The following is a 69,154-nucleotide window of genomic DNA, read 5'->3' on the forward strand; positions in this document are numbered from 1 at the left end:
CATATATAAATAACAAATAAAAAGAAAATTTTGACTTTTAACACCACAAGAAAGACCAAATTTGTTTATTAATTTTATTTAACAAAAACTTATTTTGACACCACAAAAATTTTAGAATATGTTAATAAACCTCCATTAACACCCTTCCTTCAACCTCCATTATCACCTATTCAATCACCTATTTGAGTTTCATTCTCTTTTCATTATCAGTACTTATATCATCATTTAAAGGTTATTTCTCCTAAACAGTCTCATCTGACCTCATTAATTCTTTAACAATGAGAATTTAGGTGATTAAGACTAGACCTAAAGACTAATGACTCTAGCCTAGTTTGAACCTACTTATCAATGCCATTACAGCTAGTTAGAACTGAAAAAAAATGAAAAGAGATAATGGTTCAAAACTTCTTGAATTTTTGCATACAATTACCACAAATATACGGGGATTAAGTTAACAGCAATAGAATTCAGTCCCCCCCTTTCTCACAAACCTTCAGGCATTCTAGCAAGACAACCCAATTCGCTTTCTAAGGCAACAGACACCTCTCCGCATAAACCATCGGTCATCTACGATTCAATGTCTTATCCTAAATACCCTCGAGGCAATTAAGCTTTTCAATGAAGCCACTGCCAGAAAGGACCATTTCAGGATCCACTCAACAGCATATAGGAGTCTCGCTTTTCCAAGCGAAACATCAAATAAAACCATTCTGCATAATTTCACACATTACATATTTCATTGGTTTCTGCAGTTGTAATATTGGCAATTTGTTTTCCGCTTTCTCCCAATAACGGAAAAAAGGATAGACTGTGGTCTTATGACCGATTTTGTGATGGTGTCCGTTCAGATCCATGTCGTTGGCGGAAACTGCTGGACCCACCAACAACCTGGTGGGGAAGCCAATTGGAGTCTCTATCACCCTGAGTTAATGGGAAAGAACCCAAATGGTCTCTTTCCCACCCATGGAACCTGCTAGATATTGGATTCTCCGCTTCAGGAAAGCTCCGAGTGGATGTACCTGATGGGTATACAAAAAAGCCTCCATTCGTCTGATCAGATGATGAGGGAATTGGGGCCCCTTGGGACAAACCTCTATGGCCACTGGATCTTCTTGTATTGGAAATGATGGGTGCACGCATGGGCGGGGAGCTGCTAGGTGGCTGAAAATATGCCTGAAGAGCTTGTACACGATCACGAGCTCGAGCCGCACTGCCTGGATATGGTGGAATCATAGATGAGGTGACGGAACTTCCAATCCTGCTGCCAGAACTGCGATAATAAAATAACACGCAGTCATTAGATGAAACACAAAAGTGGTCAAACAAAGTTTGTCATCAAGCCCCATCTATACAATAGTAACACCCAGGTGTTTCAACTAACGAAGGAGAGATGATGATGATGTGTACACATAATTAGAAATTGCCTGATAAGCTCCCAAAACAAGATGGTAAAACTTGATGTTGAAATATACAAACATTTTCAAATCTAACATAATGATCAAACACATCTCATTGTGGGAGAGCAGATGTCTATCACCCAAAAGCAAAAAATGTGAAAAGACAACAGGAGTTCCAAATTCCATACAGTTCTCTCTAAAAAGACTTAAGAATCAATATAAGGCTGCTTTACTAGATTCAACTATTCAAGACTGTAGGATTTGTGGAATTGTGGTAGAAATTATACCGAGAATAAATCAGTTTCAAATAGGAGACAACTCGGTAATTTTCCAAAACAAAATCCTTAATCCTTTTCCATTGAAAATTCTATATTGTCGGTCTGTCGGATAGTCAGTGTTTTACAGAAGTCCAGCTTATTTTCCCTCATCCTTCAACAAGTAGGCTAGATTAAATAGCCCGAGCAGCTGGACCAATCCCATAAAGGCCCTAAAAGCAAAGGAAAGCTTAAAAATATACTTCTAAACAAATAACGACCAGGCCAAAGGAGGATTGCCATGGTTTTCAGCACATACCTGTGGCTTACAACAAATGGATGGACAAATGACCCTGATCTGGACAGATCAGAATTCACCCGTGAGGATCTCGAAGTCAAAGATGGAGCTGAAGGTTGATCAGAAGCACCCATCCGATTTCCATTAGAAGAGAAACTCAAGGACTGCTGCTCCCAACCATGATAATGGGGGTCCATGGCAGCAAAAGCATAAGAAGCTGGCATTTCACTGGGTCCAGATGGCCCTCCCCAGCGATTATTAAAATTGGAGCCATCAGATACGCTTCCAACAGAGTTTGAGGATGAGGAATGAATTGGTCCATAATATGCTACATAAGGGCATTGATGTGTAGAAGATGAAACAGCCGTATGTTCAGCATAGACAGCTTGTTGACCCAAAAAATCATGATCTGTAAAAGCAAAAGAAATTTTAATAATTGAAATACCACCACAGTCAAAATGTTATCAGCACAAGGTGAATGCAAAACCAAAACTTACAAGGAGTAGATGGGAACTCTCCCTCCCTGCAAAGATAAGAAAAATAACTCATCAAGAAGCAGTCATCGATCAACGATAGAGTAAAACTGGCAGATCATTCATCAGGTAGTCATACTACACATGGAGATCCAACAAAATAATGGCCAAGAGCCCAGTTAACCAAGAAAGCCATCACAATGTTAAAGTAGGACAACACAGAGGCACACTACAGCTTGAAGCAACACTGGAATGAAGGAAAATCATGCAAAAACAAAGCCCAATTGGAAACAGCTACACTGGATCTATGGTGTTCATATAATATATCACACTCACTTCTAGCATGAGATCAATGTAAACCAGTGACCCACTCATGATACAGGTATGGATTGGAACATATAACTTAAACTGGTAAGATTTCATGACACAAGGACAGTGTGTCAGTGACCCAGGCAAATGACATGAGATGCTTTTAAGTAATGCATGGCTGAGCAAATTTTGGGATGATTAATATAATTACATCATTGATCGGTGATTGAAACAAAATGGATTGAAGAGGGCAGCTTAAATGATATATGTTGCTCTAAATGCTACAAAAACTGACAAAAAAGGTGGTGAACTTGTGACCGAACAGAACAAAAACATTACACCATCATATCCCTCATACCAGTTCCATGGAGAAGCAGTACGAACCATATGAGCAAGGATGCATCTAGCTGAGACCTATAGTCTTGAAGAGCATGAGAACCACTTGGAGCCTTGGAGAGGCTTTTAGTTAATTTACAGAAACCCAGTTATTGTAATCATAAAAGAGAACACCGCACTCGTTCATGACTACATACATAATGTTAATAAGATATATTGATCACAAAACCAAATTCAGAAGCGACTCTTATAGTTTGAAGTATCCAAGAGTCAAATCAACACTGAGTTTTCCTAGACACAGCAGAAGTACTTTAAGAATTAAGATGCAATAGAGGATCAAAATCCAAAGCACAACTACTGATCTATTGTCGCAATCATCTTTAAGGGCATATGTGCAAGTGCTCAAGACAGCTGACGAAAAAATTTCAAATAGATGGTTTCATACTAAACACCAGAACTAACCCAGTTCAAGGCCAGGTCAGGTCATCCTAATAGGCTTTAACAAAGCAACAAATCCAAGTGAAAACCCTTGAGCTAGGCAAGCAGGACTCCAGCTCAATAAGTAGGACTACTCGGCTCTACAAAGTATCAACAAGGGTTGGGGAAGTAGTTGATCATAGAGACATTAAAAAGTTTAAAATAGCACACAAACTAGAAAAACGCCAAGAAATCAAGAATCCGTGAAAACAAAAATTATAAAAGTATGTTAATTTGTGAAGGCATGCTTACTCAAAAGAGGGAATCCGTGAAAACGCAGGTAATGGACACCATTGAAGTCCAAACTGCAAATGGAAACAACAAATAAATTAAAGTAAATAAACCTGATAGTTACAGTTGCATATCAAAGCAATTACAGCTAATTGCCTTAGTATGGTATTGTGGAGAGATTAACAAAAGAAATAAACTTATTGCAATATGAATAGTTGTAATATAGAATACTATTGATATGAACCTTATTTTTTTAGAAATGTCGAGTGCATAGATGGATGAATACACACCCAAATTTCTTAAAATAAAGCAGAGCGAATTACATAGTCTCAGTTTTAGGGGCAGTGGAGGAAGTACATAGAGCTAAGAGAATGACTGTTAAGCACATGAGAAGTCTTATAAATTAATGCCAACTCATAGCAAGGTTGTCGAATAACAAAAAAGAAGCAGCCAGCCGAAATGAACAGAAAAGGCCAAATAGCTTTACTAAATTACTAACATTAATGTTCATGAACCTACAATGCTAAGTATCCAAAGGAATATGAACAGACCTTGACTCAAGTTGATATGAAATAAAGCAACCTTTTTAAAATTAAGATGCTCAAATAAAACTGTAACTATTTTTTTATATTGACTTTGTTAAATAAACTTATATTGATCAAGATAGTTGTAAATAAGTACCATCTCAGAGTAGTTTAGGTCATAAAGATCCTCATCATGGGGCCAGTCATCCATCATATCCGTAAATGAACGACAACCATTGGAAAAAAGCCATTGACCTTTCTCAATCTTCCGACAGTTAGGGCATTGCATTGATCCCTTGATATTGAAAGCAGAACCAATGCAATCTGCAGATCACGGCAATTTATAAATAAAGGATTGAAATATCAGCAAAGATGGATAGAGCAACACCACATAAAGCAGACAATCAACTACACAAGCAGCTTCCAAAATATTCAACATCGAAAAACAGAGAAGTCGTGAACATATTAAGAATAAACAACAATGTTTTTCTACAATAGAATTCATTTCTTTCTTATTTTATTAAATGCATTGAAGAGCATGATCCACTGTTACAGTAAAAATAAAAATAAAAATAAAATAAATAAATAAAAAATAATAATACTTTGAGTACCACAGCTATCATATTGTGACCATTAACATCAAACATTCACAAACTATGACAAAGCTCACTCAAATTCCTAAGTTCCTTTCATGCAAACTTGGCAACATTTAAAGTTGTCGGCAAGAGTTGCAACACCTTAAATACCAGAGAAGCTATAAGACTGGCATTCCTACACCACCCCCAAAACCAAAAAAAAAAAAAGGCTCAGGGGGGGGGGGGGGGGGGGGGGGGTGGGGGGGGTGGTACCTATTTTTCCCTGACAGCGCACTTTACTTGTTCTAAAATCGAGAGAGGATCAACTTTCAAATCATGTGGATAAAGTAATAACACTTTACATTTACAGTTAAAGATAACACATTTACTCATATGGATGCCAAATATTCAATCACTCCAGTTTATACACCCTATATAATGTCTTTATGACCTTATTTCTTTAAGCACGTCGATACAGAAATGGGTGATCCCAGGCGCAGTATTGGGACTCCTGTGGCATCGTACTAAAACAGAGGGCTAAGCAATGATTAAAATGTATGATTTATTGGATTTAGGGGTTTGGATATATATATATATATATATATATATATATATATATATATATATATATATATATATATATATATATATATATATATATATATATATATATATATATATTATTGGAATGGATGAAAATGGTAAATATGTCAAGTATTATGGGACGGAGGGAGTATCATACTATCATTAAACAACATCAAAAACACATAGAGACAGGAAAACAATACACCATCAAAAAAGGTTGATTGCAGGTACTTCCAAGTCCTTTGTAACCCTTTCTCAGAATCTCAGTAATGACAACGTTAAAAACACTATACAGGAATATGACAACTCATCTGAATAAAAATTTGAAATTAGTTGATACGAAACAACATTTACTCGTGCCAAGACGTTACTAGTAGCTCATTGCATCCATACAAAAAGCTCTCTTAGGCCCTGTTTGGCAGTACCATTTTAAGTAAGCAACTATATGTAGTAAGCTAGCTATTCATCACAATTCAATTTATTACATCGAGTGATCACGGCCAAGTACTCTCTCTCTCTCTTTTTTTTTTTTTTGGGGGGGGGGGGGGGGCATTAGGAGGATACAGTAGGCTAAATAGAAACAACAAATTTTGTCATTAACGCTGTCTTGATCCTCCATTAATTGATATCTAGCCTGCTGGTTAAGTCCTCATACGGTATATGATGCATAACTTAACTCAACTCAACAATCCAGTTTAGCTGAGCTAGAGAGGTAGCAACCTTACCTATAACTAGTTAAAGAAGAGTGTTTTATGGAAAGAAAAAGAAAAAAAAACTTTTTTGATTGGAAAGAATCTAAAGTAAAGAGTGATATAAAAATAATATATATGTGTTAATACATAGCACTTTAGTTAATAAAGAAAAAAGAGATTATGATAAGAAAATAAATAAATAAATTGAGAAAATATATGTTCTGTCATGATATACCTAAAAATAATTAAAAACACTTGTAAAACTTGGACCAAAAAGTAGTGGAAGTAGCAAATAGCAATGACACTTGTAGCAGAAACTGCAAAATGACAGTATATAGGCCATTGACAATAAAATGAATTATGAAGTAATATAGCTCTAAGTTTATTTTGACAAACCAAAAACCCAATTTACTCGTGACAGGGGAAAGAATGGGAGAAAAAAAAATTCACAACCTTGTTTCAAAGCTTCTAAAGTTAACCTTTTCGGCTTCTCTTCTCCTACAATTCCTTGGAACAATATTCACACATCACCTAGCTAAAGCATTAAAATGCCTCCTAACATGTCCTAATAACCTACGTCTTATTTCCAGCATCTTAACATCAAAATGTAACAACTCTGTTATTATCATTGAATTAACCTAACTCATCTAATTTAACTACAAGATTGACGAGGTATCAATGTATCATCATCTCTTATAACTTAAGGTTTCTTAAATTCCAACCCTTTGTCTCATTAAAATTGAATTTGGTGGATATTTTGAGGAAGCTTTGTCATTTAAGTCATCCCTACTTTCTCCAAAATTACACTTCAGGCACATTGTCAACTCTACGAATCCCCTTCCAAATTCTCACTTGCCATTGATGCCTTGATTAATTACAATTGCCATAACAATGAATTGAGACACAGCATAGACAAATTTGCTAATTGCATTGATGATCCATGAAAAGTTCTACCTTCTGAAGTTGTCACGAGAAAGAATTAAGTACATACTCATATGATCATATCACTAAGAAATCACGATATTCAACACATCTTGAAGAAACACTATGTCCCAAACAACGGAATACTAGAAGGCATGAGAGGCAAGTATTAGCAGGCAATCGCCCCGTGTAGCCGAAAATACTAATCTTACAGGTTAACATCAATCCACAACTCAAAACTATCATGCTTAAATATTTTATGCATAGCATTAACCACCCATATAATCCATGCAAAACTTCTAGCTCAGTTTTAATATTTTGATCATCTTTCTCAACAACCCAATTGCCTTAAATTAATTCCCCCCAATCATGCATCAACCCCAACCACTAATTTCCAACTTACGTATTCAATTCTACCATTTTTTCACGATAATCAGTAGCATAATCAATACAATTTCCGGCAAAATTCAGCATACCAATCGGATCAATCAAGCAGCAAAAATCAGCAAAACTAAAAACCTAGATCTCAAAATTCTTAACAAAAACACATACCCAGATGAAATTCATGACCACATTGAAGCTTAGCCCAAGATCTATCACCATTGTCGGTGACAGGTTCAAGACAAATTGAGCAAGAAACATTGGAAGAACTCAACGATTTACCCCCACCATCAGAATCATCAATTGTATCGGATTCATCAAGTCCCATGACGTTATAATTAAGTTTAAATCCTCCCCCAATTCGATTAAGGAAACCCTAATTCATAAATTTCCGAAAGATTCGATTATCACACACCCCAGAACAATTCAAGCATAAAAATTAAAATTAAGATTAGAATTGAACAGTTTTGGAGGTAGAATTGAATTGTTGGTTGAATCAAAGTAGATGGTGAATCCAGAAGATAAGATTAAAGGGGGATTTTAATGGGGGAATGTGTGGTGAAGCAGTGGGGTGGTGTTGGAAAGAGGGGAAGGATGGAGGAGAGAGAAAGAAGACATAGATTATGGAAAACTGGGGGAGTTTGTGAGAAAAGGGGGACCCACCGTCAATATATTGTCTTAATCTATATACTCTCGTATTTTTAAGTTTTTAACTGCCATACTTTACCGGATTTTCAATTCGATACCGTAATGCACAACTTTAACCAACAATATTTTTTTTTTTTTTATCACGGAGTATATGTACTTGATTCTTCTCTTGTCCTTTGGTTTTTGAAACTTTAATGTCTCCTAATTTGCTTTTCATTTTTCAATTCGAATTATGTAATGCAAAATTTTATCCAACAATATTTTTTATTACGGAGTACTCCGTATTGTTAGGGTTTGTTCTCTTACGTTGAAATTCAGTTCAGTTCAGCTCCTAATTTCCTTCTCTTAATAAAAAATTCTGTTCAGTTTAGTTCAGCTCAATCAGTTCAGTTCAGTTCAGCTCAGTTTAGCTAAGCTCAGTTCAGTTCAGTTCAGTTCAGCTGAGTTCGGTCAATGAGAACAGGCCCTTATTGTAAAGAATGTAAATTGTTCCTGGACTTAGATTTACTGGAATTATGTAATTTTCTTCTAGACTGACATTACTTTTATTTAAAAATTATATTAATTTTGTTGAGCTTAACTTACTCTTTGTTGAACTTAATTCATTTTCCTTAAACTTACGGGAAATTCTCAGTTGTAACCTTTAACTTTGGTACGCTAAAATAATAACCCGTTATAATTATAATATTTTCATTAATATGTTAATCATAATTAAAATTATATATAAATTACTTAAATGACATTTGTCTTTATCACCAATCTACCTCTTTATGAGCTCCATCACCACCACCGTGGAACCCCCTCTTGCTCTTCACCTCCTAGGCTTCTCCCTCTCCCTCTCCCTCTCCCTCTATCTCCTCCATTGATCCTAACACGAAACCTCAATCCTCATCCATTACTTAACTCGAAACAGAAACTAAATAAAACTCCAATCTGCACCCTTACCTGATCCAAAACCCCAGTCCTAACGGCCAAACTCCTTTGCCTAATCCAAAACTCTAACCCCAAACTCCCACCCTAACCTAAAACCCCGACGGCCTAGTCGTGGACGAGTAGAAACCTCCCTGGATTTTTCTAAATTATTGCCTATAAGTAATATGATGTCTAATAAATGCACCTATAAAGCTGTGGTGTAATGATTATTATTGTTATTTTAAAGTTCATTGAAATATTCACCTCTAACTGTTAAGTTAAAAATCGAAAATTAAACATCTAGAGAGAGAAAGCAAAGAGAAATTGGAGCATTTTGGGACTTGAATTAATGTTGCAATAATGTGACTTGAATGAGAGAGCAACATGTGTCCTTAATTAGGGGGTGTTGTCGTACGAGGTTTACTTGGGATAGTGGGCTTTGAAGAAGTAGAAATGGAGGAATGTTATGCATATATTGGTACAAAACATGACAATTCGTAAGTATTTTTATAAGTAACATTAGTACCACTGAGATGTAAAATGTATCATTGTTATTACAATAGTACTGTAAATATTTAAATTACACTAAAGATTGTTACAATGGTATACTTTTGAAGCTAATATATATACCACTAAGTTGTGAAATTATGTCATTTGAGTGTAATGGTATAATAGTAGTTGTAATGATATTAAAATGACTATAGTGGTACAATAAAAACCTAAAAATAAAAGTTATAATATGCGGTTCCATTACCTTTTTGTTGTATTGAGTTACCATTATGCCCCTGTTATGTACCGATTGGTACATAACTTTCCTTAAACGCCTCGTGAGCTTTTGAGCCTTTCGTTGTCAATGACTTCTAATGTCATGTGTCACACTTTGGTTGGCCATTTTGGCCACTGTTAGATACCATGTGTCAGCTTGAGATTGGACTTTGGTTAGCTACTTTTGTTGGTAAGAACTATCATATTGATCCAAATAAAACCTCTCATAAATCAAATTCATCCGGGTTAGCAAACTAGACACATTGAAAGTAACTAACTAAACCCTTACATGCTATTCATCTTGCTACGTATGTATGGCTATCTTTGTCCTAGGTAAACACAATTAATCTGGTTCATTATCATCGTTACTGTTTTCTTAAATGATTTTTTATTTTAAATATAATAATGATAAGGGCACCAATTGGTTGATGAATTAGAAGCGTCATGAAAATTGGATACTAAGAGAAGTCTTAATAGAGGAATAGAAGCATTTTGGCCTTTTAATCCTCATTGGAACATAGAAATGCAACAATTATCTAGAAGAAAGTCAGTTAATCTCGAACTCATGACTACACCAACTTGACTAATCCTTTTGGAGACCAACTCTACCTACGCACCCTTGATATCGAGATCGGTATAGTGATGCTTCAATCACTTATTCTAGATAGTACAATTAGGTACGTCTTGATGTAGTGGTACTCACTCAACCTGAAATAATCATATATGGACTTATTAGTCTTTAATTTACCTTATGTAATCTTATTACCCCTTATCTTTGTACAGTATTATCTCATTTGTACTAATCAATAAATATTTGTGAACTCCTAAATCAATTCTAATATGATCCGACAAACATTTGTAATGATAAATTAAATAAGCGAGTTACACACACGTAACATTTTTGACCTTATGACATGAGACCGTCCCATACTAAATTCTCCCAAAACGCGAAATCTAGAATTGTCACAATTGTGTCAATGTGTGAAAGTCCAAGTCCAATCATAGAAAGAGTTGGCCTGTTGCACACTTGCACATAAACGGAGTACTAGTAGAAGAGAGGTGTCCATTTCAGTTAAAAAAAAAAGAAAACAATAAAAAAAAAAGAAATATTCCAGAGAACAAAGATAATATACTAAAACCCTAGATATATAAATATAGAAAGGGGGTGCACCACTGAAACCCCTCTCTTGTTCACAGCCTTTTTTCTCCTCCTCTCTTGGTTGCGTAACGAATCTCAAATCCCAGTTCCAAGGTAGGAGAGAGACTAAAAGTCTGCAACCATGCTCGTTTACCAGGACCTCATTAGCGGTATTCATTCTCTCTCTTCCTTCTATTTTTTTCCAATTTTTTTGGGTAATTTTGTATGTATTTTTTTGGGTATTTGAAATTTGTGTTTGATTTAGTGTTCTGTACTATTGATTTTGTATTTGACTGGGTTTTAATTTTGTGGGGTTTAGTTTGTTGATTGGATTGATTGCGATTTACTGTAGCTGTATTTTTTTCGCATGCGACAAAGCTTATGGTTTGATTAGTTGTAGGAATTTATTGTTGATGATGAGATCTGGGAGATTTGATTTATTTACTGGGGGTTTTAGATTTAGGGTTTATAGATTTATTTTGGTTTTGAAGTTGATGAAATTGCGATTAAGTTTTATCTTATTTTTGATCTAAATAGATCTGGGTTTCTTGTGATTTATGTTACAAGATTTCACCTTTTTGTGGAATTGAACTGTATTTGGGGTTTATCGTTTTTTCTTTGATCATGTATATTCATATGGGTTTGTTATAGTGAGATTTGAATTATATCTAACTTGCAAAAACTTTGATGGTTATTTTTCATCATCTGATCATAATTGAATTTTGGGATTTTTTAATAAATTACTGAAAGCTTTAGGAATAGATATGTAGGAACTCAATTTTGGTATAAAGGCAAACGCTTTAATCTTGAACTGCTGCTCGTGAGATTTGTTAATCTGTATTTGTTTGATTGTTATCTAATGTCTGAACCTCGGAATTATTAGGTGATGAGCTTTTGTCCGACTCATACCCCTACAAGGAGCTCTTCAATGGATGCCTTTGGGAGGTAGATGGAAAGGTATGAATGTACAAAACTAATCATTCCTGTGAGTTTATGAATTTTGATTTCCCGGGTTCGGAACTAATTTGATGTGGTATTATGTGTTTATGTACTTGCAGTGGGTTGTTAAAGGTGGTGTTGATGTCGACATTGGTGCCAACCCTTCTGCTGAAGGTGCTGGGGAGGATGAAGGTGTTGATGACCAGGCTGTCAAAGTTGTTGACATTGTCGACATCTTTAGGCTACAGGTAATGGTCGTCTAGTTTTGTGGTTATGTGGGAAGTTGCTAGATAAATATGCCATGTAGCTGAAATTCTTTTTTTACAGGAGCAACCTGCCTACGACAAGAAGCAATTTGTTGCATTTGTAAAGAGATACATCAAGAACCTCACTGCCAAATTAGAGCCTGAGCAGGCTGCCGAGTTCAAGAAGAATGTTGAGGCAGCAACCAAGTTTCTCATGTCAAAGCTCAGCGACCTTCAATTGTATGTTTTTATACTTTGACAACCATTAATTGTGATGCTAAATTTGACAATTTATACTTCAAGAAAGGTTGCATGCATAAATCCGAGTGACCTTGCTATAGGCAATAGGGTAATGAAACTAGATGTAGTAATTGTGTTAGGATCTAATTAGTTCAGTCTTTGTTGGAGTTGGGTTGAGAGTATGTTTAGTACTGTAATATTATGCTGTTGCATTATTAGTTAATTACTATGGAAGTGTCATCTGTAGGCTTTAAAATCCTGAATAAGTGGTTATTTACAACAGAATATGACTAATTGTTTGTGCTGTGCAGTTTTGTTGGTGAGAGCATGCATGATGATGGTGCAACAGTCTTTGCTTACTACAAGGAAGGTGCTTCCGACCCAACTTTCTTGTACTTTGCTCATGGCCTGAAGGAAATCAAGTGCTGAGTGAATGAGCTGTGCAAAACATCTCTCAAGAGGTGTTTGACGTAATTTAAGCTTTCTAGGTTAAGCTGTTCTAAGTTTTATTTTTGCAGTATTTTTGTTAACTCTTGTTGTCGACTTATTGTATGTTTTGACAATGTGGGATGGTGGCACCAGTTGGTTAGCCTTCCCTCGTGTTACTGTTTTGCTTGATTGAGACTGGATATATTAATATATATACAAGCGATTTGAGAATAAGCAATCTATTTATTGTTGATTGTACGATTCGTTATCTATGCTGCATCTTTGGTCCCTACAATGTTTCTGATGTAGGCTGGGGTATGTGCATCTGCACTACTTCGTACTTGCCCAAATATAGCAGTAGAGATTCTCAGGGTATTAGAATTGTGCAAATCAATGGGCGCTTGTCTTCTGCAACCTGCTTAATTTAGTTACATATTGGAATGAGAGCTCATCTATTTATCTTGGGTGCTGCTGAGATATATGTTGTATTTTACAGCTGAACTGATTCAAGGGAAAGGGTATGGGTAGTTGTTTACCATAATTCTTCACGCCATTGTTGTATTTTCACATGTATCATATACATGCTCGATTTATGTATTCGTTACATTTTAAAGTATAATTGGGTTGTTTAGGAATGAACACAATGTAGGATAGATAGATGTTCATGAACATCTTGGAAGTATGGAAATAGACGAATAGTTATGGTTGAAATTCAAGAGAGTGAACTCAAGCCGTTGGTGGGAAATTTAGTACTCCGTATGATTTGGATCGAAGAAAAGATAATCTTAAAATTCGCGGCAGATGGACATTTATTATTAGCAAACATTATCTTATAAACATTTTGACAAAAGTGCATATTCAACTTCATCACTTGTTTAATAAAGAAAGTGCAAATTGCATGCTCTGTCCCTCATGTTGACATTTTATCAGCCAACTGGGTAGTAAATAGATTGTTTAATTTAAACTAGCAGTTGTCCTTTCTCAATGAGTGCAAACTGTGCTAAATTGATAAATTCTGGTTTCAGCATATATGTAGAGATAATACTCGGAGAACTTCATAGAAGAATTTTTAGTCTTTTATAGTTAACCATACATTGATACACATGAATGAAAAAAATAAACTCCGAAACAAGGAGTTTACTACTTGTGGTATACGGACATGATTTTCACATATTCTATATAACACCTACTAAAAAACGATAGATTATTACCAGACACCAAGCAGCAAGGATTCAATGATCACAATAACACTATATTTAGAAGGGGAAATAAATGAAAATGCTTTGGTTTAATTTTGTTGAAGAATTTCCATCTCTATAATATGGGAAAAAACAAAACCACACTGACATGCCATCTCACGCATAGTCTTGTGTTCTGGTTGTTTAGAAAAAATAAAAAAAATTTCAAATTACTAAGATATTGAATCCACGTTATGCAAGAAACCGTAGTTGAATCATCAATGAGCCAAATTTATCATCTATTGAAACTTTGGAAAACACCATGAACGTTTGAGCCACCAAGCTCACCAATGAAAGCCTATTTGCAAAATAGCTAAAATCTGATATTACAGAAGAAAAGAGACCTCTAAGCATAGTAATTCAAGCTTGCTTTCTTCTTAGCTTGAACTTGAATGATGCCTTCGTTGAAGTCTTCATGGTTCACCTGATAAAAAAAAAAAAGGTAAATTAAGCAAGTTTGATGGAGAGAAGGAGAGGCCGAGAGGGAGACAATTAAGTCAGCAAGTTAGCATAGGAGAGAGAAGGCACCTCAGTGGCATCTCGGCGAAGAGCCAACATGCCTGCCTCTACACAGACAGCCTTCAATTGTGCTCCATTAAAATCATCTGTTGACCGAGCTAATTCTTCAAAGTTCACATCTGGGTGAACATTCATCTTCCTTGAATGGATCTGCAACAGAGATCCAATGAAATTGATAAATTGAACAAAAGAGACAAATTTGCCAAAACACTTGGAAATTTCTGGAATACAAACCTGCAGAATTCGGGCTCTAGCCTCCTCAGTAGGGTGAGGAAATTCAATTTTACGGTCCAATCGACCAGAACGCATGAGGGCAGGGTCCAAAATATCAGCCCTATTGGTAGCAGCAATGACCTGGAATATATAAATTGAGATTAAAATTAATACACAATCTAGAGAGGTGTCGGATTTAAGAAATTGATGATAAAAGAGCATCTGAATTTTTTTATTTTTGGGAAAGAGTATAAAAGTTAACCTTGATCCTTTCATCACTGCTAAAACCATCAAGCTGATTTAGCAACTCTAACATAGTTCGTTGCACTTCTCTATCACCACTCACTTCACTGCAGTGCGAAACACATAGTTAGCAGAAAATTACAATAATGAACCATCACTGAAGGTGTATTGGTAGATAACTTGAGCTTGCTTTCGATTTCTTGTCAATTTATAGAGCAAAAACAGAACATATGATTTAAGTTTTATACAATGGTGACAGGATTGCTCACCTGTCGAACCGCTTGGTACCGATGGCATCAATTTCATCAATAAATATGATGCAAGGAGCCTTCTCTTTCGCAAGTTGAAAAGCATCACGTACAAGCTTTGCTCCATCTCCAATGAACATCTAAATCAATTGAAAACAAGAAACTTAAGACAACACCTAAATTTGCCACTGCAAAGTTATTTAGGATCTGCCTATAAAATTAAAAATGCATCACATGACGAGCTACTTCCACTGTCATTTTTTAATCTTTACATTTGGAATTTATGTTGTGAGAGAAAAATGGTCAAAGCGTAAAGATTAAAAAGTGACTGAAGGAGCAACAAAAAACTTTTCGTTAAAGAAATCATAGTCATGGATAATCAGATCAGTTAGCAAGCAATAAATTCTTTAAGTGTCCTCAAGCTATGAATACACAACAGATTTGAAGCAACATCTAACCAACAATGTCAACAATTATAAGGGGTCAACAGTCCATATCAACTACTACTATTCTTCACCAGCAAAATTAACATCTACAGGAACTCAACCTCACTATGAATAGGAGATCTTAAACATGTTCCACAAAAATGTCTTAGCCACTAACGTTACTGTGAATTGCAGAACATCCATCGTACGAGTGGTCTTCAACTCCAACACTGTTCCTGTATGCATATTTCTCCTCTCTTCACTACCTCTCAAGTCCCAACCCAAGCACTTCATGAACACAAACCACATGCCAAAACCCAGATTTTCATCCACTGTCATCACCATTAATTACCAACCTCAAACAACACCACCAATAAAATTTCCAGGTTGTGATCTATACTGAAAAGTGGAGATAAAAACATGCAGATATAGGGCGATTAGAAATTAGAAAGAATAGAATTAGAAATCGAAGGCCTAGATTAATGGTTTATGATCAATTGATCTGAAATATGAAGGTGTAATCAGAGTAGTCCGAATTTAGAAAAAGAGCAGCAAGTATGATGATGAGGTTTCTATGATCTGGAGAAGAGGAAAGACACCATTAATAAAGAGTTAAGGAGTGCTGGTGTAAAATAGGATTGCAGTCATTGCACTGCTGGTTGTCAATCTTCAGGAATCAGGAGGTATTTTAGAGGAGACAATGGAGAAGGTGGGGTGGGGTAGGCTGGTGGGATGGATGGGCCAGGGTCAAGGAGGGAGGAGACGTTACTTTGGTATAATGTGGAGGGAGAATAAGTTTAAGATGAGACATAGTCAATCTTTAAAATAGTAAAGGCATTGTAATACCTGTTAAAAGTTTTATTTAATGAGCAAAATGACTACCCAAGAAACAGTTTAAAGAAGCTCCAAATTCTGTTTCTCAGATTTGGGCTATTTGAGAACCTATTTCTACAAACATCGAACCCCTTAGTTGGCCAAGTTATCTTTTTTTTTTTTTTTGCAAGTCCAGAAACCGTTTTCAAAGTTTCAAGAGCTTGGCCAAACACTATCTAAGTGGAAGATACAAAATGCCAGATGCCACCAGATTAACAGGATATTGGATCAAGATTAGCAATGTATAATTTCACACCATAGAAATTGTAAACTATAGGAACTTCCTAATTCATAAATTCCTGCAAATTGTAATCTATAAAAACCTCTCCTGTATAGAGTTTCATATAATGAATTCAACATAATCTTTAAGTAAGCATTGTCAACCCTACTTGTCCTATAAAGCTGACATATTAACATACTATACATCCCCGCGATCAGAAAATAGGCAAGGGAGGTAAAAAAAGAGCTTCGGTCATCTTTCTAGTAGTGTGTAAATGAATCAAATCAGAAGCAGAAGCAAACTCTTACACAGACCATTCAGAAATAATTTAAACTCTAAACAAGCCTTAATCAGCAGCATCTAATAGCAGAAATAAGCAAACCTGGACAAGCTGAGGGCCTGCTAACTTCAGAAAAGTGGCATTTGTTTGTGCTGCACATGCTCTTGCCATGAGAGTTTTCCCAGTCCCAGGAGGACCATAAAGAAGCACTCCTTTAGGTGGACGGATTCCTATTGTCTGGAATCGCTCTTTATGTGTCATTGGCAATACTATAGCCTCAACAAGCTCTTGGATCTGTAGAAGCGAGAACAATTATTTATACATCCAAAAAAAGGGCTAAGTTTAACTAATGGTAGAGAAAACTAGGGGGAAAATTACCTGTTTCTCTAAGCCTCCAATGTCACTGTAATCTTCAGTAGGTTTCTCATCAACCTCCATTGCCTTTACTCGAGAATCATACTCTGAAGGCAGTGTGTCCAGGATCAGATAACTATCTTTGTTGACTCCAACTAAATCACCAGGCTTTAGCTTGTCAGGATCAACCAGACCAACAACAGGCAGAAATATTGTCTGCAGAGAATCAAAATATAAACGCAAAATTAGTCAGAAACCCTAAAAATGACACAGCAAATAATTGTTTCTGTTACAAAGTGACATCACAAAGCCAAACAAGGGCGGTTTCTATACCAAAAGTTCACATCGACAATGTTACTGGTTTTTATGTTTTGTTTTTTTGTATTTTTGTTTTGTTTTTTTGTATTTTTGTGTTTTTTTTTTTTTGTTTTTAATCAAAGTAAAGTCCAAAAACCCTAATAAGCAAAGCAGTAAAATTATTAGATCACTTAAAAGTGAAGATGTCACAGAAGTACAGAACCTAGACCATCTAAAAAGTAAAAAACACATAATGCCTCCCCTCCCCTACACCACCAACACCCCCCTCCCCCCCAAACAAAAATTTAAAAAAAATTGTAGCCACAAGGTCAAAAAAGAACAAAAATAGCATACACGTTAATAATTTCAACACCACAAATTCTAAATGACACAGTAAAAGCACTAAGATAAGCACACCTGTCTGGTTGATGTTTTTAGCACAACACACTTTCCTTTTCTTTGCGAGTCAAGATCAATATTAGCACCATCTTCCTCAGCTTCATCTTCTGGATTCATTTCCAAGATCTGTGAGAGATAGAAAAGTAAGAAATTAGGAAAGCCAGGCTGCAATAGCCCTATCATAAACCATATATATATGGTCTGCTAATAATCGACCAATTAATGTTAAACGGCTTAAACCTCTATCAATATTTGATTGATTCATATTTCATGTCCACCAAATGGGATACATCTCAAAATGGGGCTAGTCTACCATAAGAAGTACTTGAGCAACAAAATATGTATACACAGATGAAGTACACCAAAGCACATGTAAATACGGATAATTGGGATTATGCAAGATAAGAACTCAAATTGATTAATATCCTTGTTTATTTAAAGAAGATAAATTTTATTTAAGGACTCATCAATTTAAATAAAGGACCATTTTACAATACTATCCCCGTAAAATCTTTTTTATTATCTCATCTAAAATCTTTGTAGATTCTATTATAAATGGAAGCTAATTCTCTCTTAAAAATATAAGGAAAAAACAAAGCTACTTGGGATCTTGTTTAATTCGTCTCAAATGTCTTGATGTGTAATTTTTAAATATTATAATTTTGAAAATGCATATGAAGATATTTACTTTGATGATTGAATATGTGCATTGGGAATTGTGCAAATAGTGAAATGAGACAATAAAAAAAAAATCAAAGGTATATTATTTTTCGGAAATTGGTATTTTGTTACCAAATTAGGCCAAAATATGTAAACTTTTTACGGTCAAAGAAAAGTAGACAACTACAAATATGGAAGAGATAAGAGTACACCATATGCCAGAAATCCAGCAACCCAATTAATCCTCTATAAGCCTTCCAAACATGCAATTATACGGGGACTTTCAGAGACGAACACTAAGCAGAAGCTTGATTATCCCTTTTTAGCATTAAATTAAGCAACAAACTGATACCAGATCACTAATTAAAATCGCAAGCAATGTGATTAAACTACTTCATTTTGACCATTACATTTGGTGTAAAAATCCGCAATTTAACCTAAACATAAAGTTAATATTCCTTCTTATTCGTTTTCATTTTACTTTACTTGTCATTCACAATGAGAGAGACACCACAACTGCTACACTATGAAGAAGATCAAATCTTAATCTAGCAGGCAATTGACTCCCAAATGATAAGCATAAAAAATAGCTCATCTTGCCCCCTCGAATCCCTCGAATACTCTAAATGAAGGCAACTGACTCCCAGATTATAAGCAACAAATATAACTTATCTTGCTCTCGAATATTCCAAGTAACTTAATCGTGACCCCAAGCAAAATTGAATCAGCATACACGATTGAGTTTCTATAGATCAGTAGTAAAAACCCTAATTGCACATAAGAACAATTTAGCAATCAAATCAAATCAACATTAAAAAAAAATTGAAGCATCTTGCAACTATTTGATAAAATTCACTGCAACCATTTAATAAGATTCACAGAAATTCAATAAACAAAATCAGAATCCAAGAAGAAAGCTAAAATCACAATCAATACCTCAACAATATTGCCGACGAGGTAAGGAAGTTGCTTATTAAGCTTGATTTTCTCTTGATTCTCCTTTATCTTCTCCTTGAATGAATCCAATTCTAAAGTCGTCCTCTGAACATCCTCCTATACAACCAAAAATCACAAAATTAATCCAATCAAACTAATTCACAAAATTCCAAACCCTAAATCGAAATTCCGCCATTATCAAGCTAAAAACAATAAAAAAAAACGAACAAATAAGCAAGAGAGAAAACCTTAAGGATGCGAATCTCGTTATCGAGAATGCGAGAAGCCCTAATGATGTCTTCAGTGGTCAAATTGGCGAGTTGGTCTTCTTGGAAGTTAGGATCTTCCGACATCGCCGCCGCTGACGCCGACGCCATTGAAGGTTCTAGAAATTTCCGACAAGCTGATGCGGCGGAGAGAGAGAAAGACCGGCGAGTGAAGAGAAGGGGCAGAGACGGTGTGTTGCGCAAGAAATGAACCAGAGATTTTATGAAGCAAGAAAGTGGTGTCGAGTCGACTACGAGTACACGATTTTTTTATAGGGTCTCTTACTCTTGGTTGAATCGAGTCGAGCCGTTTAGGTCGGGTTGGATCACCTTGAGGTTCTTCTCAATTACTGTTTTTCTTTTTTTTTTTTTTTTTTTTTTCCAATTAAGTCATCAAGTTTGCAAGATCATTACAGATGAGCTCTTGTAATTCAAGAGGGTACTCTTAAAGCCAAATACAACATTCATTAAAATTACTCCTTTGAAAGTTACTCTATTGAAAATTTTATTATCCTCTGAAGACCTTTGTCTTAAACATTTCTAGGATTTAGTCATATGTAGTACGGAGTACATAGTTTGATTAAAGAACATATAATAGTGGTTTCGTTGTTGATCGATTGATTTTATTTTATCACAATTCGATCAACATTAGTTATGGATGTATTGTCACATTTTTTCACCATGAACATTTTTTCATTTAAAAAAAAAAAAAATCCAAGATTCAAAGTTGAGGATTTTTCATTTATTTTTTTCTTTTAGAGAAACACATACATCTATCTATGTAACCTACCAAAGTACCATGGCATGAGTCTATGAAACCATTTTCATAGAAAGTTTAGGATAGGAAGTTTTTTTTTAGAAAAAAAAAAAAATTGCATTACAACAATTGAATTTCGTTACAAGATTTTGGCTATCTTTATAACGGTATGTAACAACAGAAAGCAAGACTATACAATGGTGAAGTAAAGCTAAGCTAGAGCTTCCAGTATATCTTGAGTTGGTGCAGAATGCCAGACACAACAGCCCAAAACAGGATTTCTGCAAAGATCACATACAACAGGATTCCAACTCTTTTTGAATGCCAAACTCCAATGAAAACATGCTGTTGAATCCAGTATACCTGCACCACAATTATCCAACCATACTTTTAGAATGCGGCATGAATCTTATCTTGAGCCTCTTTGACTTATATCAAACTGAGGTACTTCCACAAGTAGTCCACTTAATATAAAGACTAATGACTTAATTTAAAAGTGGAAAATTTGACTCAGATTTCACACAGGGAACTAACTCGATATGATTTGGCAAGTATAGTAATAAATATCGTGCGAGTCATGTGGTACAAACTTACCAGTGTATTATGTGGATCATCATAGTACCAACCATTAATAAATCCTGCAAAAATTCCCTCAGCAGCCATAACAAAGACAAGCATAGCATTCATGCCAATCCACTTGAATGGAAGAAACAAAAACTTAACATCTAAAATGTCGACCTGCCATGAAATTCCATCACAAGTTGGAAGAGATACGGAAGGGAAAATAGTAACTGTAGTCTGTAAAAGCTTTTGTTAAAGTAATGTACCAGCACATAGAAAGCCGAGAATACAAAGGCTGCTGCACCAGATGTCACACAAACGTAGCTGAAAGTATATAGCTGCTTGTTCAAAGGGATTGCTGTTTTTAGAGGTTAAGAGATTGATGAAAACTTCCAGGAAGAAATAGTCAACAGATCAACTGAAGTCCCCCTTCCCCCAAGTCCCCAACCCAACTCCCAACCGACAACCGTGAAAAAAATTTAAGAAAATTTTGGATTTACCATTGGTGAAATGAAGCAAGAATCCTAAGATAAGGAGGGCAAGACCCATTGAAACCCAATGCTTCAGTCTGCCAGTGTGGTCCTATAATTATTGAAGAAAAAATTCAGTGGAGCGGAAAAACATTACTTGAAACAAGGATTGTGTTAGTATTTCACTAATAAAAGGGCCAACCTTAATGTGAATAAGTACATGGCCAAAATGTACGCCAATGATTGTTGAAAGTATGGCTGATATTGAGCTGCATTTCCATGAGTAAAAATAATTTAAAGAACAATCTTTCACGACCAAGACCAAAATCATTGCAACCTCTTGGACAGTATAGCCAGCAAGGTGGAAGAAGAAAATAAAAGTTAAAAAAAACATCGTACTTTGTTTCATAGAATCAGACAGAAACAAGCTTTTTCAGTAGCGTATACCATTTGCTCAGAACCAAGCCAGGTCCCCCCACATTGAGTTACAAGTTATCACTCTAGGAATCATCAGCCACAAACAGGAACATAAACTCGTTAATATGAAGTTAAATGAAGTACAAACCTCAAAATCCCTTCTGGATCAAATGGTGCATGACACCAGGAGGGAGCATTTTCCAGAAGAGGCCCCTCGTAAGGAGATTTTGCAGTGCAAGCCTGCAGTACTTCCAACAAGCATAACAAATCATAGTTTTTATTAAGAATTTTATAGGACTAATATAAGACCTTCCTTTCAGCAAATATGTTCTTTGATTAATTTCTGTACACTATAATACATGCTTAAGTTCATCTCTCACCTTAGATCTTCTCCATGCTGGATGTTTATACACATGATTAATCCCTAGCAATATTCTATCAACATATCCAACTGCATTACATGGGGGGTCCAATTTTCCTCTGACACCACACGTCACCTGCGATAGAATTAGCTAATCTTACTATCCAAAACCAGGACAATTCCATAAACATTGTGAAAATTTAGCAAATTTAACAACAGGATAAAAAAGGCAAAATGTAATGACCAAATATAATAAGATTGTGGAATTGGAAAAAAAAAGTAGGAACACCAGAACATAATTTTTGTTAAATATAAATTATAATTTTTTGTTTAATTTTATGACCAATAACCTTGAAGAGACTTAAGGAAGACATACCAAGACTTAACAAATGCAATAGAACAAGACAAAGATGTCACTTCATGCACCAATATCCCACAGATTTAACAATCAAAGGCAAAAATAATCAATGATTTCTGTAAATGGATCCCATAATAAGTTACACCACTCAATATTGATAACACATTAGGTAAGGTCTGCAGAGGTCAATTTGCACATAAATAATTTCTACAGTAGAAAGGCTGTTTTCTGATGAAGTCCCCAGTGAAAACATCTTCTAGTGAAAAAGTACTTACGAGATTATTGAAGGTTAGAGTAGCAATTTTACATTCGGCAGTCCTACAATAGTAAGGCAAGAGTTTTTTCTACATAAATATAGCTCAGATAATGTGGGCAAAGTGTAAGCAAAGGGATGACTAACAGTAAAATGTCTCCCATAATCGGGGCTCTCTGCATTCTGAACAGTGAATTCCCAGTTGGGGACATATACTCCATAGAGCACAGAGAAGTAAATAATAAGAACACATGCTCCAACCACCCTACAAATTCAAGATCAATAACAAACTATTGATGTCAGGAATCTCGGGATATTCCAAATTGAGTAAACGAAATAACAGAGATCAGCAAGGCCATTCAAACAATAAATTTACGCACCACTGCCAGCAGTATAACTTAAATACGGTGAATCGGCCAGATAATTGATAATTGGCTTGAAAGGATTTAGTTGCAATCTCCAGCAAGGCTACAACCAGATATGACAGAGCAATTCTCTGAAAATAGATCAGATGTGGTTCATCAAACCCAAAGTTTCACTTTCAGAACTTCAGTTTGACGGTTTCTAGAGGGAGAGAGAGTTACATCACCTGGAGAATTCCACACCACCTTATTCTTTTCAGGTCAACTCCATAAGTCAGTTTGTCAGGAGCATGAGAGTACCCTCCTTCAGATCAATGAAAATTTTAGTGTCAAACTTTTCTTCTTGTTATCTTTCTTAATATTAATTGTTCGTAAGATTAAGAACATATATATAACGATTATACACATGTTCAGTTCATTCAACTAACCTTGCAAGAGGATGCCCCATAAAAGAAGTTGAAGGGTTCTAAAGATTACTTTTCTGCTAGCCATAAGCCGGTCCGGTACCCTCTGATAAAGACAAGAACACACAAAGCACAACCATATTATATGTTTATTCTTCCAATTAATTAATCAAAAGGCAAGGAAATTGCATGAAATTAGTGTATTTCAAAAATAAAACATCCAACCTTGAGAGATAAAGGAATTGCCATGCCAACAATGAACAAGAAGAAAGGCATGACGAAATCAGCTAAGTTGCAGCCATTCCATGGTGCATGCGTAATCATAGGCCATTCTCCTCCAGCATCATCCACTAAAATCATCAGCTACAACAATGATAGTTTTAAGTCAATAATAGCCAACAGCTGGTGTAATCTAAATAAAAACAATTTTTTGGCATCATTCCATATTTTTTCCACACAAATGTTTAAACATCTCTTTTCTACCCAATTAACTTTATTCCACCCACAAGATATCCAAGTAAAGAACAAAGAAAAATCTCGACAGTAGCAATAAGCCCCGTTAAACCGTACACATGCCCCACAGCTTTAAATGCCCAGGAGGGCCAGGACATTTACTGAACCCACTAATGGGATCAAGGCTTTGATTGATTGATTGAAGGAGATTTTAGGAAGATAGAAAAAGAATATCCAAATTTCCTCTTGATGCCCATGAGATAATAGGAGGCAGATACATACATCACACAGCACCAAATTGAAGTTTTTGAAGCAATTCTAACATAACTTCTGTTGCACTAGATAATCAATTTACCTTGTGCATCAATATCAACATGACATTCAAGTCACAAAAACAGGTCAAATGGCTAACAAAATGAGACCTTCAATCTCATATACAATGTGCCCAGTTATTCTTTCTGATTAAATTGTTTGGTCAAGGATGAATACTATAAAGATCTATAATCTGCCATAAAAAGGAAAGTGATGTACGAAATTTAATCTCGGGTATTGGGGGTATTTAACTCCTTAACCAACTTAGCTCATTGGAATTTAATAACACGGTCACATTCAGAATTTCAATATTCAAATTCCCAACTCAAGAAACTAACTTTGCAGAGAAAGAGTTACTTAGCAGAGAGTTTTACAACTTTAATCATAAATCAAAAGCAAATAATTGACAAATTAAGGCTATACAAGTTTAAGTCTTACTCATTAAAGGTTTCCACTCAACCAACTTTTGCTCCTAATTTTGACCAAAGTTAGCTATTTGACAAGTACGAAGTATTGATTAAGAAATTTAATTCAACTTAATTCAGTTACTAACCTATATATCAAGAAATTCACAACTTTGAAGCTAATAAATGACAAACAAAGCCAAAATATTAATCAAGATTATTATTGAAGCAAGCAAGGAAATGAAAAGGGTGAAAAACAAGAGCAATTACAGCAACAGTGAAGCCTCTGAAAATGTCAAGAGAATCAAGGCGCTTTTTCTGGTTGGAATCTTCAGCAGGAGGTAGCTCATTCTGTTTTTCATGGCCAAAATCAAGTGATTTGGTTGGTTGTTCTTCGTCAATTTCAATCTGACTTTGCTGGTTTTGCTGTTCTGCTCTCTGCAATAACTCGCTCATCTTGGTAAGTGTCAACCCCCCTCTACTCTCTTTTGCTAGTTTGGTACGAGTACCTTTCTATTTTTCTACTCCTCCACTTGAACTTTAGACTTTAGAGCCTATATGAAAAAAAAAAAAAAAAAAAAAAAAAAATCTTGGTTCAAATTTAGAGATAGGTGGCAAAATGGTTGTTCGGATTTTTACCTTTTGATTCAGAAATTTATTGATTATCATTGACACAATACATAAAAGGAAAAATACACTTTAATAATCCCAACTATGGGCGATTTACTTCTAATAATCCCAACAAACGTTTATTTTTTAAATAATCTTAGCTATGCTATGAGTTTAAGGAATAGGAAGGAGGTCGAGGGTGAATCAGAATGGGCGCGGTAGAGGATCGGCCGGCCGATTTTAATGGTTAAGGTGGGTGGCCGGCCGATTTGAGTTTAGTGGAGGGGATAGGGTGTGACGGTGGGGGGAAGATGGCTGGGGATTTTTTTTTTTTTTTTTTTTTTTTTTTAATTTTAAGTTTTTGCTTTATTTTTATGTTTTAATTTATTACTTTTTTTAAATATTGTCGTGACTCTTATATGGAGTATATAATCTCCTCAATTACTTCAATAATGGGATATTAGTAGTATAAAAATACGCCAAGTATTAAGGCAATATTATATAGTAGAAAGATATATTTATTACCTAATTAATAATTAGGAACAACATCAAGTCTTAATAAAGTTTGGAAGATATTGTAAATTTTGCAAGTAATGTTGTTTATGAGTTAAGTATAATACAGGGGACTCAATTCTTGCAAAATGTGGGGAAAGGGGACTCTATTTATTTTATAGAGGAAAAGGGGACTAGGGTTAAATTTCTGGTGTTAGGGGGTATTTTCAGGTGACTTAACTCACCTTTAACCCAAGAAGAATTAAGTCCCCTCATTATTGCCTTGATTAAACCAGACAAATTCAATCCCTTCATTAATAATTTCTGCGGATTGTTTTGAAAATATGGCTGTTTGAAATTAAGAAAGTACAACAACAATACAAAAGCTTTGTTCTTGAAATTTTTTTAATGTTTGTTATCCAAAAAAAAATATTCTTTTAATAATTTTTTAATGTTCTTCATCTCTCTGGTTTGTAGCTTATTTGTCTTGCATTTGTAGTAGAAGCACACATCGTAATTTTAGTGAAGGCTTGTAGGGCCCTAAATTTTTATTTTTTATTTTTTAAAAAAAAAAAATTATCGATAAGCCTAGTGTATATTGCAACAGAAGGTCATTAAGGAGAGTTTCTAAGAAAGTCAAGCATCCTTTATGAGATTTCTAATATGCCCAAACTATAAACAAGTGGATGGGTGTAATTATACTAGGTGGTAGGTTGGTTGACAACCCACGTGAGTCAGAGTTAGTTTATGAGATGGTCATGATTTTAATTAAAGAGAAATGTGGAGCTAGAAGGTCGAGGATGTAATGAAGATGATGAAGAAAATAAACATTCAAAGTATTGTAATTTTATGCTTTATTTTTGTTCCAAAAAGAGTAAGGAACTCTTTTTTTTTATTGGTCTTAAATTAAAATATTTACCAAAAAAAAAAAAAAAAACAAAAAGAAACACACTCCTTTTTTTTAGTTGACCAAATTGAATCAATTGTTTAACCAAGGGGACTCAATTCTTTCCCTTATTTAATTAGAACCCACCGAAAACCCAAACCCATTCTAGCCCAGTCCCTTTTCTCTCTATAAAATAAATAGAGTCCCCTTTCCCCACATTTTGCAAGAATTGAGTCCCTTGTTTAATACTTAACTCGTTGTTTATAGACTTTGTATGAACGATTTTCTAATCCAGTGTTAGAAATTTTAATATAAAATAAAAAATTCTGTTCATGTAGGTTCGGATACACAAAACTACTCCGCAGTATATTTCTTGGGTTGGTAACTTGTTATGGTTTAACTCAGTTGTAAAAAACAGATGACTATTGTGTTGCCACTTGATTGCTCACTTGAGTTTGTAGACTCCCTTCTGTCAGGTGATATGAAAATACCGAAATAGTGAAAGCTGAGTTGAACCAACACTTTGTAATATGTCTAGTATATATACTATGTCCCTGTATAAACCAACTTAACAGTTAGCGCTTCGTATTTCGCATAAGAACAGCCCCAATATTTTCAGCTATAAAGCACAAAATCACAACCAAAAAAAAAAAAAAGCATAGCACTACAACCTAGAAGTCCTAATTTATTGTAATATACTTGGTTTTTTATACAACGGAGCCATGGGGGTATATATAGTAGGCATTATCAGATCATAGAGTCAGAGATTTACAAACTGGTAGACTCGAGATAAGCATTGTGAAGATAAAAAAAACTTCCAGTGCTAGCTTTCAAGGGGATATGATCTGAGAGTATCTGACGGCCTACACTGCTCACTCATTCCTCAAAGGCACTGCTTCAGATCACCTAATGGTAATGTAGCAAATATTCTCCTCTTTAAATTTGCCGATCACCTGGGAAACCAGGTTAATTGCTGCAAACAGATTAATATATTATTTTGCGCATGTAGTCATTGGAACAGACTGTACGCTATAATGAAAGCACACAAACAGTCAGCAAGACACATGAGAACACACATGCAAATATACATAATTCTGTAAATCTTGGCCAAGGACTGCCTTTCTCGTGCACCCAACTTGTGAAAAGAACAATCATAAAATGCATTGCTTGCTGAATAATCTTTGAGAATGTAACACCACTGTTAACAGTACAGACTCAAGATTCAAGAATTCACATAGACATCAGACTTGACATATGCTCACTCCATCAGCACATAACTCTGACGTTTACAACTTGAGCTACCACCATTTCTCATCATATAGTAAACCCAACCAAAAATTTACAAGTGACAAAATCCTAAATAGTACAAACAAAAGGGGAATTGAGGGAGTTAGTAAATGGAGGATGGCACAGGCACATTTCAACATAATTGTTTCAATTTAAGTATGAGAAGGAGAAAGTAAAAAAACCATTATTAAAACAGCACCTGTAAAACTGTAAGAGCAATTGACAGAAATTTGCCAAATGCTAGCATCATAGCAATACATAAGCATGATATAACAACCTTCAAACTTACTCATCTACTGAATATTGTACAATGAGGCCCAGGGCAGCTATCTGGTCAGCATGTAAACCTATCTCCAAAATATATCAATCATACAGATACGCTACAACCTGTGACATCTCATCCAAGGTCATCAACTGCACACAAAAGGTCAATAAGGGCCTGTTCCGATTTACAACTGAAACTGATTGGAGCTGAGCTGAACTGAACAGAAATTAAGCTGAACAGAACAGGCCCTAAGATGACTTAAATGGCAATATAATGACCTTAGAAAAAAAAAAGCCACAAGGAGCACATCTGTATCAGATTTGGCTAAATAGCATCATTCCAGCAAGAACCCGAAGAAGGGCACATATATTAAAGTTTTGGCACATATGATGGCAAAAGGTGAAATGTACTTTGAGAATGAGTGAAATCATAAACCATTTTGCTGTTTGAACACATGTAAAGTTAAATTTTCAAAAATATGAATGAAAAAGCTTTAGATACAAATTAGCATAAAGTACTATCTCTAACCCTGACTGACTAATGACTGTCAGTCAAAAGGAAGAGTGAACAATCTGAGAGTCACATATTTTACAACCATTCTTAAACTTTCATAATTCTGACCCATTTTTAAAACAGCACCTGTAAAACTGTAAGAGCAATTGACAGAAATTTGCCTAATGCTAACATCATAACAAGACATAAGCATGACATAACAACTTTTAAAATTACTCATCTACTGTATATTGTACAATGAGGCCCAGGGCAGCTATCTGGTCAGCATGTAAACCTATCTCCAAAATATATCAATCACACAGATATGCTACAACCTGTGACATCTCATCCAAGATCATCAAGTGCACACAAGAGGTCACTAAGGGCCTGTTCCGATTTACTGAAAACTACTGAAACTGATTGGAGCTGAGCTGAACTGAACTGAAATTAAGCTGAACAGAACAGGCCCTAAGATGACTTAAATTGCAATATAATGACCTTAGAAAAAAAAGCCACAAGGAGCACATCTGTATCAGATTTGGCTAAATAGCATCATTCCAGTAAGAACCCGAAGAAGGGCACATATATTAAAGCTTTGGCACATATGATGGCAAAAGGTGTCATTCTAAAGGTCAGCATAGAAATGCACTTTGAGAATGAGTGAAATCATAAATCATTTTGCTGTTTTAACACATGTCAAGTTAAATTCTCACAGATATGAATGAAAAAGCTTAGATACAAATTAGCATACAGCACTATTTCTAACCCTGACTGACTAATGACTGTCAGTCAAAAGGAAGAGTGAACAGTCTGAGAGTCGCATATTTTACAACAATTCTTAAACTTTCATAATTCTGACCCATTTTTAAAACAGCACCTGTAAAACTGTAAGAGCAATTGACAGAAATTTGCCTAATGCTAGCATCATAACAAGACATAAGCATGATATAACAATCTTTAAAATTACTCATCTACTGTATATTGTACAATGAGGCCCAGGGCAGCTATCTGGTCAGCATGTAAACCTATCTCCAAAATATATCAATCACATATTTTACAACAATTCTTAAACTTTCATAATTCTGACCCATTTTTAAAACAGCACCTGTAAAACTGTAAGAGCAATTGACAGAAATTTGCCTAATGCTAGCATCATAACAATACATAAGCATGATATAACAATCTTTAAAATTACTCATCTACTGTATATTGTACAATGAGGCCCAGGGCAGCTATCTGGTCAGCATGTAAACCTATCTCCAAAATATATCAATCACACAGATACGCTACAACCTGTGACATCTCAACCAAGATCATCAAGTGCACACAAGAGGTCACTAAGGGCCTGTTCCGATTTACTGAAAACAACTGAAACTGATTGGAGTTGAGCTGAACTGAACTGAAATTAAGCTGAAAAGAACAGGCCCTTAGATGACTTAATTGGCAATATAATGACCTTAGAAAAAATAAGCCACAAGGAGCACATCTGTATCAGATTTGGCTAAATAGCATCATTCCAGCAAGAACCCGAAGAAGGGCACATATATTAAAGCTTTGGCACATATGATGGCAAAAGGTGTCATTCTAAAGGTCAGCATAGAAATGTACTTCGAGAATGAGTGCAATCATAAATCATTTTGCTGTTTTAACACATGTCAAGTTAAATTCTCACAGATATGAATGAAAAAGCTTAGATAAAAAATAGCATACAGTACTATCTCTAACCTTGACTGACTAATAGGAAGAGTGAACAGTCTGAGAGTCACAAATTTTACAACCATTCTTAAATTTCATAATTCTGACCCAGAGATCTACTGTGGGCACCAGAGGACAAATATGAATCAGCAGAACTACACAAGATGTTGAATGCCATAAAACGTGCAGCTCTTGTAAGTGTGCTAGGGACACAATTCTTTGCATTTTAATAGAAAAAAAAAGTTGTGCCAGTAATGACCAAACTATAGAAAATTTTCATTATAAGGAATAGCTACAAATTTCATATAAAATATATATTACACATCACCAATATCTGTACAGCAATTAATGCATGCTGCAATGATTCTACAACGGGTTTTCTTTTAGTAACAGAGAAACCACAACCACACAAGTTGGCAATTCTATTGCTGTGATTGCTTTGTTACAATGGTTGTCTTTGAAAAATAACCATTTTAAAAAATTTCAATAAAAAGTAATAATTAGAGGATGTGTTGGGATATAGAAAAAAAAAAGAAGAAAAAAAACCATGCAATTGAGAGAGAACTGTTTTTAACTCATAAATATATGAAGCTTTTTCAGACATTCTAAACTTATCATTCAACATGCAGTGTCCCTAAACTATTGAGATGCAAATGAGGGCACCATAATTTCATGGCTAAATCTCTTTAAGAAACAATGTGTTAGGCTGCTTAGGCATTATTACATTTACATAGTCTCTAGTCTTTATACACCCATGGTTCATTAATATATGTAAACAATAAATGTACAACGCAAAGACACATAGCCAATCTTGGATCCCGTGATATAGGTATAGATACACATTAATAAAAAAACACTCAGAACCTAAAGGCCACGAATATATTTCCAGATTAATTCCCTTCCTGAATCCCCTCCCAAAAACTCCATGGATAATGCTATTACCATAGTATGAAAGAGAAATACAAAAGTACTACCTCAATATTACCTGTACGATACCAGTTGAAGCACGTACAAAATATATGCATTTCGAAATCCTATTCCCTGTCCTTGACTGAGGAATAAAAGAACCCCATATTCTCACTAGGTCTCAACATTGTCATCAGCAAAGCCTTGGATGTTTAGCAAGTGATGTGGCTTTGAGCATCTCTGATGCAATCAGTTTTTGTATCTCAATATGATGCATCACAATTACACAAGTAGCCATCTTAAAAATGCCAGCCATTCCTGCGCCAATATCTCCTAGCATTTTCATTAACACGAGCTTGTTTTACTTTAAGGAAAAGCTTATAAGCCCTATCTACTTTATTAAAAGCCATGAGTTTCTTATTCAGTTTGCTATACATGAGCCTGCTTGGACAAAACCCCTTACGCAGAGCCTCCTCCATAACACATACAGCAGCCTCAAGTTGTCCGTTGTTGCACAATCCATTTACAACATACTCATAAACTTCAATGTCAGCAGAATATCCACTTTCCTGTATTTCATCCCACAGCTTCAGAAGCATTCCACATTTGCCGAATCGGGAAAGCCTCATTAGCAACAACTTATAAGCATTCAATGATATTCTACACCCCTGTTTTCTAGCACTTTTATAAATTATCATGGCAGCATGAGGTGGGCCATAATTACACAATGGTTCAATGAACGAGGTTACCATCCCAGTGGTAGGAATTACTCCTTTACGCAACATCTCATCAAACATCTCAAGTGCATCAGCTACTTTTCGGGCCTTTATCAAACCACAAATAATTTTTGCATACGTGTCTATGTCCGGTGGACAGTCATTTCTTGACATTTCTTCATAATACTTCATGCATTCGTCAAAATTCCCAACAGAGACATAATTAGCAATTATTGCATTATAAACTCCTATATTAGGTTGACACCCTTGACCCTCCATACTTTTGAAGATCTTAAGAGCATCATCAACCAAACCAGCTCTACCCAAACCTTCAATAAGACAACTATGCGTCTCGCAGTCCGGATAAAACCCATCTTCTACCATCCCCTCCAAACACTTCTCCATTTCACTAACCTTACCTAACTTCGCCCACCCACCAATCACCACATTGTAAGTCACACAATCAAACACCAACTTCCCCCTCATCGAATTCAGCAACGAATTAGCAGTGCCCACATGAGCTCTCTTACACAAGCACTTCAATAGCACATTAAACTCCTCAGTACCACACATCATCCCAAACTCATCCAATTTCCTAAACAACTCCACCGCTCTAGCTACGAAGCGAGACCTGATAAAACTATCCATCACAACCTCAAGCGTTCCGCAATTCATACTAATCCCTTCAACATACATTTCTCGAAACTTATCCATCATAAAATCAAATAACTTTCTCCTCCCTAAAGCCTTAAGAATCACATTATACACCCCTAAATCTCTACCAACACTATCATGCTTAATCGCCCAATCAAAAAACAAAACCATAGCATCACCCCCTAAGTCCCCCTTATCTAAAACCCTAGAAACAACATCAACACTTAGCTGTACATCACCTAAAGCAGCAGTTAAGGCATTTTCTACCAAAGCTTTACTCTTTAACTTCTGAAGAAAAACCCCACGTAATTTATCTTCTAACGGTAAAAACCCATCAGGGGAAACCCTAATTAGGGTTTGATTTTCAATTAGGGTTTCCTCTGAATTAGGAATGTAGAGATTATTAGGGATTGTAGTTGTCCGATTAAAAGGTAATAGATTTGAGAGTTCAGCAAGTACCTTTGATTCGTCAAGAATACCAGAATTAGTAGTTGGGTGTATAAGTAACAGATTATCATCTTCATCTTCTTTTTGTTGTTGTTGTTCGAAGTTAGAGGAAGCTTTAATGGTGGAAAATTGAGAAAAGGGGGATAGTGAGAAGAGAGAAAAATAGGAGTACCTGGAATTTTTGGCAAACCCCATGAATCTTTGAGGAGAAAATGCCATGGTGGAGCTCTGTTATTGAGAATCAGCTCTCCGCCATTGAAGCAGCAACATCATTCCTTGGTTTCCAGAAGAAGTGGATTTTCTACTCTTCCGGAGAAGGCAGAGTGTATAAAACGCGCTGTTTGTGCAGAAGTGCGGCTGATGAATGATACTGTAACTTTTAGGTATTTATGGACCTATCACGAGCTTTTCGGAGAGCTTTTAGCTTATTAAGTTCTTTTAAAGGCTTAACCAATTTAAATAGTTAATTTGGGTGTTTGATAAAAAGCTCACTAAAAAAGATTTTTAATTATTAAGAAAAAGCTAATTGAACAATTCCCACGCCAAATAATGTGGAAAAAATCAATTAAGCTGACAGGCGAATTAAGGAAATTTTATCAGTGGCTTATGCCATTGTATAAATAAAAATGCTACTCGTAACATACGTCAAAGTGAATTATGTAAATGCTTCATAGTACAAAAAATTCAACATATACGGAGAGAGTAAAACACTATTCATGCTCAAGCAGCCTGACTTTTTAGATTGAATGTAATTCAAGCATACACAAGTTTCACCATTTTCATACTAACAAATGGCATGCAATCTATCAACTATACACCTTTACATCAAAACCAAGATCAAAACAAGTAATAGCAGTGTCATCGAACAAATGATGAGCCTTGAACTGGAAAATTGGATTACATAGGGAGGAAAATCTAACTCTAGATACTCAATTCATTCACAAAGACCGAGGAATTATATACTACGCCAGCCTTGGCATTGGTCACTTCCGAATGTTAAGTTCCTTCGCAATATCTCTTGTTAGGCTGAATTGCATAGTGCTGTGCCAAGGAAACAAAGTTCGAGTAACTGGTAGCTTTCTTCGAAGATCCTGCCATCACAATTGTAAGAGAAGGTCTCAGAAAGTAATGAGAGAGTTGTAAAGACAAAGGCAAATGAACATCTATGCCAAAACTCTTTCATGTAGCACCTCAACACATCCATGACTTTTAAATTTTGCAGGTCAGTTGTAACCAATAATTTCAATCACACAATCAAAACAAATATACAAAGTGGCTGTTTTCTAAATCATAAAACAGTTTGAAACTAAAATTCTGAATTAGCTGGATATAATAAAAAGTTACAAAACCAGCAACAAGGCCAACAACAAGAAGCTTGGATAGAAAGTACCTTGAAAGTGGTGTCCGGTAGCTTTAAGTATGAAGCCTGTATATGAAAAGTTATCAGCAAAGGAAACAGAAAATATCCAAAAGTATTGTGTCAAAAAAAGAAAATATCCAAAAGTAAACCAAAACATTAATTCAAAAAAAAATGTGGAATGGAAAGCAAGGATATTCAATTTCATTGAAAATTTGCAATGGCAGGGGCAGCAGAACTAAGAACTGTGTTAGATCTTTTTTACTTTAAAGACAACTGGAGAAACAGGAGCCTTTCTCTCATTCGCTACTTTTTTTATATTCCATTATTACCTTTTCTCTTCCACATCCTGATTTATACAAACTAGCTGTCAGAAAATCATATAAAATTACCTCCAGAGCTGCCAAGTACTCTGTTTCCTGATGCCGAATGATGTTGGCAATGGCTAAGGCTGAATCTTCTGGGTTCTGAAACAAAATGAAAAATACTCAGGACACAAGCAGTTTAATTAAGTGTGTAGAGGGTGAAACACAGATCAGACAGATATGCGATAGAAGCACATATTTCTCAAGATAGGCTAAATCTTTCTTCTTGGGAAGGAAAAAGCAAAAGGGAATTAGTCATAAACACAACTCCTGCAGCCAACCCCACCAATAGAGATCCATTAGGGAACAAGTTAACTTGCTTCAGGGCAGGGCAAAGTCTTCTTTACACAGTCAATGTATGTCCACAAGGCATATGAAATTTACAGAATATAATGGTAATATGTATAGTTAAGTATCCCAATAACATTTAACCAAGTGTGTAGCACTGTAAGGTGTGTACGCCCATTGAAGATAAGCAATAGCATAGCTTACTAGGGAGAGAGCTCAAAAGGATAGCTCCAAGAGTGTGACTTAGCTACATCATCTCAACAATAGTATTATTGCAAACAGAACAACCAAACAAGTTACGAAGTATATAACTCTGAGTAAGCCAACACCCTTTGCTTGGTGAGAAGCTTTCATTAGTCAGAATTATAGGTCTTCAGAAAAGAAAAGATTCTTTTCAACAATGACTAGCATACCAACCAGTAGGTCCGAAATAATGACAATGCCCTAGCCAGATATTAACATGACAACATTGAAAGAAAACAGATGAAAAATATTAAATCTTAACTCACCTGTAGTAGAGTTGAATCACTGCATTCATGGTTTGCATCCAACTGAACATTTCCCTCCTCAAAGTAATGAGCCCCTACCTAAACAAGTTAAATTAACAAGAGTTTCAGAACCCATTGATCAAACTTCAAGTAACTTCTTTCATTTAACACAAAATATGAAAATTGCCCAAAACCCCAATACTATCCAATTGCAAGTTGCAACTACCTGCAATTTGCCTCGTATTTCCACCATTTGATCCTCATCCTTGAACTCAACATTCCATATCGATCTCCAACTTCCGTTGCTGTGTGATACACCAAAGATACTTTAGATCTATGATCAGCTGGAAGATAAGCTCCAAAAAATTTCCACTTGGGGGGGGTGGGGGGGAGGAATTATTACACGATTTAAAACAGCTATACAAAAACATATATGACACACAAAACATAAAGGGACTTAAAATTACATCCCAGCTTAGGTGCAATGCAGATTACATCTTCAGTTGTTTCTTAGGAACATGAAAATAGTATTGTATTTTATAATATAATAAGATGTTGAGTGCTAGGGTGATAAGGGTGCTACAGGCTTTCTGAGGCACTAGGCAACTGCAAAATGACATTCAAGAGCAAGGTAGCTATATCTCTTTTTATGAATCAGATATAAAGAAAATGTCATTTGCACAGTACCAACAAATGTGTCCGGAAATGATGATGAATATCAAATGATACCTGCTCTATTTGCATTACATTTAAGTGCGACACACCAAAATTTCTGATAAAAAAACTTAGCATAGAGACTTCATGAATGGAGCTCTCACAACTCACAAGACCTCTAAACTTCACCGACTAAAAAACACAAGGTGGACTAGATATGTAATGCTATCCGAATTAACATCTAAAAAACAAGAAAAAATGGGTAAAGCCGACAAATAATAGTAGCTCTTAAGGAAAATAAGTGCAGATGAACTCACCAGAAATTATTAGGACTGAGCCTGGCGGCAGAAATAACGACAACTAACTCAAAATCAGACCCAGGTTCTTCCACATCTTTCCCCTTTACACAATAAACTGCAGAGAACCCTTTTGGATAAGCTTCACTAGCATATTTCATGATTTCAGCATCCAAAGCACATCTGCAACAAAAGTCAAAAGATTTAACTGTAGAACAACAGGACTGATTTAAGAGTGCAATCCACAAGCCAGAATATCAAGACATGCAACTTATCTTAATCCAACTTTAATTAGTATCTTAAGCATTGTCAGTTAGATTCAATTGACCGTTACATAAATGAATCAAGTCCCTAGAAGAACAAAAAAAGTAGTTCAACTATACACTTTCTTTCATATGAGAGATATATGATCCTACTCATTCATTTGATTTATCTAGAATTCAAGCAGTATGGAAACATATAACAACTAATTAACCATTCAATTCTATTATCACCAACAGCTTTCAGACTACTAAGAAAAGTCCTGGCTTTAAAGGTAAGTCTATACTTCAGAGCACAACGTCAGTCACCAAGGCATTTCATATTAGAGATCAAAGTACCAAAGCAATAAACCACCTGAAGTCCTCAATGTAGGAAGATGGAAGTTCCTCGTCACTAGCAGGTCTCGCCTCTGTACAAGCCTGAGCCAGTTTAGCAAGTTATGATAAAAATCATAATTTGAATTTCCAGACATGTATAAAAAAGACAAGTATAAGACTATGATGCAGATTTTTTTTTGTTTTTTTTTTTAACAAAAGTTTAACATGAAGACATGCTTCCATCAAATCCTTTAATAATGTGGCCCAACCCCCCTTACCCTGGGAAGGAGGGAAAATTCCTTTGTTGTAAACAAGCAAAGATAATTCAAAGGTAGGAATGACAAAGGGATAACATATTACAAAGATCATAGGCATATAATACCATTTCCAGTAGATGGATGTCAAAAGAAACAAAAAAAACTGATAAAGAGTATAATAAATGCAGACCCAATAATTAAGAAGGACATATCAAGTTCTTTTCAATAATCTAACATTTATGAAAAATTGAGGAAATTGACATAAGATGGTCACCCAAGAGTTCAAGAAAACTCCAGCTTGAGATATGGATTATCTCTTGATCCTTGTTCTTTTGGTGTAAAGTGAAAAATAGTACTCCGTACTCCATAGTATGAATTGCATAATTATAAAATATATATATATAAGGCACCAACCCTTATTGTTCTCTATATGACCTATTATGTCAGGTTGTAAATTTAAAACAGGATTAGAAAAGAGTAGAAAATGGAAGTAAAGACTCACTTGTTTGACATGATCTACAATAGCAACTTGAGCTGTCCTAGGATCAAGATACTCATTCTCAGCAACCTCACTGAATGGTGCAATAATCACCTGCAACGAAACAAGAAGATTAATTTTCATAGACATCACAAGCATGTATCCCAGATCCCGTGTCATTGGATACACTCTACATCTTTTATCTCCAATATCAGTAATATCTAACATCAGAATTTCACTAATTGACATTCTTAAAAGGCACTCAAAAACGAAAAATCGAAAGAATAAACAAAAATTAAAATAGTATAAAGAGTCTTGTTTAACCAAATTAGTGACATAGTGCAACATTTCACACACATCAAACAAAAAGTAGCTCAGCAATTAAATGTCAATCTAATCCGACCGATTAAGTGAAGAATTAAGGTTATCATTTGTGATTAATCTACTTAATTCCCTCCACAAAAAATACCAATAATTTAGGCACAATTTCACAATGCAGCCAAATATACCCGCAACATTTTCCAATAATAAACCCTAAAACATCAAAAAGCTCAACATCTAAAATACAAACCAAATAACAATAAAAACAGACAGAAAAGTAAAAAGGCCGAAAACGTCGAAAATAACACTAACATCACCACTTCTATCAGGAAGCTCAAGACAAATCAAATGAGATTTGTTATACTGAGGAAACGCCTCCAAAGCAGCCAAATTATGCACATTATCATCCTTCAAAATCGTCTTCAAATCTATTCATCAACAACACAAAAAAACGCAAAAATCAGCAATAAAATCTAAAAAAACCACGAAAAATCAACGAAGAAAAAAGCGACGAAAATTGGAGAGAGAAAAAGAAGATGACCTTTGAAAATGTACTGGATTTCGCCGGCGGGAGAGTTTAAGAGGAACCATTTGGCAATCTCAATCTTCTGTTTATCGCTGAGTTGAAGGTCGGAGTCATGGTCCGCCATGGAAGTTGAGCTTTATCTCTCTAAGAAAATGGATTTTCTCTCTCTAGAAATGAAGGAGGGGGGGTGTCGTTGGTTTGAAGTATTGAGTGAGTATCTGTCTGGGTAGAAAGTGCGAAGGGGAAGGAAGTAGTAACGTGGGTTTGAAATGATTTCAGCGCAGAATTTGCGACACTTTTTTAATTATTGTGGTGTGCTTGGGATGGGAGTCTGGGAGATGGGACTTTCGTTGTCCGTTTCAATTTTGAAAAATTTATATTTTAATAATAGAGTGTATAGGGGGATGGGGTCCATGTTCGTATAATCCGATGGAAATAGTCGGATAGGAATAGTCGAGGAATAATACAGACTACTTCGTATTGACATTTACGTGTATAAATTAAGATGATAAGAGAGTTGTTCTTAGTTACAAGTCTCTAATTTGATTTATAGGGACACTTGTGATTAATGACAAGATCTTTCTACCTAAATACCCAATCAAGACTTAGCTTAACTTAAATCTTAATGTGTCAGAATTTGATTACTTTAAATTAATGGATAAAGTAGCCTAAGATGGAATTATCAACATTTTAATAACAAGCTCAGATCTTATGTTCCATAAATTCTTTACTTCAACCTTCTATCCTATAAAATATGCTTCGTAGTAACAAGCATCCAATCGAGTATCATGCACGCTCATGCATGGGAGCACCACGCCACAGTCGCTAACTCACCACCACTAGTTGTACTCTTGAATGTTGAGCAAGAGACTTGAGAAGACTCAAAAAAATATTTTTTTTAAAAAAATAAAATAAAATAATAATAATAATAATAATAATAATACTAATACTAATAATAATAATACTAATAATAATAATAATAATAATGATAATAATAATAATAATAATAATAAATAAATAAATAAATAAATAAATAAAAAATCAAGCACCTAAATGGTTTTTGAAGCAGCAAAATTGGGACTCAACTCACTCAAGTATCAACTAAAAAACTCAATAAACAAAACAAAACAAAACTTCAGCATTCAAAAATCATAGTACATCATATCCTGCCAACTACAGAACAGAATGTTCAGCATCAGGCCATCATCCCTTAACTTGGCATTTTCCTGAGTTTTCAGGGTTGAAACTACAAACTAGGGGGACAAAACTACTGCCTTTAAGAACAGAAGTAATTAGTTCATATCTACATTTGTCAGATGACATTCCTATCCTTTGTACAATTTTCAGGCTTACAGTGCGCTCCTTCTGATGACTAGGGTACACCAAGCCAAGGAAAGCCGCTACAAGTCTATAACTAAAGATACTGTTAATTTCAACTTCACTATCAAGCGCTAGCATAAATTCACTTTCGAACCATAACTAGCTTCCAAGTATCGTTTCCATGCCCTCAAGGGATTCAACTGCCGATATTCTCGGGACACAAAGTTCAACTGATCTGGTAATACACCTCTTACAGCAAAGCCAATATAATCTGTGGAATTCGTGAAACTCTGGATTCTAGACATAATGCTGCCATTAGTAAACCTAGTACCTTCATCGAATTCATAAATAGACTCCTCTTGATGTGAGTGAATCACTTCTTTGTTTTGCCTTTCTAGTTCAGACATTTCTGAGTCGTCTTGAGATGATATATAATTATTCAAGCCAAATGACTCCCAATCAACCTGCTGCATGATCTCAGCAGCTCGGTCAATGCCCTTTAAGGCATATTCTTTAATTTGACGAGGTTTCTCAAGGGCCAATTTGTCCACCTGGAGTTTCAGTTCATTCAGTTTCTGGCCTATCCTTGTAGACACAGCATCATATGAGTCCCCTCTTGATGCAAGATCTGTTTCTTCGGCATTAAGCAAATCATCAAACACCATAGGATCGCCAATAAGTACAGTCACCTACATAATTCCACATGCAGAAGCAATTATTACTCATGCCAGCAAAACAAATTAACAAGAAAACAGTTGCACAAGTCAATGGATTAAGGAAATGAAACTGCACTATTATTCTCAACATAGCATAACAAACAAAGAATCAATGCTATTGCACTAAACCCTCAACAAAAAAAAAATTATTGTTCTTTGGTTTTGTGGGATGAGCGACTGGATAACACACTACGTGATGCATACAAAATCTGGGAAGAGCTAAGTAGCTAAGTTTAACTTACTGTCTTGCCAATCCTTGGAAAGCTGGCTCCAATAGGTATAATCTCTTGCATACCAGTATGCACAAATGGGACTACAATCGGTGTTTTGTCAGCATCCAACACCAACCTGTAAAGGAAAAATCACACACACAAAAACTATTTAGAACCCTGCCATATTCAGAAGTATAACATGTACGAATGCAAACTATACATTTTCAATAACCCCCACCCCCAAAAAAAAAATCTCTAAAACATGCATGTGATAATTAAAGCAGAGCAGGAACAAACAATGAGATGCAATGCTTTATCGTCAACAAACATGTAGTTCATTAAAATGCATTGTAAGAACTAAAGATCTTTATGACATATTCATTAATTAATTATCATACTTTCTACTTTCTCATGAGTTAGTGCAGTTTCATCTTTACTATGATTGCTTTTTTTCTTTTTGGGGGAAGGGGCAAGTTGATATAAAGAAGACCCCTCACAGCAATATGAATTAGAATATCAAGACTACAAAGTTTATAAACAACTGACATAAAGATCTGACCTCCCAACACCCCTCTTGGCTGACCCAATAGTTTTCCCACCATCTCGTGAACGGCTACCTTCAGGGAAGATGTGAACCCATCCGCCATTATTTAGTTTAGATATAGCTGTGTCCAGGCCCTGGAGCAGGCAAAGCCACAGATACAGTGTAAACACAGTTGAAACAAAATGATACAATATTGATCATACGAAGTACAAATTACATTACAGTACCAAATGAATTACTATTTAGGAAACTGGTATACCTTCTGGTATATCCCATCACCACGAGAAACTGGCAAAACCTTTAACGACTTGAAGAATGCAGAAGTGACTGGATTTTTGAAGCATCGATCACTTGCACAGAGGGTCCATCTTAAGTTTTGAGCATCCATGAGAACACGTGGAGGGAGCAACGATGCAATCACAAGTGGATCATCCATAGAAGCAACATGATTACTAACCTACAATGCACAAGCAATTTAAGGCCACATCAGATCATGTTTCTCTCCTTCTTATAAAGAACTCTCTCCCACTATGTATAGAGCTACAGAGATACAACTATACACTTCAACAAATATTAGTACCTACGAAATAAGGAAGAGTGCATAAATTTAACCATAAATGATGATGTATTGACTGGTATACATGATTTTTCAGCTCATCAAGCAAGTAAGGCCCGTATAAAGCAAGCATGAGTCCATGATAGGCCAGCATGGGTGATTTTTCTAAAAATGTCGTGCCAACAGCAATTTTTTACTCAACATCACAATAAATAACTCATCTGCAATGTACAACAATTAAATTTGTTGTGACTTTTACTGTTGTTATAGAAACTGCCCTTAATTTAAGAGCAAATTTAATTCTACTTTGTTAATAAATTATCTTCTCAGCATAAAGCAAGTAACCAACATAAACAAAAGACCATCATGCACACAAACACACATCATCCAAAACATTCAACTCTACCTCAGATACAACTCTCTAAATGTAACCGATGAACAAGAGAGTGAGGAATAAAAACCAACAAAAAACTTCCCACTTTCTCGCTAATAAAAATCATTATCACGAGCAGTAGCTGAAACTTCTATTCGATCTACCGAATCAACTTCTGCCTACCCCGCCCGGTCAAGGCTCGTCAAGAGCCGGTGGTGGGAATTTAAGAAAGTCGGGCCGATCGAGTGTCTTTATTCAAGCAAGGGTAGAAAAGAAGAACGACGCTCACACAATGATTGGAAGGAAATACTCTAGGCAGTAAAGGAAGATGAAGGAAATGGTACAAACTGTTATCAGAGGCTTCTCTTTAGATTTACTCTGCACAGCGCTAAGTAACTTCTCTGCACCATAAACCTGGACACGGTTGAGTCCATGCATAAATACATGACAAACATTCCCAAGAACAGGTACTGCCACAGCCTGAACCATGCGGGTGATAGCTGACTCTTCTTCAGCATATATATCCCTTTTAACTGCATACATTCAAATTTTTCACGGAATTAACAAACAATTATCCATATCTCAACTTATATATAAGTGCATTTCAGTATATTGATTTGCAAGTGATGGAAATGGAATTAATACACAATTTCCATTACATATTGTTTGGTATGGGGGGTGTTGTAATACACTTTATTTCCTTAAGGTAATAATTATCACCCGTAGCACACTTTCTAACCCTATGGTAAGTTGGTAACTAAGTTTTACCCTCTTCATATCCCAATCCTTAGAAAATAATTACTTTTTATACTAAACAACAAATAATGGTATTGGTTAGCATTACCCTATCTCCTCTTCAATATTTTATTTTCCCAACCTCATACAAACATCCACGAAATATAATTCAAGCATTCAACAATAAATGTATGTTTGGTATGAATATTGGGAAGAAAACAAATAAGACAGAGAAAGAGCAACTATAAGTGTTACCATTTTTCTTTTCCCGGTATAAATAATAAAAGGAATTTCTTGTATCAAATTGCAGATGGAGGAGGGAAACAAATTTGTTATCATAGGGGTTGAAAGAGTAACAAATGGGGGTTATACCCTTAGGAAATGAAGTGTGATACCACACCTCTCATGCCAAACAATGAGTAATAGTAACAGTTAATTGATTCCATTTTCATCACTTAAAACATTGTAACACTTGGAGCATGTTCGGTACGAAAATATATGGAGCTGAAAACAGAATCACTGAAGTAATTCAGTTATAGGTAGCTGTATGGTAAAAGTTTCTACTCAACTACCCTCCCTCTTTAAACTTGTACAAGTTTGGTAGCACAGAAAGTTACCTTCCTCAATTTCTCTCCTCCCCCTCTCAATTGATTCCATTCCAATTCATCCTAATACCAAACAATCCATCAAACGGTTATCGTTACCCTTTCCCTCTCTCACTCGATTTCATTCCAATCCGTTTCCTTCATCCACTCCAAATACACCCTTAATCTGCCCTAGCATATCTAATACGACCAAATTTATCACATACTCCGCAGTGAGTTCACACAATAATTGATAAAACTACATGATTTGAGGCAGTTTAATTTATACATTATGCTCATATTACTAAAGCAAAATACTAGTATCATTTACTTCGTAGATCATCATCAGCTATAAATACTTCGATACAAAACTGATCAAATCAAAACAAACATCAACTCAACGCATAATCAAACTAAATACACCTTCAACCTGACCTAAAAAAATCCAATCATGATCAAATTCAAGCACACAGTAAGCTCATACAACAATTACAAATTAATGCAATAAAAACATCAATCCACCGCATAACACAACAATCAAACAAATCTTCATACCAAAATCACAAACTTACCTCGTTTAATGCGGGAGAACGCAGAAGAGGGAGACGCAGAGGTAGAGGAGAGAGAATCACGACGGAAATCACGAAATCGATGAAACCAACGCTTAACAGCGGCCGAAACACGGCCATCAACGGCGGAAGAGAGAGAATCACGACGACGGTAAAGATGACGATCGACGGCAACACGGAAGCGTTGGCGGAGCTGAAGCTGCAAGAAGCGAGCATTGGATTTGAGAAGATCGCCTCTGTCGAGGAGATGGTGGTAGTGATACTGGTATTGCTGGCCCACCATTTCAATGGAGGAGAGAGAAAATCTGAGAGTGTGTTTGTTTGTTTGGAGGAGAGAGAAAGAAGAAGAGGAAGAAAGCGACGGTGGTTTGAGGAAAGTGATGGGGAAAAGTGTGATAAAATGCGCCGGGGGAAGAGGTGGAGTAGTGCGCACGATAGGGAAGATATTTAGGTTTTGGATAAGGGAGGTTCAAGGTTAGTGGAAACTTTGGGGCCCACAATATAGATGTTGATTGGATATACTGTTGAGAATTTTTTTTTTTTTTTTTTTTTTGGAATATAATGATATATGGAGTGTGGAAGATTAGAAATACTTCTTGTATGTTCTAGAACTATACCAGCACCAAAAAAAAAAAATTTTGTTCTAGAACTATATGATGATCAAGTTGATAATTATATACAGTACATATGTATGTTGGAGAACATCGAAGAAGGTGTAATCTATTGTTACTCGGACTCCTCATTTCACCTCACGTACCCGTGTTGGACCCCTCGACACTTGGACATGAGTATGACACCCGAACACTTCACTTTTAGTTCAAATTATGGAACTTTTTAACAAAATAACCGAGTCGGATGCTTGGACATGTACCCGTGTTGAACATAGGTGCCTGAGTCCAAGTAACATAGGGTGTAATGTCTATTGATTCTAATTAGAGGTAGATTAGAAAGCATGTGGGTGAAAGAGAAAGGAAAAAGTCTTTACTTATCAACTGATAAACACTTGAAAATTGAGACAATACAATATAGTTACAACTCACAAAGTTACAAGTGTACAAGGTAGCAATGGGGCAATGCTGCAAGCCTCAGTCACCCTAATATTGGTCATTAAAAGGTTAAATTAAACTAAGAATAACAATTTATGTTCATAACCAAATGATATATTGAGTATCTGATCGGGTATGGTCAACCTTGTGACCTCAAAGTTACAAGATGAATTCCTTACCAACTACACCAAGTCTTTCATACTCAAATGATACATCGGGAATAGTCAACCTTGTAACCTCAAAGTTACAAGGTGAATTCCTTACCAACTACACCAAGTCTTACTTCATATTATCATTAAATATATCTAACCTTATGTTCAATCAATTTAATTTCCCACAAGTGGAATTCAATTATAAATTGTTGATGGCTTATAAGAATGTATTCTATTTGCCAATTTGGGTCCATTACTAATATTTAAGGAACCTATAGGGTGACACATTAACAAGCATTGATCTGATATTCATAATTTAGGGCTAATAAGCTAATATTATTACTAATAGCCTGGCTTTTACTCCCAATCACTTAATTATCAATCTTTTGGCCAAGACACTAAAAAGACTGATGTAAATGTAACAATGTGTGATCCTGACATTCAACATATCTAATGTAAATTCAATACTTAATTGTCAACCTTAGACACAAGTCTGCAACCTAATCATCTCGTACTTTTGATAAACTATCGTTCAAACACATGAAAATCTAACGGGTATAGCCAGCGAAAAGCCAAAATTGTTGCTGTTAAATGTAGAAAATGTGATTACTCATACAAGCAAGCGATTCAGTGAAAAGAATAGATATACAGTACTCATACAAACTAATACGAAGTAAATTATATACAGAGTATCTTACACAGCCTTATTATTGAACTTGAAGGGTTCAAAAAATAGAACTTGCATCTAAATGCTTAATCTTATTCTCGAATGGGAAATGACCTTGACGACAGTCAACACAAGAAGATCTGATAATTTGGGGAGGTACCTCCCACATTAAGGTAGTTAACATCCACAGCAAGTTCTCCAAATTTTTCTGTTAGGATGAAGCAACTTATTACAAAGACTTTTACTTTTGAGAAACGAATATAAGATTACAGATAAAAGAGCCAAACCTTCATATAATGTACGTACAAACTGTACATAATCAGGTATGAGATCTCTGTAGATAATACCATCAGGACGAGCATCCAAAACAACCAGCACACCTGACAAAAAGAAAATCAAAACCCTGTCAGCAATCTAGAAGAATATAATTGGTGGTTCTATTGATGGTGTGGCAAACAAAGCTAGGAAACAGCAACATTCAAAGTGAGCATAATGATGCTGTCTCAATTTCCTGAGAACCCCACCCTCACCAATAAATATATACGCAATCCAATGATATTCAATTCATGAGTAGATCTAAATGTAATAAAATACATGTTACAAGGAAAAAAAGTCGAATTATGAATGTACCAGGCGCAGCCCAAGCTTTACTCGAATCACTCGGCATAGGAGCTAACCAAAGAATGTTCCGTAAATTCATTGTACTATCATAAGCTAGATCAGAACCTGCAAATAATAGAATGATATGAGCCAACTGCCAACTAAAACCAGTATAGCTAAGACTATAGCCAATAGTGTCAGAGAAGTCATTTCAATACTACAAGAACTAGGAATTCAAATTACAGCTTTGTTCAGATCACATTTGGACAAGCTAACAGAAAATAAGATTGATTTCTTGGGCCACTAATTTTACTTTTACTTCTCCAAGGTCCCAAATTCCCAACTTCTAGTGCCCATGGATTGTAGGTTTTTTTTTTTTTTTTTAGAGTGACTCTGCTTACTGAGAGTATTGAACTTTAGCTTCTGTAGTGTACAGACTACAGACTGCATATAGTCTGCTTGCTGAGAATATCAAGCCTGAGATTCTCAAGTGTGCAGAGCTTCATCTTTTTTTTTTTTTTTTTTTTCCATTCGAGTAAATGGAATCTCAATTTTTAAAAAGAAAAGAAAAAAAAAGGGATTTTTTTTTTAATCTTTTGGAAACAACAAATCTGTTTAATTAAGAATTGATAGGAGTTCTGATCATAGTAACTGACCTCTTTGGCAGTACCCCATGTTATATGGAAATACTTTTTTGTCATAGGCTGGGTATTCCTTAGCATGGAACCTGCCATTTTTTTGGCATAAAAACAATGCAACAAGTGAGAACGAATTCAGTATCTAAGCAAAAGAATCAGGGGAACAGCAACAAACTAATTAAATTTAAAACAAGCACCATTGTACTTGTTTTTTGTTAAATCCATGTTTCCCTGTCTATCCAAGGAGTCTACATAAAAGAGTGTGTTTTGCAATGCAGACTGCATATATTTTCCCTCTAACCACAGGTATGATACTATACATTAAACAATTTCTCTATTTGTCTCTGAAGATATGCATTTTAGTAACAGCAGAATAGCTATCCAGGCAAATCTTTCACCCACTAAGAAACTTTCATCATACCATCAACAACATCATACGGAGTACCAAGTCCAAAACCTCAATAACTTTCCACTTCTTGATCCTACAAGTCACCAAACACCTCACATTCTCACTCCACCAAATTCTGACATTGAGTCATTGACAGGCTCTTATATTTTCATAAACCAAAATCCAGTCCAACTGTCAACCTCTTAGGCTCTTACACATTTCACTTTTCAAGAGTATAAAGAGAATTGTACATAAAGCAACCACAAACAATTTTATAGACACAAAGACGAGGAAAATTATAGGCGCACAGAATACTATTATCTAGCACCATGAAGTTTAAACAATAACAAACTGCAACTTCAATTACAGCTTTAAATTCATGATTGCACTGTGCAAAATGCCATAGATAATTAGATAGGATAGGTTGTCCTCTCTACTATGCTTAAAGCAGTATAGTTACAATAGGAAATTAACTTACAATATTCCAAGTCTTCCGGTGTCTTTAGCAAGAAAGAGGTGACCATGGAAGAAGTCATAGCGATTTAAAGAAACATCAAGTCCCACACTTGGACCCCGTGAAGCAATCATGTCAAATAAGAAAACAAGATAAGCATTCAACTCCTGCAAGTTGAATAACATCTCACATAATCTGTGAAGAACAAAGAAAATCATAATGCTCTGTAGTATAACAGAATCTAAAGATTTTTAGTTTAGTTTACATACATCGTTTATGAAATGCCAGCCATAGGGGGTTCTGGTGAGATGACACTTACATTCCTCCGATCCTTCAACATCAGGCACCTATTAAATGGATATCAAATGCAAGGATGTTCAGAGTGTCAACCAAGTATATACTTACGAAATGGCTTTTTTTAACAGACCTGGCAATATGGGTTCAGGGAATGAAATGCCAAACGTAAGCAAACAATAAAAACCGTCTTGTAGATTTTTGAAGTTTCCATTGGACAATTCATAGTTAAGGGTTCCTATTTCATTCTTACAAATCAGATTTGTTTCAATAATTGCTCAAGTGAAGAGGAAAACAAATTGGATAAGTGTAACTTATGCAACTTACTGAAAGGAATACATTTTTAAAAACTAATTCACTCTTCACATTCAGGTAAAAGCCACCCCCTATCAGTCATCCGAAGTTGTACATCCGCATAAATATCACTCATCAAAGCACCTCAGAATCGCATAAAAAGCCAGCCTAGTCTTAAGAGCACATTATCTTATACAAGACCTACATTATATAGAAAATTTTCACTTACACTTTTGGAGGGAAATCTTTTTGACTTCCAATAGAAATCAGTCAATCATAACTTATCACAAGAATCATTCATTCTGACTCTCCAATACATACCGTCCTCCCCCTCGAATACAATTTCTATAATACACCCAGGTGGATGGCCGGTATGTACCCCAATGTTCTTCTTCTATTATTCAAATTTATTTATTTATTCCCTGTTTTTACAGTTGATTTTTGGAAACCAAATGAGCATTTTAATTGTTCTTAATTAGTCATCATCTCAATATCAATTGTGCACACCTTTTGCTCTACTCTAAATCATCAACACCAATTCAAACAAACATTTCACAAATTCCAGCACAAAATTGATGTATTTGGTGCTAACAACTATATGATTGGCATTTACTAAAATCATCTGGACAAATCAACCTTAATTTCTGATTCTTGCTTTCATTTTCTATAATCCAAACTATACATTATACAAATGAAAATCAAATTTCCTGAAAAAAGAGGACTCACAGGTATGATCGTAGGATCTAGAGCACGGTGAATAACAGCAGGATCACCACCAGAATCAACAGAAAGCCGAGCAAGCTCCAAAACCGAGGAAGGCGGCCACAAAATCAACTCATCCTCTTCATTCTCTCTCCTTTGACCAACAACACTAACCATTGACCTCCGATTAACACCAACACCAACATCCTCAATTGACGATGAATTGAACGGAACAAGAAATCTGAAGCAAGACCTGAGTTGTCTGGCAACAATTGGATGGACCTTGGAAGCTTGATCTTCGGGGCCGAGGAGAGCGAGTAGGTCTGCAACTGTGGCTTTGGGAGGTCGAGAAGAAGGGTTGCGAGAGGAGAGAGAAAATGGCAATGGTGGTTTAGGGTTTAAGGAGAAGGAAGAAGATGAAGAAGATGATGAAGTGAGTGTGAAGGAGAAAGAGACGAGTAACGCCACTTTGATTGAGGAGGAGAGAGAAATGTGCCTCATTTCAGGTGTTTCTTATCTTTTGTTTTAGCGCGCTCTCTCTCCCCTCCTGTTGGTGGCTGTAGGCCTTGTCGCGGCGTTTTGGTCTAGGCGAAAACTTGTATACAACAAGTGTATAATGATTAAATCATATGAAAGTCAATGTAGTGATAGAATACACAATATTGACAACTTGTATGCAAATTGTTGCTATATTATTTGGTTTTAGGTAAAAGGTTAGGGGTACACTAAGTGTACAAGATTCTTTTTGTACACCACCAATTAAAAAACGCCAACTCAGCAATGTATTTATGGAAACAAAAAAAAAAAAAAGAGGAAAAGGAAAAAAAGAAGAGGGAAAGTTGGGCGATACAGATTTCATGTTGGGCGCCTAACTGATGAAAGTGTGCGGCAAAGTTTTGTGTGGGCGGCAACAATTAATGTCTCGATTAATGGGTAATACACCATTAATTTCCCAATTAAGCAAAGAAATTTCCCTTTTGTTGCCCCATGAATTCATCTTTTCCCCCAAAATTCGTTGGCGAAAAACACAACCAAATTTATTAAGGGAACGAATTGTGAAGAAATTACTCAAGTTTTCGTATCAATTTCGTCAATCAATTACAAGATTTGCAGGTAATCTTGTTAGTTTTTGGATTAATTCGCTTAAAATTCCTAATTTGATTTTTATGATAAATTAGGGTTTATATTGTATGATTTCGGAGTAAATGATTTTTGGGTAAAAATATAATTGAAGGAGTGTTGCTGGGTATAATTGTAATGGAATCAATTTTTAAATAAAATCGAGGTGTGTATGCTGTTAATAATACGAGTAATTTATTTATTTATAGGATCTCTTTGTTATATGTGGGGTCATATAGTCAAGATAAAACAAAATATTATTTTGCAGTATCTTTTTATATTTTGTAGCATACAAAATAATACTGTTGTGCGTTTGACAGTGTGGCAGTGTAATGGAAGTGAAAACGGGGCCTCTCGTTTGAACATTTATCTGAATGTAGTGATAAACGACGTGGTTAGTTCTATCGGAGATGTAGAATCAAACGATGTGACTGATAAAACTAACCACGTCGTTTATCACTACATTCAGATAAATGTTCAAACGAGAGGCCCCGTTTTCACTTCCATTACACTGCCACACTGTCAAACGCACAACAGTATTATTTTGTATGCTACAAAATATAAAAAGATACTGCAAAATAATATTTTGTTTTTATATTGACTATATGACCCCACGTATAACAGAGATCCTATAAATAAATAAATTATTATTAACAGCATACACACCTCGATTTTATTTAAAAATTGATTCCATTACAATTATACCCAGCAACACTTCTTCAATTATATATTTTTACCCAAAAATCATTTACTCCGAAATCATACAATATAAACCCTAATTTATCATAAAAATCAAATTAGGAATTTTAAGCGAATTAATCCAAAAACTAACAAGATTACCTGCAAATACTTGTAATTGATTGACGAAATTGATACGAAAACTTGAGTAATTTCTTCACAATTCGTTCCCTTAATAAATTTGGTTGTGTTCTTCGCCAACGAATTTTGGAGAAAAAGATGAATTCATGAGGCAACAGAAGGGAAATTTCTTTGCTTAATTGGGAAATTAATGGTGTATTACCCATTAATCGAGACATTAATTGTTGCCGCCCACACAAAACTTTGCCGCCCACCTTCATCAGTTTGGCGCCCAGCATGAAATCTGTACCGCCCAACTTTCCCTCTTCTTTTTTTCCTTTACCTCTTCTTTTTTTTGTTTCCATAAATACATTGCTGAGTTGGCGTTTTTTAATTGGTGGTGTACAAAAAGAATCTTGTACCCCTAGCCTTTTACCTAAGTGTACCTTACATTGCTCCTTGGTTTTATGGCCGATTACAAAAACATGATGTTGAAGATACAAACATTTAACATAACAAATTGGTTGTGGAAACTTACACATAAGACGGTCTTAACAATGAATGCTTGCAAAAGTTTCCAAAGAGTGTGTGTATTGGACATTCATCAACTGCCATCCACATGAGTTACATCAAGCATTATATTTTATGAAATCTACTTTGATATTTTAGCAAAAAAAATCATAGGAGTAGTTATGTAGCAAATCTTGTTGGGAGAACTTTTCCTCCAATTAGGGTTTGAACCGGCTTGAATCCAGATTAGTTAGAGTATAGTAGGCTCTAAAATACCAGATATGCGTGCATACAAAAATTTATTTTGTACCATATGTTCCTATTAGTTTAGTCATTCTCTGCTTTCTTCTTCTTCTTCTTTGGTCATCTATCCTCTCACCCTTCAACGTTAAGAATACAAGCATCATGTCTAACCTTCTCAAATCACAATCAATTACTTATTACTGACTTACTTTTCACTCATGTATTTGGATAAACAAATATTTCAAAATTATTTCAATGTGGATCAATATATCAAGCTTTTAACATTTTATTAATATTATTAAAATGAATTTTTTGGAATGGAGCATAAGTGTATAACTAGGGCCGTCTTAAACATTTTGGAGGCCCTGTTCTAACTCTGAAAATTGGGCCCTAGTTAGAACTACAATTTTTTTTTAATGAACATTGTCCGTCTTATTACAATGTATACACCAATTTTTTTTTTTTTTAAATGTAAAAATTAAAATCTCTCAAATGATTCAGCAAATAGTTAATTAAAAAAACAGACAGTACAACCAAAGATGATAAATGTTTATGCTAAATTTCGTCAAGTAGGATTTGATGTGGGATACGGGCTACGGATCAACTAAATTAAAATAAGGAATGTTGGATGCGGAAAATAAATGACGAAAGAAATAAAGAAAGAGAGGGGAGACACAATATGGTGACGCGGAAAACCCCAATGAAGATGGGTAAAAACCGCGGGTGGCAATGAGGCCACCAATCCACTATAATATGGGCATGAAGCCAAACATTACAATTACAATGTATACGATAATTATAGAAATATACGGAGCTAATTACAAGTAAACAGGGAGTATGGACTTTGTATGTAGTACGGCAGGGTGTATATGGCGTAATAGGCTAAGTAGTATTGTGGAAATGCATTGCAGTAGTGGTCTTTTAGGAGAGTGGTATTGGGATTAAAATATAGTAGTTGAGCAATGACACTTTTAGTGGAAGGTCCATGTGGATGGAGGTTGGAGAAATTGCATGGGAATAAAGGAGTAGTATGTTTAGCAGGAGGTTATGTACGTAGGATGTGTCTTCTTCATGGGAAGAGGGCTTTCCTATTTATAGAGCTTCAATGTAGCAGCACCGTGGTTGTGAGATACTTTGGGTGGTTGTTGCATGATTTCCTCAACCACATCCTCAAATAGTGGGAGTAGCGGTTATCCCTTTTACTTGGTCTCCAATGAACTTGGACTTGCTTAGATTGTAGATACGTAATAACAACATTGAAGAATTATTCTTGTTGACCTATTATTTCTCCTTGACTTTAGGGACCACTACTAACTATCTTGACATGGTCTTGTATATCTTGGTCTTGAATGTCAATGTCGGTCAACAGTTGTACAAAATGTCCCATAACAATAAACTAAAATGATATTTTAACACTGCAATAATTAAACAAATAGTCTATAAAAAAAAAAGGAAAGATATAATGCACCAAAAACACAAAAATCAACAAACATTCGCAATGAGAGTAGGATCGAAACAACAACTTGATAATCCAATTAGCAATTCTTCAAATTCCAAATAAAAATACAATGTCATACTTTCAACCTTTAAAAATGCAACACCACCTCATACCAAATCTCAAAAAAAAGTGAAATTAAATTATGCTTTATGCATACCTCATAACTGATTCATTTAATTGGATGAACTTTGATTTTTGAACGAGCAATCCCAAATTCACAATAATGAGTAATCTAATTAATCGGTGTTTGTCGAAATTTGAGATTTAAAATAATTTAATTGTAGAAAACATGAAATAATATTTCGATTGGAATCAGTTCAGGGATTGGAAAATATACCCTTCATAACCAATTAACCATTGTGATTGACAGATGAATTGAAAGGGATAGTTAATTTGGAAGCTTAATTTTTCTGTTCTTTTGGTAAAAATGTGATATTTACTGACAAATTAGAAAAGAAGTGAGAAAAATGGAAAGTTTTATAATACAAGAATTGACTATTGTTATGGGAATATACAAATTAATGGGAGTAATTATGGAATAAATGAATTTGAAGAGTTAATTTAGGATGAAGAGATTCTTGAAAGTTGAAATAGACTGAAGCAATAAAGAGTAGTCATACAAAAGTCACAAAACACAAAGCAACGATTTTTTTTTCATATAACTGGGCTTCCAATAGAAATGGGCCTTCGAGATTCCGGGGCCCTGTGCTAAGGGCCTGGTGGAGCCGGCCCTGTGTATAACCTATGGAAATAGCATGAGCTTAGTCGCTTAGATTATGCTAGAATATCTACCCTAATGAGCGGCAGAGAGAAAATGATGAGGATACAACTCTTAAAAAGGGAACTTTGGTGCATAACTGCATATGGAATAACCTTAATCAGAAATTTTGAGTTTTACCATTTTTCATTAAAATAAAAAATGGCAATGATTTTTCCGAAAAGGAAAAGGGAGTAACATTATACCATATACACTTGGATGCAATTGTACATAATCTACAAAACCAGTACTAAATCTTATAATAAGCATTAAGTTCCAAAATCTCAGCATATGAAACTATGAAAACTCACTATCAATACACTGGCTATCTTAAAATCAGTTTGCAATGTACATAACCATTGCCATTTGATAAATAGAGTTTGGCTTTTACATGATATTGTTACTATTCATGATTTATATTTGGTTCTTCAGAAATCTTCCATGATCATATAGGCACAAGCTCATTGCCTATGCAAGCCACCATTCGTATATCATGCTCCGTCAAATCCTTGTTGCTTTGCTATCAGCAAACAGTATCTGAAGCCAACACAAGTTCTATGTGATGAAATTTCCCCAAGTTCACAATGTATGATAATTCACTGCATATACTCAGATATCACTATGGAGAAAACACCTTCAATAAAAGATGGAGACCAAATTTTAAAAAAAAATAGCCTGAGAAAATGAGGTGTTTTACCAAAATTCATTAGCACCAATATATGATATAAAGAGTACTTGTGATAGATATGCAGAGTACAAAATACTCTGCATATTATATTACTCGCAGATAGATGTACTACAACCAAGTTTGCTACAACGAAGTTTCTCTTTTGTAAACTTGTGGGGATAGAAGTCATAGAGCATCAATTGCCATGGTTTATCAAAGCCTAAAAAGAATCTCCTGGTGAATTAAAATTATTCCTCCCCAAAACATAATTGTCACATTGTTTTAAACCCCTTTAGCTAACCCGTAAAACATTAAACATGAATCATGAAAAGACCTTTTGTAAACTGTAATTCAGTCCACTCTCATGCCCTCTCCGTCCTTTAAAGTAGGATACTCATGGGGGCTTTAATCATAAAGCAAGAATTACTATTTCAAGAAAGGTGGCAGTCTTTCTGAACAATTAAAAACAGTGTTCATGTCAATGTTTTGTTGTCCCTAATTCCTCTACTTCAGGCCATTAGATTTTTGATTCCCTTCTAAATCACTTTCTTTCTACTTGATCTTGACCACCTACAATAACAAAATCTTCCCCTCCTGTTTCTCAAAACATTTCCCCACAGCCAAGTGTAAGCTTAGCTAAATTTAGAAGCCTCCACATGACACGTACTCAAACAGATTATTCAATTACAACAAAGCTCAAAGAATAGCTAAAGCCAAGACATGGTATACTTACCGAGAATTATAAATTATGTCAATGAAGGTCATATAGCATCAATAGCTTTAATTCCAGCAGTCTTGTCCCAGTCCTCAGGAGCAGAAACATCAGACATAATTTTTTCTTGGCCACGCCAAAGAATCTGGACAAGATCAGTAAATTCATACATCAACCTTTTTTGCTTTCTATAAAGATGATGCAAATCGACTCTATGATGGAAGCACTATATAGAGGAAATCATACAAGAACCATGTGACACAAGAAAATTTAAAAGGCATCAGTCAGGAAGAAACTTGCCTTGTCCACGACCCCGAAGTCCTTGGCTCTGGTTGCATCCATGTAAAACGGCCTTCTCATCACATTAGCAACAGTTTCCTCAGACTGATAACAAATATAACAAACAAATTGATTGAATTAAACGCCTTGCAAACAACTTTTAATGCCTCACGAACAACTTTGTTTCAGACAGCAAGAAAATTCAATGTCATACTTACATTTTCTGTGTGCTTAGCCAATAGTCTCACAAGAGTGTCCCTGTTTATAATTACCTGCAACTCAACAAGATCAAATTTCCACACCAGTTTTCCAAGCTTAAGGTTTCATTCAGTTTAAAGATGACAAGCAGGGACATGGTATTCAAATACTTTCATGAGCTAACATTGCATCTTGATTCTACGATGTACGATCAGATACAAACTAATTAATTATTTACAGTGGCATACCGAACTTAGACTTCCAACTTTGAACCATGAAATAAAAACTTTAATACCAGGATTTGGATACAGCCAATACTACAGCATATTGTCCAATTTTTAACACGTATGGACAGATAAAATTATCACTGTTTACAAGAATCCACGATCACATCTGGTATCAACTGATCAGATTCAATCAGTTGAACTCCCTCAAAATATAGTTAACCTCTATCATGATAGCACAATGGTTTCAGATGAGGATTACCTCATTATGATGATGACATAGGACCCAGGCCAAGAGACAGCATGTTACATACAAAAAGTCTTAATTTTTACTGGCTTGGGTCACCACATCAGCATCATGACTTGGGTGCTACAACACTATTTCCCTTCCACAAATCCCACCCAGATAAACAAACAGCAAGCTAAGCCCAGGGTTGACCCTTGATGTTCAAGTAAGCATGAAAGTGGAAATAAAACCTGAGGGCTTCGGGACTTCTGCTTCAGAACAAACTACTACTAGGATCATCAAACAAACACAGCCAAGCACAGCTTTCAAGCATAAATAATATACAGTATCAAAAATATTTCAAACTTGTCTTGCTGAGAATTTTGTCATAGAAAGAATATGATATAAACTTACCTCTTTTGCACGAATTGCAACATCACTTGCTGGCATTAACCCAGATGATGGTACACGAGGTTGTTGAATCATGGCTGAGAAGTGTTTAAGAAAAGCAGTGTGTTAAACTCATGCATAAAAAGTTTACCCCATCAAACAAACTTAGATGTAATAACCTTTGGCATGCGGCATCATAAACCTTTTTCCCTTGGTACCCGAAGAAAGAAGCAGACAAGCGTGACCAATAGCAGCCCCTACAGCAACTGTGTGTATCTGAGCTTGCAATAATGTCAAAGAAGAAGAAACGATGAGCAAATAAAAAATTCAGGAATACACAAAATGTTTACAGAAACAAAAGGCAGATGCAACAATTGTAAGCTCATTCAGATACCATCATCAAAAGCAAATACTTACTAGAAAAGGAAGAAATCATCGAAAGAGAGGCTTTAAGAGGGCATACAATGATACATGTTAAGATTATGGACTCGTTTAGTAATTGCCCTTTTCCAGCCTTTTAAATTGGCAGTTAACGAATAAATAGGTGATTTTATCTATATATATAAATGAAAACTTAGGGTACATCCAATCACTGGTAAAAAGCCTTAAACTGTCTAGGTATACACCTTGTTTCACATCACCAATCTATTTTTCCATTATACTCAAAGACCCACCAGTCTAAGCATACACTACAGGAAGGGCCACATCTAGGACCGCTTCAGCTCTACCAATTTTAGAGCCAATTTGGCACATCACGGGTGTAGGAGGAGAGGCAAATTGTGCATATGATGATCTTTGGTGTTTATGAAAAGCGAGCAAGAGTTAATGCAAAAGATGGGTATGAACTGACAGTAGAAAGATAGCACAATGAATCACGGCATGAAACTGATACTACATCCATTATTATTTGTTGGTTACGCTTTTTACTTTCATTTGTTCTTTTTTTAAGGTTACACTTTCGTTAATTTACTGTTTTATTACTTTTCTCTCACATACAAACATACCCCACTTAAAATACACTCTTTCTTCCATACGAAAACCCTACTTATAAGTCATAATACTCTCTCCTAGTTTGTCTCATACAAACCCCACTTTATACTCTCTCTCCTACTTGGTTTCAATTAAAATACTAACCGTACTCACTACTCAGGAGATGAAGTAGTGAGATGAAGTAGTAAGTAATAAGGGTTGAAAGTAAAATATTTCTAATAAATACTTAATTGTAATGAAATGGATTTGTTATAGCTTGACTTAATCATTCCTTGAAAGCAATGTATAAAAAGGCTCAAGGCGCACCAAGGCGTTTTGGAGTACCTTGCGCCTAAGGCGCGCCTCAGTGCGCCTAAGGCGCGCCTCAGTGCGCCTTGGTGCGCCTCATTGAAGTGAGGCGCATATAATAAGAAACAAAAAAATCTGGAAAAAAACTCATTATGCGCCTCAGGCTGCGCCTTGGTGCGCCTCAAGCTGCGCCTTGGTGCGCCTCGGTGCGCTTTAGCTGCGCCTCATTGAAGTCGCCTCGCCTAGACCATAAAAGCGCATGACCTCTAACGCCTTGCGCCTCAGCGCCTAGGCGCGCTTTTTCAAACACTGCTTGAAAGCCTCTTGGCTTACAGTGGCACAGGTGACAGAACCATAGCAGTTGCCGCCTGACATGAAGCTGACACAAGTTGGACTCCAGCTAGGCTAGAATCATAAAGCAATCATCACCCTTCTCACCCTTTTCCCCAATACTCATGAACGGCGTGCTTTGTCATTTTTATATTATCCAGCTTGTTGACAAATTGAAAGCTCTATGAATGTCACTAGATTTCCCATTAAAGACTAATGACAAGGAACAAGCAGTTACATAGTGACGCCTAAGTGTTAAAAGGTGAAAGAATCCAGCCAAAGCAAATAGATAGAAGGAACCGACCTCATTTTTAAGCTGCATCATCGCGTCATAGATAGCAAAACCTTCAGTTTCCATACCAACCTGAAAATCATTAACAATAAACCAATAAGCTTAATGCTCTAGAATGAATATAGATAGCCTAAAAAAACTCCCAATTAGTACCCCAGCAACAGGGAGGTTTTAGTAAAAATAAAATAAATACATATATAAATAAACATATAGTAGATGGAGTGAGTTTTGACTTTTGAGACTTGACATACAAAACCTTAGTGACCAAAAATTATTACAAAGAATAACTGTCATAACTTAAGATATTTTCTGTTGCCCAAAATGAAGTATCAAAGGACCAGATAGCCAAAACCTTTTTATATTCCACCTCGACATTCACTCTTAATGCTCAGGGGCAACTAATCAAATAAGCTTGCTCAAAATACAAGGGCACCAAACATTAGCTTACCGTTTCACCATCATCCCGGGTAGTACCAGTAGAATTTATATAAATATATATAGGTTCCTTTGCATCCATCCATTGTAAGTACATCAATTCTGCAATCACAAGCTCTGTGACAGCAGGAACCAACTGGCAACCAAACACATTTTTGAATCAATACTACCAACATCTGCATGTAACTCGCATAAGAGGGAAAACAGAGCAATTTAAAACACTTACAGGCATCCCTATGTAAACAATTCTTCCATGAAGCAGCAAAGAAGGCAAATCTGGTGGAGGTCTCCTTGGCCTGTGCTCATTGTAAGAAACCGATCTTTCCACCTTGTTCAAAATCAAGCAAGTGTAAAGAATCAGAAGATCTCCAGAATAAGAGCCAGATATTGGACATCAAACTGAAAAGGATTAGAAGATAAGACCATACAACAACAAAGTGGCCATTATAATCATTTAGAGTAACCCTGCTAATGGAGCAAAAAGCTGCAAAACAATTTAACTGTTTACAGAATGTTGAGCTATAGCAATGAGCATAAAGCTCTTTGTTCCACCTTTAGACAAACAAAATGCAAGAAAATCACTAATATGAATTATGAACACCGCGAAACAAGCTAATTGTGGCATTCACAATCAACAATTGTACTCCCATCGTCCCTAAATTGCATTCCTAGTTCTCTCTATCATGTAAGGAATAAATGCTAGAAGTAGGAATGTAATTTAGGGACGGAGGGAGTACAAGGAAATGCTACAGCCTTCACATTCCACAGTAGCATTATGTACTGGAATAGCAATCTTCTTCAATTCTATCTATTGGCTTATGATAGCTTTTCCCTCCTAATAATCTCTTTCAAAATGAGCCACTTTGCTTTTCTTCCAGAATTTATCGCCTAATATTACCTCCTATACAGTGATGAATTTATTGTCAACACAACAAGTCTCACATTTATCTACAATAACCTCAATACTAAAATCTCAAAAATGCAAATTCCATCAAACTCCACAACAAAACCAAGTAATCAAAGAGACTACCCAATCACCATTGTAAGTATAAGAACTTCTCAGAGCCCCTAAGACCCCAATTACAAAAGCTAATCACGGTATTTACACTCGGCATGATTAGTTAACATTACTGAGATAATAGAGCTCCATAGTCCATACAGACTACACTTACATCATCTCACCAGAATTCAATCTCCAATAATTCTATCGAAGTCACACTTAACAAGACTTACCCTTTGCTTTCCTAACAAACTTTCATTACCACTAGATACCTCCATGAAATCGAAGATATTTAATCGTCACAATTATCCTTACATTCATCTACTATACCCTCAATAATCAATCTCAAACACACAATATCAAAATCAAACAACAAACACCAAAATAGTTATCATCCCTTATATTACTTACTAAAAATTACCATATAAAGTTCAAACAATCAATAAAACAAGATATAAATTCGATAAAATTGGAAGAAATTAAAGATAATTCAATTATAAATGGTACCTGAGCAGGAGTAGCCATGAGTTGAGGAGACTCGAACAAATCCAAATAAGGAGGAGAATCCGAATCAATAGGTCTATTAAGAAACGTTTCGGGGGAATTAGCAGCAACAGAAGCAAGTTTCTTAAGAAAAGGGTCTTTAGGGTTAACTGGGGGCATAGGAATTTGAGCAGAATTTCTGGGTTTCATCGCTAAATTTGTTCTAAAACTTCTTCTGGTTGAATTAACTGAGGTTGAAGACGATGAAATTGAGCAAGAAGCCATTGGAACCTGCAAACAGTTTGCCATGGAAAAAAATCTGAGATTTTTGAAGCTTTGTAATCTGAAAATGGTGGTTTAATTTGTTGTTAGTTTTGGGGATTTTGAGTTTCTGGTAAGCCTGCTACTGCTGAGGCTGAGCAGCTGATTCCAGAGAGTGTGTGATGAGAGGGGCTTGGAGAGTTGGGCTAATAGGATGGACTATATTTGGAGGCCCTCACTTTCTTAGGACCTTGGTTCTTCCTCCTAATTTTTTATTATTACGTGCATCCGGATGCATATAACCAATATACAGAGTAAGGGCCTGTTCACATTTACTGAACTGGACTGGACTGATTAGAGCTGAACTGAACTGATTGGGGCTAAACTGAACTGAATTGAATTAAACTGAATAGAGCTGAAAATGAATATTTTATAAGAAAAGGAAATTAGAAGCTGAATTGAATTTAGCTGAAGTGAACTAAAGTTAAGCTGAAGTGAATAGGTCCTAATTAAGTAAGCAATCTCGCTTTATATAATTTGGACGAAACCTTCTGAATCTAAGTGTTGGTTTAATATGGTCTTTCATCTTACCTTAAAAAATAGATTGAAACTTTTTAGTCTTTAATTTCTTTATAGTCCTTAATTCATTCCTAAATAATCGCAGGTTATTGTACTTGTTAATGTATTATATTGAAGATAAATGTACATAAGGTCTGTTCTCTTCCGTTGAAATTCAGTTCAGTTCAGTTTAGCTCAATTCAGTTCAGTTCATCTCCTAATTTCCTTCTCTTATAAAATATTCATTTTAGTTCAGCTGAGTTCAGTCAATGAGAACAGGCTCATAGTAATATTCAGTTTTAGACTGTAGTGAATTATGGAGTATATAAGTAAAAACAAATGTTTAAAAATTAATGTGTGAATGGTGCAAAAGTCATATTGTTATATTAGCTAAGAGTGATGTGAGTAAATGTTTTGAACATAGAGCATTAGAGCTTAAATCTCTATAAAGAAAAAATGAAGCCAATCAATTTCAAACTTATTTTTTTCCTTTTAAATAGGAAATTTTAAACTTATTTGAGCAAATTTACTGCATGTATGTGTGTGTTCATTTATAAAGAGGTCATACTACAATTAAGTTCTGGGGCAAATTGTTAAAGGTGGTCTGTTTTTGGGATTAATTTGATTTAAATTCTTTAAGCAAACAAAGATAAATAGTGACATAGGTAGAAGTATTTGAATTTGGTTCAATTCAATTATTACCTTGTTTGCATTTGTCCAAATCATGTAATTTGGATCAAATAATTAGTTGTGGATGATTATGTCATGAATAATGGACAAATTCCTCCTAATAAATCCTTTTAATTTTTCGATATCTCACTTCAAAAATAACATGTTAGCAAGACATTCCAAGAGTTTTGTTCAAGTCACTGTCTCACTGAAATAGGAAACATATTTGCACTGGTGATTTGGTGAATGAAGAGTGTTTAGCCAGACTATTCTAAGGCCATGTTTTACTTTACGTACACGAATTCACCAACTGAATTACATGGTGCATAATGGCAAGCTATCTATTAGTGTGTATTACTAATGAAGGCGGAACACAAACCACAACATATGATACTGCATAAATCTAAAATCTTACTTGCCATCCTCGACATATTACAGAGACCAACAAGCTATCAGCAAACACCAGAATTTGCATTACTATCAAAGAAACGAGAAGTCGAGTACAGCAAAATGTTAATAATTTTTATAAAGCAGAACAGCATCCAGAACAGATTTATACATCATTACCATCAGTCAACGGTCTGAAGAATAAAGCAATAGATTTCCAAAACTAAACATGAAAACAAGAACTGAACAAAAACACCACTAACATATTCTAACCACCAAAACTGCATTGCATAACCCAAAAGCTTCAAGCTATGATTTATGAACATATTTTTTTTTCTTTTTTTTCTGTTTGCAAGTTCTAAAAAGAGTGATAAAGGCTCAGTGTGCAGCGGCAGGAACAGCAACACCATTTCCATCAGCAGCAACAGTCTGTGTCTCGCCATCCTGACCTTCAAACACCTTCGCAATCTTGTCAACAGGCACGAAGGGCAAAAAGTTTGCAACTCTGTAACCCCTCTCTGCACCAACTTTCACAGTTTGATTATACTTCTCAGAGCACAAGGCTGCTGTGGGAACAACTACCTTAGCCACCTTGGGGAAAAGGGGAAGGCGGTTGAGTGACCGCCATGCTGAAACAGCATACTGCTCTGCTACGGGCTCATACTTGGTATAGATCTCTTTAGCTGTGGGCTCGTATTTGGTGTAGACATCCTTTGCAAATCCAGATGCAGTATCCACCACACCTTTACGTTGAACTTCTGAGGCTACACCACGAGCCACCTCAGGTGCCTTTTGGGCAGCACCGTAAGCTCTGCTGGATACCTGCTTCACTAGGGGTGGAACACTATGCTGAACCTTGGAAAAAGTGTCATCAACCTGCCAGCATCAGTTAAAAAATATCAGAAATACAGAATTGCTAGGACAAGTAGAAGTGCATTTCTTTTAAAAAAAATTCCAATTTGTATGACATTGTACAAATGGCATTAGCTTACAATTATTATGTTATCAAATGGGAAGGCATCTTATTTCAGCAGGTACTGGACTACTTGCTATTACTCCTATTTCATTTATGCCCAAGCTAACGTAACATGAATGGAACAACAACATTACAGTATTACACTAAAATTATATGCCTAACATTCACAATGGACACAGAGTATAAGCAAAACATTCTCAACTGAAATCACGGCCAACTCGATCAAAGGAATCTTATGTTGTCATAGCTTTTAACAAGACAATAACACAATCCCTATGCAAACACATAACAATTTCACTATCAAAATATACAAAAATGGTAAACATAGGCAATATGAATAACGGTGAAGGATATATAACATAAATCAAAATCAAGGTGGCTGACCTTGCGATCAACAAACTTGAGAAGTTCAAGAGGAACTTCATGGAACCGGTCATAAACCGGACGGACAACAGTCTTAACTGTACCCTCGACAGTCTCGACACCAGGCTTCAATGGCCCGGCCTTGTCCTTAGCATAACCATAGATGTTTGAAAAGCATAAAATGGCTTGCAGAGCAGTAGAATGCACAAATTGAAAGTACTTCAAGCTTTCTTCTTCGCTTCCACTCTTCTGTTACATACAAACAACGATCAGTTACTTCTTATAAAAATAAATCCATCATTAATCATTAATTGTAGCAAAAGTTTCTCAATCCAAGGTCCAGTTTACACTTTTATAACGCCATCATTATTCATCTTTTCACTAACTACACTTTAATTACGTAATTATTATTCTTAAATTTAAGAAAAAATGAATTTAAAAATACAGATTCAAACCAAAACTCTGTCTAATTTAGACAAACATCCAAACAAAACAATTATAAGATTGTTGTGCTCTGAAAAATAACAGACGTGGTGGCAGAACAAGCGAAAAAATTCAAACAACAAATTACTTGAAAAAAAAATAAAGAAATTCGAGCAATAAATCGACAATTAGCAATCAAGAAACCCTAGAAATCAAATCAATACCGTGAATCAAGTCAAACACACCAAAACAGACAAGAAAATCATCAAAAAAAAAATTCATAAATTGAAAAGTCAATTGAAAAAAATCACAAAAATTACAAAATTAGAAAGAAAACTAGAAAACATAACAAAATCATACCACATGCTTCTCAACTTTGTAATCACCTTCCGCCATTTTTTTTCGCAACGCCTTCTCAAACAAGAATCACAGCGCAAAACTTAGGGTTAAGAGCAGAAATCAACGAAACAAGAAATATGAGGAATGAATTGGCGTTAAATTCGTTGGTCTAATGAATTAATTCAAGAAAGTAGGATTGATTCGTTCCAAATCTGGAGAGAAAAAAGGAGGAGGAGAGAGAAAAGTCGGGAAATTGGTGACGATGAGATGAGCGAATCAATGAAATGCATGAAGTATATAAATAAAGGGGAAAAGGAAGGGGGTGGGAATTCGGGAAGCCGTGTGCGCCGTGCGGACGGAGTAATTAATAAATGTGGACGAATAGTTTGCTTAATTTGGGCATTTTTTTGACTACTTGGTCGTTAAGCTAACCGATTACCTTTCCTTATTTTTCCATCTACTCTCTATAAAATAAATATATACTCGTACTAGGATTGTTTTATTATCATCGATGTTAATTTTAGATGCGTAATAAAATAAATAAGTACGAAGTAAATAAAAAGATGTGTTGGTGTATGAAAGATTAAAAGGGAATATTGTCAAGAGAGGTAGATATGTGAAAAAAAATGTTAGAATACTCATACGACTATTAAATAAAAAATAAGATTCATTAAGAATAGAATGTACATAGTAGAAAAAGTTCTTGAAAAACAGAAATGCGGAGTAACTATGAAAGGTGAGTTGAATAAAAAAAAAAAAAGAAATGGTATGTAATTATTACCCGTATAAAAGTTTTAAGGGCTAACTATTAGAGAGAGTATGTAATTATAGTACTCATGTCTCGTAGAAGTTATAGAATTAACATTAATAGTATATCAAATTGATCACTTTTTTGTAATAGATCATAACACTCCATACCATTTTTGAAAATATAGATTACAATATTTGAGAGTTTTTTTTCCATAAGTTTATACTTTGTAATAAAGTAGTCAATACCATTTTTGAAACTTAATACTCCATTTTATTATTTGTGTTCAATATTTTTAACTAATCCTTAACTTATTATCTTATATATGTTTTTAATATTATACAAAATCTAGTCTAGAAACATCTATATCGTACAAAATTAAGTCTAGAAACATATTATTTGAATTCCTAATTAGCTGAGTTACGTAGAGTTAGTTCATATTTAAGGGAGATATGTAAGATTTGTTTTGTTTGTCTTTACCAAAGATGAAGTCATTTTTATGAAGTTATTATGGGCGGTGGGACATGGAGATAATTATTAATATCTAAACTTCTAAAGGTTATGAATATGGAATTATGGACTACGTGTCTACGTATACTTGTATAACATGGATTGGGTATGGGATATTGGGATGTGATCATGGGATAAGATCATAATAAGAATAAAGTATGATAAGGTATTATTTTACAAAAATTAAATAGATTATCTTGTAAAAATCCAATTACCCAATCCTAAGGGTTTGATAAAAAATAAAACAAAAAAAAAATGGTGGTGTCATCTTCCAACTATACTGTATCCTATCTTTTTACATTTTTCAAATAGTTCCAACTTCCAACTATATCCTAACTAGTAACAACAATTTTAATACACTTTGGTGCTTTCTTTTTGAAGCTTTATGTAGATGATGTGTTGAAATTAAAATAATTGTTCATTTTAATAATTTAATGTAGTTTCGACTCATTTGGTACTTTGAATGTTACATAAATGTCATGATCACCGGAACATATACTTTTTTGAGGTGGGAGAAGGGGAGGGGATATCAGTGAATATCACCCTTTCCCATCCCCACCTCCAAAAACTCATCCCCTTCCCTTTCCTACCTTCGAAATTCACTAGATATCGGATTTTGTATTGTTTAAAATTAACACCCCTAAAGGTTGTATTATTAAAAAATAATTAAAAGATTGTACTCCGTATTATCAAAAAAAGAATGGGTCAAAGGTTAGATTATTTTTGACAACTTTTCCTTTTTAATATTATATTTTCTATTTATCTCCAAAGTCTTAGGCTAAGGCCCTGTTTCATTCACCTTAATTTTGCTGAACTGAAATTATTTTTACTGAATTGAACTTATTTTTACTGAACTGAACTTAATTTTATTGAACTGAAATTATTTTTACTGAACTGAAATTATTTTTACTGAACTTAAATTATTTAAACTGAAATGAAATTATTTGTACTGATTTTCTATTATAATTCTTCTTTAAGAAAACTGAATTTTACTAAACTGAACTTATTTTTACTGAACTGAAATTAATTTTACTGAACTGAACTTATTTTTACCGAACTGAAATTATTATACTTAATATTATTTTTTTAAGGTGAAGAGAAAAGGACCTAAATACGAAGTAGTTTTTAACTTGTTACATACTACGTAGTATTATGTACTTTGCATTAAACTACTCCATATGTCCGTACTTTTTTTGTCCAATTGCTAATAATTGGATTAAAGTTAAAAATATTAACCATAAATTCTCATTAATGCATAAGAGATAATAGTGAAGTCTTGTTGAATTCGTCTCATTTTATATTTAGTTAATATTAAAATAAAATATAATATTACGCACTAACACCTCAACCATCGGTTTAGAGCTTTTGATTAATTTGATCCACCCCAATTTTTAATGGGTGGTTCCTGCAGGCGGATGCACATTCCGCATGGTGCATCCGCTGCGAAATGTACATTATGTTGTATCATAATGTACATGGTTGTGGAAAGAACATATTGTTCAATTCTAATGTACATGGTTGTAGAAAGAACATACTGTTCAATTCTAATGTACACGTGTTATATTGAGCTTCTTTTTTGTAAAAATGCAAAAAGATAAATAGTAATTATTTTTTTACCATGTAATAATTTCAAATCATTTTAAACTATACTCTCTCTCTAGAATTTTTCTCTCTCTACAAGATTTCTCTCCCAAAAAAGAAAAATTGAAAACCACTTCAAGTTCATCAAACCTTAATAAAGAAATCGTTAATTTCAAACTTCTTGGTGCAAAATTGTTCAAGATGGCTGACGAAAACAAAAGGTAAGTACAATTTTGACATGCATAGTTGTTCAATTTGAGTTCAACTGGTAGTTTTTTTTGCAAATTCTTGGTGTAAATTTGTGATTATGTGGTTTTGGTGTTGCAATGAGAAACTATATGAAGTTCTTGAAGAAAACCGACCAATTATTACATTTTAAAAAAGAAAGCAAATAAATTAGCAAATTCAGTAAAAGTTGTAGATCTAAGTAATACAATGTACATTAAAATACAGTAAAACGTTCTTTTTCATATTTTATAAAGCGGATGAACATACTATAGAAACATAATGAACATATCTATATAGTTACAATGAAAAGAACATACTATTAAAATACAATGAACATATACCTTAAGTGAAAAGAACCTAAGCTACTATTAAAATAAAATGAACATATACCTAGAGTGAAAAGAACATGCGTGCTATTTAATAATGTTCTTTATCTTCATGTTATTTGATTGTTAGTATAATTAATTGTTTGTGACATAAAATTAATTGTTTATTTTAAAATGTTCTTTAAATTTTGTTTTTAGATTATGGTGGTTGAATACAAATAATATTCATTACATTATATTATCATGTTCTTTATTAATATTACGGATGTTCTTTAGATATATATAAAGAACCAAAAGCTATATGTTCTTTACAAAATAACTATATGTTCATTACAAAACAATTATATGTGATGTTCTTTATAAGATAAATATATGTTCTTTACAAAAAAAACT

The 69,154-nt window shown here is 35.1% G+C and overlaps 10 protein-coding genes across 16 annotated transcripts; 1 reads left to right on the forward strand and 9 right to left on the reverse strand.

Moving 5' to 3' along the window:
- Positions 1–394: 394 nt before the first annotated feature.
- On the reverse strand, positions 395–8,083 carry LOC145605261 (E3 ubiquitin-protein ligase RFI2-like). The gene is made up of 6 exons (XM_081661309.1): positions 7,625–8,083; positions 4,457–4,623; positions 3,797–3,849; positions 2,447–2,472; positions 1,971–2,358; positions 395–1,270 (listed from the first exon to the last, which is right to left on the reverse strand). The coding sequence occupies exons 1-6, from the start codon at positions 7,779–7,781 to the stop codon at positions 817–819; spliced, it is 1,245 nt and encodes a 414-aa protein (XP_081517435.1). The 5' UTR covers positions 7,782–8,083; the 3' UTR covers positions 395–816.
- Positions 8,084–10,929: 2,846 nt separating this feature from the next.
- Positions 10,930–13,028, forward strand: LOC145603641 (translationally-controlled tumor protein homolog). The gene is made up of 5 exons (XM_081659589.1): positions 10,930–11,086; positions 11,800–11,873; positions 11,975–12,103; positions 12,183–12,340; positions 12,652–13,028. The coding sequence occupies exons 1-5, from the start codon at positions 11,059–11,061 to the stop codon at positions 12,767–12,769; spliced, it is 507 nt and encodes a 168-aa protein (XP_081515715.1). The 5' UTR covers positions 10,930–11,058; the 3' UTR covers positions 12,770–13,028.
- A 996-nt stretch (positions 13,029–14,024) lies between these two features.
- On the reverse strand, positions 14,025–20,184 carry LOC145603523 (26S proteasome regulatory subunit 6A homolog). The gene is made up of 10 exons (XM_081659443.1): positions 19,923–20,184; positions 19,675–19,791; positions 18,097–18,204; positions 17,407–17,598; positions 17,131–17,322; positions 15,252–15,370; positions 15,002–15,089; positions 14,761–14,880; positions 14,536–14,676; positions 14,025–14,431 (listed from the first exon to the last, which is right to left on the reverse strand). The coding sequence occupies exons 1-10, from the start codon at positions 20,049–20,051 to the stop codon at positions 14,354–14,356; spliced, it is 1,284 nt and encodes a 427-aa protein (XP_081515569.1). The 5' UTR covers positions 20,052–20,184; the 3' UTR covers positions 14,025–14,353.
- Positions 20,185–20,745: 561 nt separating this feature from the next.
- On the reverse strand, positions 20,746–26,002 carry LOC145604509 (uncharacterized). Of its 2 annotated transcripts, none has more exons than XM_081660394.1 (13): positions 25,323–26,002; positions 24,109–24,246; positions 23,908–23,989; positions 23,707–23,783; positions 23,498–23,613; positions 23,265–23,382; positions 22,526–22,642; positions 22,294–22,385; positions 21,931–21,997; positions 21,759–21,840; positions 21,525–21,616; positions 21,292–21,435; positions 20,746–21,060 (listed from the first exon to the last, which is right to left on the reverse strand). In XM_081660394.1, exons 1-13 carry the CDS (start codon positions 25,506–25,508, stop codon positions 20,914–20,916), a joined length of 1,458 nt encoding a protein of 485 aa, XP_081516520.1. In that variant the 5' UTR covers positions 25,509–26,002; the 3' UTR covers positions 20,746–20,913. The 2 variants fall into 2 exon arrangements, 1 of the variants encoding a protein (XP_081516520.1); XR_014104939.1 differs by having other exon boundaries at positions 20,923–21,060; positions 21,525–21,596.
- Positions 26,003–27,310: 1,308 nt separating this feature from the next.
- On the reverse strand, positions 27,311–33,867 carry LOC145605074 (pentatricopeptide repeat-containing protein At5g15010, mitochondrial-like). Of its 2 annotated transcripts, XR_014105000.1 has the most exons (2): positions 31,764–33,867; positions 27,311–28,012 (listed from the first exon to the last, which is right to left on the reverse strand). XR_014105000.1 is itself a non-coding variant. In XM_081661091.1 (1 exon), the coding sequence occupies exon 1, from the start codon at positions 33,718–33,720 to the stop codon at positions 31,984–31,986; it is 1,737 nt and encodes a 578-aa protein (XP_081517217.1). In that variant the 5' UTR covers positions 33,721–33,867; the 3' UTR covers positions 30,306–31,983. The 2 variants fall into 2 exon arrangements, 1 of the variants encoding a protein (XP_081517217.1); XM_081661091.1 differs by lacking the exon at positions 27,311–28,012 and having other exon boundaries at positions 30,306–33,867.
- Positions 33,868–34,218: 351 nt separating this feature from the next.
- Positions 34,219–39,421, reverse strand: LOC145604725 (F-actin-capping protein subunit alpha-like). 3 transcript variants are annotated; one of them, XM_081660652.1, is made up of 10 exons: positions 39,125–39,421; positions 38,896–39,011; positions 38,287–38,376; positions 37,565–37,629; positions 36,971–37,132; positions 36,226–36,295; positions 36,021–36,098; positions 35,251–35,325; positions 34,892–34,927; positions 34,219–34,592 (listed from the first exon to the last, which is right to left on the reverse strand). In XM_081660652.1, exons 1-10 carry the CDS (start codon positions 39,231–39,233, stop codon positions 34,485–34,487), a joined length of 909 nt encoding a protein of 302 aa, XP_081516778.1. In that variant the 5' UTR covers positions 39,234–39,421; the 3' UTR covers positions 34,219–34,484. The 3 variants fall into 3 exon arrangements, with proteins under 3 accessions (XP_081516778.1, XP_081516777.1, XP_081516776.1); XM_081660651.1 differs by having other exon boundaries at positions 36,226–36,304; XM_081660650.1 differs by having other exon boundaries at positions 36,226–36,325.
- A 778-nt stretch (positions 39,422–40,199) lies between these two features.
- On the reverse strand, positions 40,200–45,089 carry LOC145604952 (uncharacterized). The gene is made up of 6 exons (XM_081660948.1): positions 44,722–45,089; positions 43,179–43,363; positions 42,161–42,358; positions 41,917–42,035; positions 41,388–41,493; positions 40,200–41,118 (listed from the first exon to the last, which is right to left on the reverse strand). Exons 1-6 carry the CDS (start codon positions 44,999–45,001, stop codon positions 40,561–40,563), a joined length of 1,446 nt encoding a protein of 481 aa, XP_081517074.1. The 5' UTR covers positions 45,002–45,089; the 3' UTR covers positions 40,200–40,560.
- A 1,453-nt stretch (positions 45,090–46,542) lies between these two features.
- On the reverse strand, positions 46,543–50,557 carry LOC145605711 (uncharacterized). Its single transcript, XM_081661783.1, has 7 exons — positions 49,978–50,557; positions 48,933–49,010; positions 48,688–48,830; positions 47,840–47,910; positions 47,214–47,309; positions 46,871–46,963; positions 46,543–46,791 (listed from the first exon to the last, which is right to left on the reverse strand). The coding sequence occupies exons 1-7, from the start codon at positions 50,452–50,454 to the stop codon at positions 46,709–46,711; spliced, it is 1,041 nt and encodes a 346-aa protein (XP_081517909.1). The 5' UTR covers positions 50,455–50,557; the 3' UTR covers positions 46,543–46,708.
- Positions 50,558–55,006: 4,449 nt separating this feature from the next.
- Positions 55,007–61,864, reverse strand: LOC145605367 (ATP-dependent Clp protease proteolytic subunit-related protein 3, chloroplastic-like). 3 transcript variants are annotated; one of them, XM_081661409.1, is made up of 10 exons: positions 61,417–61,864; positions 60,136–60,237; positions 59,923–60,045; positions 59,487–59,546; positions 57,754–57,850; positions 57,599–57,672; positions 56,755–56,808; positions 56,558–56,641; positions 56,279–56,402; positions 55,007–55,415 (listed from the first exon to the last, which is right to left on the reverse strand). In XM_081661409.1, exons 1-9 carry the CDS (start codon positions 61,699–61,701, stop codon positions 56,307–56,309), a joined length of 975 nt encoding a protein of 324 aa, XP_081517535.1. In that variant the 5' UTR covers positions 61,702–61,864; the 3' UTR covers positions 55,007–55,415; positions 56,279–56,306. The 3 variants fall into 3 exon arrangements, with proteins under 3 accessions (XP_081517535.1, XP_081517536.1, XP_081517537.1); XM_081661410.1 differs by having other exon boundaries at positions 55,007–55,477; XM_081661411.1 differs by having other exon boundaries at positions 55,007–55,512.
- Positions 61,865–63,381: 1,517 nt separating this feature from the next.
- On the reverse strand, positions 63,382–65,746 carry LOC145605725 (stress-related protein-like). Its single transcript, XM_081661794.1, has 3 exons — positions 65,390–65,746; positions 64,628–64,855; positions 63,382–64,143 (listed from the first exon to the last, which is right to left on the reverse strand). The coding sequence occupies exons 1-3, from the start codon at positions 65,423–65,425 to the stop codon at positions 63,646–63,648; spliced, it is 762 nt and encodes a 253-aa protein (XP_081517920.1). The 5' UTR covers positions 65,426–65,746; the 3' UTR covers positions 63,382–63,645.
- Between the last annotated feature and the right edge of the window lie 3,408 nt (positions 65,747–69,154).

Source organism: Chenopodium album, chromosome 22 (genome assembly GCF_948465745.1).
Source record: "Chenopodium album chromosome 22, dcCheAlbu1.1, whole genome shotgun sequence".
Lineage (NCBI taxonomy): Eukaryota > Viridiplantae > Streptophyta > Magnoliopsida > Caryophyllales > Amaranthaceae > Chenopodium > Chenopodium album.

Coding starts and splice junctions, on each gene's coding strand:
- LOC145605261 (XM_081661309.1), bottom strand. CDS start 7,781: ATGGGACTTGATGAATCCGATACAATTGATGATTCTGATGGTGGGGGT. Junction 2,473..3,796: donor TCACGGATTCCCTCTTTTGA/GTAAGCATGCCT, acceptor TTATCTTTGCAG/GGAGGGAGAGTTCCCATCTA. Junction 2,359..2,446: donor AGAGTTCCCATCTACTCCTT/GTAAGTTTTGGT, acceptor TTGCTTTTACAG/ATCATGATTTTTTGGGTCAA.
- LOC145603641 (XM_081659589.1), top strand. CDS start 11,059: ATGCTCGTTTACCAGGACCTCATTAGCG. Junction 11,087..11,799: donor TTACCAGGACCTCATTAGCG/GTATTCATTCTC, acceptor CGGAATTATTAG/GTGATGAGCTTTTGTCCGAC. Junction 12,341..12,651: donor AAGCTCAGCGACCTTCAATT/GTATGTTTTTAT, acceptor TGTGCTGTGCAG/TTTTGTTGGTGAGAGCATGC.
- LOC145603523 (XM_081659443.1), bottom strand. CDS start 20,051: ATGGCGTCGGCGTCAGCGGCGGCGATGTCGGAAGATCCTAACTTCCAA. Junction 19,792..19,922: donor ACGAGATTCGCATCCTTAAG/GTTTTCTCTCTT, acceptor TTGGTTGTATAG/GAGGATGTTCAGAGGACGAC. Junction 14,881..15,001: donor GCAGTGATGAAAGGATCAAG/GTTAACTTTTAT, acceptor TATATATTCCAG/GTCATTGCTGCTACCAATAG.
- LOC145604509 (XM_081660394.1), bottom strand. CDS start 25,508: ATGAGCGAGTTATTGCAGAGAGCAGAACAGCAAAACCAGCAAAGTCAG. Junction 24,247..25,322: donor TCAGAGGCTTCACTGTTGCT/GTAATTGCTCTT, acceptor TCATTGTTGTAG/CTGATGATTTTAGTGGATGA. Junction 23,383..23,497: donor AAGTTATACTGCTGGCAGTG/GTGCGTAAATTT, acceptor TTGAATTTGTAG/GGTGGTTGGAGCATGTGTTC.
- LOC145605074 (XM_081661091.1), bottom strand. CDS start 33,720: ATGGCATTTTCTCCTCAAAGATTCATGGGGTTTGCCAAAAATTCCAGG.
- LOC145604725 (XM_081660650.1), bottom strand. CDS start 39,233: ATGGCGGACCATGACTCCGACCTTCAACTCAGCGATAAACAGAAGATT. Junction 37,630..38,286: donor TTGTAGATCATGTCAAACAA/GTGAGTCTTTAC, acceptor AAACTGGCTCAG/GCTTGTACAGAGGCGAGACC. Junction 36,099..36,225: donor AAATACGAGGCAAATTGCAG/GTAGTTGCAACT, acceptor TAACTTGTTTAG/GTAGGGGCTCATTACTTTGA.
- LOC145604952 (XM_081660948.1), bottom strand. CDS start 45,001: ATGGTGGGCCAGCAATACCAGTATCACTACCACCATCTCCTCGACAGA. Junction 41,494..41,916: donor GCCAAGAGGGGTGTTGGGAG/GTCAGATCTTTA, acceptor TTTCCTTTACAG/GTTGGTGTTGGATGCTGACA. Junction 41,119..41,387: donor TTCCAAGGATTGGCAAGACA/GTAAGTTAAACT, acceptor GGAATTATGTAG/GTGACTGTACTTATTGGCGA.
- LOC145605711 (XM_081661783.1), bottom strand. CDS start 50,454: ATGAGGCACATTTCTCTCTCCTCCTCAATCAAAGTGGCGTTACTCGTC. Junction 46,964..47,213: donor TAAAGCTTGGGCTGCGCCTG/GTACATTCATAA, acceptor TCTTTTTGTCAG/GTGTGCTGGTTGTTTTGGAT. Junction 46,792..46,870: donor TGTACGTACATTATATGAAG/GTTTGGCTCTTT, acceptor TCATCCTAACAG/AAAAATTTGGAGAACTTGCT.
- LOC145605367 (XM_081661409.1), bottom strand. CDS start 61,701: ATGGCAAACTGTTTGCAGGTTCCAATGGCTTCTTGCTCAATTTCATCG. Junction 57,673..57,753: donor TATGATGCCGCATGCCAAAG/GTTATTACATCT, acceptor AACACTTCTCAG/CCATGATTCAACAACCTCGT. Junction 56,642..56,754: donor TGGCTAAGCACACAGAAAAT/GTAAGTATGACA, acceptor ATTTGTTATCAG/TCTGAGGAAACTGTTGCTAA.
- LOC145605725 (XM_081661794.1), bottom strand. CDS start 65,425: ATGGCGGAAGGTGATTACAAAGTTGAGAAGCATGTG. Junction 64,856..65,389: donor ACAAAGTTGAGAAGCATGTG/GTATGATTTTGT, acceptor TGTATGTAACAG/AAGAGTGGAAGCGAAGAAGA. Junction 64,144..64,627: donor TCAAGTTTGTTGATCGCAAG/GTCAGCCACCTT, acceptor TGATGCTGGCAG/GTTGATGACACTTTTTCCAA.